General features: G+C 36.7%; 1 long non-coding RNA gene across 1 annotated transcript; it reads right to left on the reverse strand.

Moving 5' to 3' along the window:
• Positions 1-10,389: 10,389 nt before the first annotated feature.
• LOC110339253 lies at positions 10,390-43,449 on the reverse strand. Its single transcript, XR_005879347.1, has 4 exons — positions 43,325-43,449; positions 42,141-42,260; positions 21,954-22,037; positions 10,390-17,892 (listed from the first exon to the last, which is right to left on the reverse strand). It is a non-coding gene; the product is annotated as an uncharacterized LOC110339253 (long non-coding RNA).
• Between the last annotated feature and the right edge of the window lie 28,640 nt (positions 43,450-72,089).

The following is a 72,089-nucleotide window of genomic DNA, read 5'->3' on the forward strand; positions in this document are numbered from 1 at the left end:
TCTAGACCCCGTGAACATGGGTGTCAGTGAGGAGGCCTCGGCATTCTTTGGGGCCCCAGGCAATAGATAAGCAGTTATCCCTGGCATCCAGATGGGCTTTGTAGAGGGATGCTCTGTCAGCCTGGACACATGGGATAGGGCCTAGGCCCTGCCTCGGATGATATGACAGACTTTGGAGATCCTCCATGAAAGGACTCACCCTCTGTGGAGTGGGGATTGGGTGGGGAGTTGGTGGAGGGTTGAAAGAGGTGGGGGAGGAGGGGAGGGAGAGGGAGCTGGGATTCACATGTGAAGCAAGCTTGTTTCTAATTTATATAAAAATAAAAGTTAAAAATATTTTCAAGGAAAAAAATATTTATTTAAACAAAAAGGGCTTGCTAGGATCTCCACCCAGGATAAAGGGTGCTTAACCAGTTGCATATGCATATTACCTATACTTCAAATTTACACATCTTTATCTTTCTATCCATTTGTCTGTCACTTATGTACATGTATTTTATATCTATCATCTATATATCTACATATACATATCACCTACTTTATAAAACAAATTGCCAAAGTGACCTTGCAGTTGTTTTAAGGTCCACCTTCAGACCACAGTGATTTACAGGCATTTCTTGCTATCAAAGAACATGGAACAGGACTTGGGGTCACTCTAATGATCTGAGAGTCACTCCTTCACAGCAGATGCCAGTGCTAATGGAGATTAATGCACATGAAAATAGCAAAGGCATACAAGAGCACACAGTAGGAAATTTATAGTTTCTGCCTCATCCAAGTAATTGTTGTACACTGACTAGTTTTGTGTCAAGTTCATAGAAACTAGAAACTTCAGAGGAGAAGGAAAATTTATGAACTCATACACATACAGTTAAGCCAGTATATTAGCTAAGAATAGCTTTGTCTGGAATAAAGGGAGTAAAGCCCTGGTACTTAACAGTTCCATCTTTATTTCTTTTCTTTCCCAGAGCTACTTCATTCTATAGAATAGATGGCACTGTCTCTCATAACTATTGATGGAGTGTCTCAAAATATGTCTTTCTCATGGATCTAATTTTCAGTTGCAATGAAGAATTACTTTTAATTGATTATGTTTGATGAAAGAATTTTATTCTTCTAAGACTACTGTGGACAAGTGGTAAGGTAACACATAACTACATAACACAAAACCACTCTAGAACAATACCATTGATAGTAAAATGGGGCCAAGTAGGATCATAGTGGCTTTGATTTACACAATAGAGTTAGCAGAATATCTCTAGAAAAAAAATGCCAGGTGTCAGAAGAAATTATGAAAGCAAAGTAAAGGAAATAGTACATCTCATGTTATCTGTGCTTGGGGTTTTAATTATTTAAATAAATTTTAAAACATAACTGTTAACAATTTTTCACAGAACAACTTCAAACACAGACAAAAATTGATAGGTGGAGTAAAAGGTTCTATTCGTAATGATTATGGAGCACTTAGACAGAATACTGAATTGCCACTCACACTTTGACCTCTGAAGTAGGTTTTGATATCACTGGTATAGGATAAGGGGAAAACTAATAATTTGGAAGGACTTTAGAATCTTCTATTTTTTATTTTAGTTAATTAAACACAAATTTAGCCCTACTGATAAATTTGGAGCCATTAGCATTGATAGCTTCCAGCTTTCTTTCAAATACAGGTGATAAAATATTATTTACAGCCTTGCATAATATTTAAAGAGGAAAGATATCCTATCTTCTCACCATTAAGTACAGGATACTGTTAGAAATATGACCTATAAAAAATTCATTAGGAAATAAAAGCACTAGCTATCAGAAGGACTTCCTGGAGATAGATGAACACAAGAAAGTCATGTAACTACCTTTTCCTACTGAAGAAAGAGGAGGAGAAGGGAAAGGTAGAAGGGGATGCAGGAGAAGGAAGGAAATGTGGAAGGGGATAGACAAAGAAAACAAGGAGAGAAAAGATGCTTTAGGATTCGGCTTTCTTTTTTGTTTTTTTTTTCCTTCTAGGCTTTTAATTTAAATTAGAAACAATCTTATTTTACATGTCAATCCCAGTTCCCTCTCCCTCCCATCCTCCCATGCTCCCAACAATCTCCCATCCCATGCCCCTTCTGCTACCCAGAGAGGGTGAGGCAAAGTCCCTCACATCATTTGGGGCAGGGTCTAGGCCCTTCCAGGTGTGTCTAGGCTGAGGGAGTATCCCTCTGTGGGGAATGGGCTCCCAAAGTTCATCCATACACTGTTCCACTACCAGAGATCCCATAGACTGACTAGGCCTCCTAACTCACACCCACATTCAGGGGGTCTGGTTCTGTCCTATGCTGGTTTCCTGGCTGCCAGTCTGGGGACCATGAGCTCCTCCTGCTGTGCCCAAATTTTGAACCCCCCAAATCACCAAGAGGCCCATTCCAATGAAAAACCAAGGAGTCTTTTATTGTATAATGAGCTAACCCCATTAGCTTGGGGACCTTCATCCATTCATCACAGCGGGTGGCTGGAGAAGAACCCGGAGAGGCTGTGAGGCATGGAATATATTGGGTAGACAAAGGAGAGTGTCTAGGGGTATGCAACAGTCTCAAGATTGGTGCACTTCTGGGCTTGGGCAGCCTGTCCAGTGTTGATTGGTCAACTGGTTGTTATGGCCCATAGGCCCTCCCAGAGCTGTTGCTGTGCTCTGCGCATCACTGTTGTGCAGTTGTACCATAAAGCACACTCAGAGCTGTAAAGCACAGCCCCACCAGCTAACTTCTGATTAGTTTCTTGTCATGTGGAGGGTATCTGACCTCTTAGGGCAGGAGGGGCAAGGTCAGACAAGCATATGTTGAGTCTTTTCTGCAGCCCATCATGGCTGTTAAAGAAGTGGGCTGGCTCCTTCATTTCCCCCTTCTAGGGACTGTTAGAGACTCAAAGGGATGGTAACAGGACCTGTGAGACAGATTTTTCTGGGGGAGTGACATTTGCATCTGTTGTCATATTTTCCCCCATGTAAGGGAGTTTTCTTTTGATTTAGCATCACAGCCAGGAAAAGGAATGACTCTTTGCTGTGCTACTTTGGGGCCTCATTAGGGATCCAAGAAGGATGAAATGCCAGTCAAAAGTAAAAAGGGAATCCAGGCAATGGGGTATCTAACAGAGGAAGCTAGTTGTTAGACTCTGCTGAAGAGGCAGGGAGTGTTCACATCAGCTGAACTTGTTCACATCCACAGCAAATCCAGGGTTGCAGTCTTTAGGAGCAGGCTGTGGTCAGCAACTCATGCTCAGATGCATCTGCCAGAAGCAGAAACCTGTTTGAGACATGTTTATACTGGGAACAGAAGTTAAAACTTATGTATTTAATTGAAACTCTTAAGCACCAAGTTTTAGTGATCAGGAAGGGCAGGGGTTCCAAGACCAGGGGAGAAAATCTCATCCTCAGGAACAGACAGGTGAGATAACATAGGCTGTACTTACCTGGAGTCCATTAGATCTGTGAGAAGTGGATCCAAGCTTTATGACTTTTAATCCTCTGAAGCCTATGTGAATTTTATTATACAAAAGGACATAAAAATTATGGACATATTAGTACTGTCAGTCTGTACTGAAATCCACATTGCAGAAAAGGCAGGTATTTGGTTATCATTAAACAGCAAGAAGACTCATACTTTCGAGTCGTAGCAAAAACTATAGATTTGGGTTAGAAGCATGTACATTTTTCTTCTGTCCAGAGAACCAGGTATAGATTGAACAGAGATGCCTTCGGCAGGATGAAAAGTCCTAAGGTTATACTTAGATGACAACTAAAATAAATCCAAAACCTTGAGCTTGTGACAGAACAACAGGTAGTCATTGCTCTATCAACTTATCAGAACTTTATTAAATGCAAAGCTCTGAACTTTTATATGTTTAAAACGTCTATGCTCTTACATCCTCAGGTCCTTATTCAGGAGCCATATTAAGGCTTGATTTTTATATATTAAATGAGCTATCTAGCTGACTGGAGTCTTGTGGATTTGGCTGCCTGATGTTGTCAAACTGACAACCATTAATACTTTCAGAGATCTGAGAAGGATACATTTTATAGTTTCTGAACCTATTAAAAGTGACAGGGACAGATCATATGCACTTAGTCATACCCAAGTGTTTATCAACGTTGGAGGTTGACTAAGGTTTATCCCTGTTATTAACCATTAGTACTCAGTATAACTAAAATTAACGAACTTGTTCATTTATAAGAACCCAAATGCGAGCCGGGCGTAGGTGGCGCACGCCTTTAATCCCAGCACTCGGGAGGCAGAGGCAGGCGGATCTCTGTGAGTTCAAGACCAGCCTGAACTACCAAGTGAGTTCCAGGACAGCCTCCAAAGCCACAGAGAAACCCTGTCTCGAAAAACCAAAAAAAAAGAACCCAAATGCATGTCTGAAGCTCTAAATTCTACCAAATTCACCATGATTTTTCTACAACCTTATGCACATACACACTTAAGATAAATTTAAAATACACTCCAGGTGCAGCAAGGGTACAAGTCAATCACAACAGTAATAATAACAGGACAATGACAACAGTATGTTGTAATAGAAGATAAAATTATGTTCAAATTTTATACATGTAAACTCTGAATGACAGAAATTAAGACAAAAATAAAAAGGCATAGAAAATAAGAGCTTTCTGAAAAGTTAAATTTGATCATCTGTGGGAATAATAAATATTGCTGCCCATTTAAGACAGTGAACATCTGTTAGGATGTGTCTTTCAGTTAGCCCTCCCTCTAAGTACATGTCATTACCTGCGGGTGTGTGCATGTGTAGACTATATCATTACATATTATTTTGTACTTTAGCATCCTCTGAATCCATAAGAAGGCTCTTCTTTCACATGTGTTCTCTTTGAAACCCACAAATTACTACTGGAAGAGTAATAGTATAGTCCCTCTGGAGTTGGGCATTCCCAGAGAGTGCAATGTCTTCATTTGTGCCCTGCACTTTTCTACCACAAAATCAAGGACAAAAATCAGCATATTTGAGCAACTGACATCACAGCATGGATGGTGCACTTTGTTCAATGCTTTAACAAGTAAAACCCAATCTGTTTTTACAGGAAGTTGCTGTTTCTTGTCCTTCCCACAAGCTGATCAATTCTTTCCTTTAACAATTTAGTTTTTAATTAATTCTTTTCTGGATTTGCCTAAGTGAATTCCTGTCTGCAATCAGATATGTATGAAAATGTTATACATGTACATATAATAGATTCAAGAAAAATATGTATAAAGAAAATTTGCTGCTTAAATATGCACTAAAATTTATATATACAGCAGCATCATATATGTGTTGTACATTTCCTACTAAATATGACTCACTTGTTTGTAGAAATGTATTTTGAAGACAAAAGAAACGACAGGAATATAGCTGACTTGTTTCTTAATACAACTGTTTTCCTTTTCTTCTTTTTAATGTAAAGTAATACTTTGGGGAGATAAACATGTGGCAGAAATGAGGGTATGAGTACTTGATAGGGCTCAGGAAGAAGTTCATTATAAATATACCACAAAGCCTCCTCATCAGAAATTCACAATCTAGCAATTACAAGATACATGGACAAGTTTGTCAATAATTTTAGTAGAGAGGGACTGGCCTCCTACTTGGACAAATATGTTGTCTTGAAATAGACAAGATAAATACCAATTACTTTATTTTGAACTATCTTTTTCATATCACAGATTTAACATGTATGAAAACAGAATTTTCTGATTTTCTACTAATGCCCGTCCCCAACAGTATCATCCCCAACAGTATCATCGTTTAGAGCCCCTTTTACCTTCTGACTATTCATCCATCCATTTATTCATAACAAAATTTTCAGTGCCATCTTCACCTCTGTTCTCTTTTCAATACTGATAATATAAAATGAATCCTTGTTATACCCACCTTCAAAAATCTCTATCGTTTTGTTCATCTCTTTATCTAAGTCACCAAGTCTCTCACGTGTGCTGCTGAGTCACCTTGGTCATTAAACTGATCTCCCTTTACATTTCCTCCTTAACTCAGAAGACAAAGGCATTCTTTAAAAATATGTAAAGTGATTATTTCACTTCTCTGCTCAGAGTAACTCGAGTGATTCACTAAGGTCCATGGTATTGCATGGGATCTGTCTTGTTTCTGTAATCTCCTGATCTATACTGACCCCAACATTATCATAGATCTTATATTTGTTTCATTCTTCAATGCTATAAAATTTACCCGACTTGAATAAAGAGACTTTTGAGAAGATTTCTGGAATGGGGATAATACCATCTATCAAACCTTGAACATTAAGAAAATTAAACTTATTTTATATTTTATTTTAAGAAAAGTGTACTACTGGGCAACTTTCTCACATATGGACCACCTAACAAGTTTATTCTTAGCTGATCTTGGTATAGGTATCTGGTTACTTCTTGAGCTGATGGTGGAAGACCTTTACATTTTCCATGTAACACTAGTTTTGCAGGCATGTAAAATGCAGTCTATGGGGTCATGAATGTGTTTTCTCAGACTTCAAAGTAAAGGCTGACAGATGAGGCAATTTGTGTCAAGTTTAGGATTCCTGTAAGTTGCTCTTGAGAGAATGGTGAATGAAACTATGAAAGTAAAATGTTAAGACAATCTAGAGAGACAAGGATGAGCGAGATGGCAAACTGTGAAACATCTGCTGAAGAAAGTCACAGGTAATGAGAAGAGCTAGTTCAAATGGCCATTATTATTATAATTCTCAAGATATAGGGACTGTGGCTCACCCTGTATTATCACATGAATCTACATGATTTAATACTATCTCTACCAGGTTTTGGTTTTGGCATTGATTCAGCCTTTCATTGCTATTTTTCTATTCTTCCATTTTGTAATGAGAATGTTACCCAGGAATATTTCATCTTAAAATTATACAACTTTCTTTTTGCATTTCCAGATGTTCATACCTAATTTTTTCCCTTGAGTCACAAAGAACACCCTGAAGTTGGATCTTTTAGACTCTTCAAAACAGTATTAGAAATTATTCGTCTATAAAGACTTGATTATCAAGTTGATTGAAGTCAAAAGTAATTAGGAAATTACTGTTGTAATTTATGTAATTAGGAAAACACAAATGTGGGTATGTTGGGACACTTCCTGAGAAAGCTAACTAATAAGAGAAGTTGGTCTCAACTTAAACATGGCTGCCATAATCTCAAGAATTGTGACCTTAAACTGAATAAAAACAGAGACAATATAGAAATAGCATGCTAGCTTAGGCATTCTCTCTTGATTGTTGAATACCTGTGAGCCTTTCTGCTCCACCACATTGTTTGAAATGTTTTTTACTTTCATGGCTTTTTTGCTCTTTTGGTTTTTTGACTTTTTGTGGGACCTACCCCCACCTCCCAAATAAAAACACAAACACATGGAGTCTTTTTTTTTTTTTTTTTTTTGGTTTTACGAGACAGGGTTTCTCTGTATTGTTTTGGAGGCTGTCGGTCCAGCCTGACCTCGAACTCACAGAGATCTGCCTACCTCTGCCTCCCGAGTGCTGGGATTAAAGGTGTGCGCCACCACCGCCCGGCATGGAGTCTTATTATTACTTTTACTTATGAATATCTGGCCCTAGCTTGTCTTGTTGCTAGCCAGTTTTTCTTCTCTTAAATTATCCTATCTACCTTTTCCCTCTGGACTTTTATCTTCCTTCTGTGTATTTTACTTTCCTTCTTACTCTGTGGCTAGCTAGATGGCTAGCCCCTGCCTTCTCTCCTCCTTATTCTCTCATTGCACCTGCTAGCTTCCTTGTTGCTTCTTCTATTAATAGTCTCTCTGCCTGCCAGTCCTGCCTATCCTTGATCCTGCCTCACTATTGGCCATTCAGCTCTGCATTAGACCATCAGGTGTTTTAGACAAGCAAAGAACCACAGCTTCACCATGTTAAACAAATACAGAATAAACAGACATCACACACCTTAAAATAATATTCCCCAACACCACCATGCTTTATCATCATACAGGAAGATTTCTGTAAGACTCCTAAAACTGTAAACAAAATTCTTCCCTCATGAAAATAAAACTATTTTAATTTTTCTCTTGTGATGTCCTAATTTGATATGTCATGGAAAAATTCAATATTCATAGGACATAAATCTGCCTTAAAATACATGTAAGTATCATCAGTTCTCAATGTGAAAAGACAGGAAATATGTTCATTTAACACTACCTTAGAACTTATATCTTCATGTTCAAACTAAAGTAGTAACTAATACCAGTGAAAGGTCCTAGCCTGGTTGTGTGGTTCAGTAAAGAAAGCTCTTGCTGCAGGTAGGTGAAATGAAGACCAGAATTCAGATCCCTAGAATCTACTTAAAGCCAGCTGCAGAGGTGATCTCAGTTTACCTATAGTGAGATGCGAGACAAATAAAAGGGAATCTCTGAGAATTTGTAGGCCTCTTGGGAATGCAGTGGTGAATAAGAGAATAAGAGACATGATTATGTGAACATTCTCACATTCACACACACACACACACACACACACACACACATACACACAAATACACACATACATACACACACATACAGAGAGAGACAGAGACAGAGAGAGAGAAAGAGAGAGAGAAAGGGAATTCAAATAATTCAAACAGTCCTTTTTGTCTAAGGTTTTTTTGTTTTATGCTGATTCAGAAAACTCAATTACAAACACTTTGGAGAGCCAGCAACCTCAAGACTGAATTTGACCCTGTAAATTGTTGTCGTTTCTTAACAGGATTTAAATGATAACCAGACAGTTAAAGCTATCCAAGTAATGACTCTATCCCAAGTCTTTTTCTTATATATCAGCTCCTTCCATGCTCTAAACCACTGTCAGATTAGAGGGGGAAAGGGGACACCACTGAGACTAGGGCTCAGCAGAAATGACAAGGAAGAACCATGTCTTAAGTAGACTCCTGAAGGGTCAGAAATTTGGATGAGCAGAGAGGAAAGATGAAAGCCTTCTTAAAGCAGTGTCAGCATGACTCCATGCAGTGAGTACAGGGTGTCAGACACCTACTAAGAACACTTCAAATCTATAAGACAACAAAACACATACACGAAACAAGGCAAATAAAATAAAGTGAGTTTTACAAAATGATTTGAAATAAAGTTTCAGGAAAGACAAAAAAAGATAAATAGTAGAAGTAAGATTTTAATGAGTAGAAAATGTTTGAGGACATTCTAATCATGGAAACTATTTGAATGTAACATCATTCTCTAAAAGGATGCCTGGTTCAAAATCAGAAATAGATGCAGAGTATGGAAGATAAAAGTGAGAGCTGTGTATGAAAATATAACATCTTAATAGCTGAGATCAAGCACCAGTTAATTTACTCTGAAATGGATGAAAAACAAGTATCCTTCTCACATCCATGTCACCAATTCTCCTTTCTAAACACTCTGATCTTTTTATTGCTGTCATTTTAATATTTGTTTTCAATTTTTTTATTTTAAATAGCTTGTTTTACATGTCAATCCCAGTTCCCTCTCCCTCCCCTCCTCCCGCACTCCCCTTTCCCCCCCACCCTCCCACCCTATTGCCAAATCCTTCCACATAGGGGATATCAGAGTCTGTCATTTTACTCTGGGTAGGGTCCAGGCACTCCCCTAAGAGTCCAGGCTGAGAGAGCATCCCTCTTTGTGCTATAGGCACACGAAGACTGTTTGTATATCAGGGATAGACACTGATCCACAGCTCAGGGCCCCATAGGTTGCCCAGGCCTTCTCGCTGACACTCACATTTGGGGGGTCCAGATCAGTCCCATGCTGGCCTCCCCACTGTCAGTCTGGGATCCAAGAGCTCTCCCCTGTTCAGATCAGCTGTCTCTGCTGGTTTTGCCAGCCCATTCTTTGCCATAGTCATTACACACGCAGGGCATCTCGGAGGGAACCCAAGAGCTTACTGATGCTAGTTGATATTTCTTTTTCTCTCTCTACATTGATCCCAGAGTAAGACAAGCATATTCTTAAATGTCTAAAGTAAGCATTGCACTTTTAATAAGTTCTAGGTAAATTTATTCAGCTTAATTCCCTACTGACTCCTGACCAACTGAATCTGAGGCAATGCAAGTTCTAAGTCTAACAAGAGGGATTTCTGTGCAAGTAATTACAAGTTGCAACACAATTTCCTTAAAACTACACACATGCTGTGCAGATACTTATTTGTGGTTATAGGATGGGCAAAGTTGCTAAAAAAAATAGTGCACCTTATAAATAGTGTCATATACCATAATTTACCTTTGCTATATCTGAAGTGTCATGTCATGTTCCAGACTTAATATTTAGTAACTAACAATTTGATGTGCAAATACACAACCTGAGCAACAGAATAATTTTAACAGACAAACCACTATTTTTTAAATTAAAAAAATATAATGAACCATGCAAAACACCAAAGGTATAATAGACTTATATTCTTGAAAAATACACAGAAAATTTCAAGTACCTTACAAACCAAGGAGTTAAACTCAGAAGAGAAATAATGATTGATAAATGATAACAGATTGTTCTCACACCCGTGAATGCAGGCAATGTGTGATCAGACTGCATTATATACACATGTGATTTACCAAAGAACATATTTTATAAAATAACATAAGCATACTCCAAATTAATGTAAACATATTCTCAAAAAATAATCAAAATCAGCTAATAAAAATGCAGTAAAAACCCATCCTACACGCATCCTACATATTTCTTTAGCTATATGTTCTATTGTTCTGTTTCTCCTTCCTCAAGAGATTCTTCCCTAACCCATAGTCACTCTATACCTAACCACCTTGTGGTTTACAGATTTTAGTCTGCTTTACACATAACCTGCTCATTCTATTTAATGTTACTTGTATATATGTTTTGAAGACTGATTATTTTGTATTGTATAACTTTTTTGGTGTGTTCTTCCCTGGGGAATACTAGGAGATTTTTTCCATTTTCAGTATTCCTCAGTTGCCTGTCATTCTTCATGTTGGGTTGAGGCCTCATGGGCTTTCTTATATCCACTTTGGCATGCCTATTGTTGTTGGCTTTGTTCAGGTCATGTTTAAGAAGTCATGTTGGTGAGACTTTATAGGGGTAGCTTCTGGTTTACTAGCAGATGTAATCTCACAACAAGCTTCCTGATTCTCCGTTCTTACAATTTGTCTGCCCTGCTTCTGCAATGTTCCCTGAACCTTAGGTATGGGAGGTTTTTTTTGTAAATGTATCTTTGGTATTGGGCTCCACTACTCTGGATTTTGATTAGCTCTGATCTGCAGTGTTTCCATCAGTAGCAAACAGAATTTTCCTCGATGAGGGTTGAAGACTATAATTACCTGTGGGTATAAGAACAAATACTTAGAATTAGTTAATGATTGTTGTTCAACAAACTGTCAAACATTACAGCATGTTACTACTGCCCTTAGTTGGTCGTCAGAGGTACAAGGCAAGTTCCTACTACTGAAGATATCATGTAACTTAGATGCAGGACGCAGAGGCTCCTGAGCAGGAATTTACCTAAATGCCTCCTCTCTGAAAACTGGCTTTAAGGCACCTGAAGGTACAAGGCAAGCTTACTAAGAAAGGAAGCAATCAGCAGTACCACCCATCTAATGAACCCCTAAATTGCCTAGCATGGAATAATAATTCTACAAATGCAGTAGTGGTACACAGACCTTGATAATAACTAACAGCTCCCTGATTGAACTTAAAATTCATTCAACAAGAGGAAAACTATTCCTGTTACAGGAAACCTAGTCAGCTTCCCAGGGCTAGGTAAGTCATGGATCTTGAAGGAGAACCTAAAATAGTCATTTTATAGTCTTTTATAGTTGAGAAGCTAAGAAGGAAAAAACTGTGTGGGGAGATTACTGAAAATATTTTACAGTAAAAGGAGTCCTGATATGTTTCCAACTATATCCTCCTAATATTCACACACAGGGCAATTGTTATACCCAAAACTGTTCTTGCTCACTGGCATAGCATCATTCATTCTCCATCCCCATCCTGGCAATCCCTCAAGTGGTACCTCAATGGTGCTTTATTCTTCCCCCTCATCTTCAAACATATGGAGTCTCCTCTTGTAATCTCATTGGGCTTTCTTCCATCATTCCTGTGCTTGCTTTACATAATTTTGTATTCTTTTGTGTATTTGTCCCATTCAAAATACTTAAATCTTGAACTTACATTTAGCACTATTTTTATTCCTGGAACTAAGTATTTGGATAAACATTAGTCAAATACAGATGCATGAATTTAAATAAAAATTTGGCAAGCAGTTCTCATTATTATAAAAAATATCAACATATTTCCCTTGTTTAGGGAGAGGAATATGAAAACATGAACCTACAGTCTGGCACATGCTAAGCATACATTCCACTATGGAACTAGACACTTAGTCCCTGTTCTCAATTTTATTTAAAAGTGGTTTAAATTATCTATCAGTGCTCTAATAATGGCACAAATTAAACTAATTATAGCACAAATTAGGCTAATATGACTAAGAAAGCTATAATAAAATTAAGGATCTTATTAGTTTTGCTTGAATACTTTATCATAATTTTTCACCACATCTATGAAGAAAAGTTCTTTTAAATTTTATTTTTAAACTATATTCACAAGCATATAATAGTCATTGAGATGACATAATAGCCATAAACTTGATCACATATCATTAATTATAGGTTCCTTTTTGGTTAGCAACTCTTTAGAAAAGCAAAAAATAGCAGACTTTAGTCATATAATTGAAGAATATTATCCATGTTAAGAAAATTTATTTAATGACAAACCATTTTTTCTTTAACTATTTGATACATGTTTATTCTAAAAAGAGACAGGGTATTACAAGTATTATTCATGAAATTAACATTAATTTATTTAAAAAGCTCACAAAAATGTATAGCAACAGACCAAAAAAAGCACACAAATAGCACTGACTGCATATAAAATACTCATCTAAGATACGTTTTACACATGCTAGCACATTAGACTTCTCTGAGACTGAAGCAGCTACTGTTGTTAATATTTTCCTTTGTAGTTGAGAAAGCTGGAGCTCGCCCAGGCTGTCTTTCCTCATGCTGGGGTTTAACACTAAACCTAGAATCAAGCAATCAGAATCCATGCCATATGGAAGAGATGTTGTCCTCTTCACTCTTAATTTGATCAAACTAAGGCTTGGCAGGCAGAAACAGAATTGGGAGTCATCTGTTCTATTTAATAAAGCTTGCTTTGTATGGGCATAGTTTTGTTCTAGTGGTCTTTTCCTTGTAGATCATCGTTTACAATATGTGTTTTGTTGCAATGTGTTTGTTTGTGGCCATGTGTGTGCAAGATGTTGTGCTTCTTGCTCTTGTTCTTTCTCTTTCCTTTGATTTTCTTTTATTCTTGTTTGTTTTCTACAGCAAGAGATAGTAACAGCATAGAGTGGGTAGGTAGGCGGGGTCTTAAAATTGGGGGAGGAGAAAAATATGCATCTATATATTTTTCAATATTTCTGTATATTTATGTACATCAAAAATGAAATAAAAGACCTATAATTCAAAGAAAAAATAAGTAAATAAGCATTGTACCACAGACTGAACTCTGAATGTAAAACAAACTAGTGGATCAAACTCTCCACACTATTTTAAAAAGTACTACATTAAGATAGGGAGGGGTTTAACAGATGGTTCAGTGATTAAGAGCACCGGCTGCTCTTCCTTATGACCCAGGTTCAATTAAGAGCATCCAAATAGCAGTCTACAACTTTTTGTAACTCCAGCTCCAAGGGTTCTGACACCTTTATAAAGACATATATGCAGACAAAACACCAATGCATGTAAAATAAAAATAAATAAACTATTTTTTAAATGTGAAGGGATAAACATGTAACTGCAACCCTAAGAGCTTACCTAGCACACAAAGTCCTGAGTTCAAATCCCCAGCAGAGTATATACTGGTGGGTGTGGAGATGCATGCCTACAATTCAAGAATTCACTGGGAAGTCAAAGCAAAGGGGTTAGAAGTTTAAGGTTTTTCTGGAATGCATATAAAGTATGAAGCCAGGTTGGGTTATATGCAATCCTGTTTCAAAACATAAAATTAAGGGAGAAAAGGAGGGAGAGAAGTCAACAAATCCATACAGTAGTTCATAATTCTGCTTATATTTTGTATATTCTGCAGGTCCATCTCATAGTCATACAAACTTCTGTATTTGTCATTAGAAGCCTTAAGGAATTAAAATTAATTACTACTTTTAAAAATGATTGTCATATAAATTAATGAGAAACATTTTCAAACATGTTTTTGTACTTGATTATTCTTTAGGTAGCATTCTTGCATTTGGATATACTCTGTGAATATAAATATGTTCACGAGTTACTTCAAGTTCTTTATGTCTTTTTTCAAATGGAATATTATTCACTACTCTGCTTGGTGTTAGATGTTTTTCTGTGCAAATGGGCAATTTCCATGTTCAACTTCAATGGATTCCTTCTGATGCCTCAAAATAAATCAAATTATACAGCAAGCAGGGATATCACTAAGGCTTATGTAAATAAAAATATAAAAAATTAAATATAACCTGTCATTTGCCTTGTGACTATTCAGAGTAAAACCATTCATGTTGTTCCAAATAAAATGCTTGAGGATCAGAACTCTTTACTGAGCAGTGGGTAACTGAGAAAGAACATTTTAACAGGGGGAGAAAAGGCCCTTTGAAGACCTGTTCAGTCCCATTTCCCAGGATTCCTCTTTGCTTTCCCATGTCCCAGACCCACTAAGAATGACTACAGGACTTTCTTTCATCAGTTGGTGAGCCACTGAGAGTGACTTCAAAGTGGATTGTTACAACAGCGCTCAGTAGTCTGCAAATATATACAGAATAATATGGAAGCTGCTCGGTGTGGGGTTCAAAGAAGCTTTCAAGCAGGGAAGGTCAAACGCAGAACAGCTCAAAGCAGTTTTGTTCTGTGTTTTTCCCCAAGCACCATGATTTATCAAGGAGCTGTTTTTGAAAATTTTGTACCCTTCCTTCTGTAATTTTATCCTCATCTCCTCTCAACTCCGAACTGGCCAATACAGAATCTTGAAATCCCCTTTTCGTCTTCCTCAGGAGGCTTGCAATAATACAAGAGACTGCAGGAAACACTGAGCCATTAAGAGCATTTGTTGCCCTTCCAGAGGCCCTATGTTTGATTCCCAGCATTCACATTCCCGCCATCATAACTTCAGTTCCAGGGGATCTTACACCCTCTTTTGACTTACATGGTCACCAGGCATGCATGTAGTGCATATATAAACATGTAGGCAACATATTCACACACATAAAATAAAGAATTCTAATTATGTGATCATGGTGACATATAGCAATGGATTTTCCAGCTTCCAGGGTTCCTCCATACGTTTTTAAAGAACAGAAACCAACAATCAAAAACAAAGGAAGCATATTTGTGTAAACAGTTAAATTCATTGCACAAAGGAAATAGTAAATAAATGTTTTAAGTGATATAAAAGAGAAGTAAGAGAAGAAAAAACAAGGAAGGCAAAGAGGAAAAAACAAAGGGGGGAAATGCCCACTGAGATTAATATGACTGATAAAATATGTATTTCTTATTAGATTTGATACAATATGTTTATCTGGCTTCATTTTTTCACTCTCTATCTTTATGCTCATTTCTGTTCTCATTTATTGTTATCAAACAATAGTCTTTTCTTCTACCTTGCTATCACCAAAATTATTGCATGGACCACATGAACTTACAAGCTGTAAGCTAGCATCCTGCAGCTAGTCATTTCAAATCAGTCTGACTCCAAACCATAAAAAGACATAAAAACAGAAATAGGAAAACAATTTAAAGTCAATTTGGAAAAAAAAAACTTGATCATAGCCATAACTGAAAGTGACATAATATCCCCCTAACTCTCTTCTCCTGTACTCCACCTCTTCCCTTCCCACCCCAAACCACTCTTCCAAACCAGGTCCTTTGAATGTGAGTGACACTCATGTGACTTGATCTGTTGTGAGGGGGTTCGAGGCTAGCAGTGGGACCAGGTCTTGTTCCAGATTGGTAAATTTTTAAACGTGCTAACAAGGCCATTTTTTCAACGTTTTTTGAGACTTCAGTCCTAGCCGTAATATTTTAAGATAGCAGTTATTTTCTTGAAATGTATAATCAGCTTGTTGAAACTGCAGGTAAATATGTGACCTAGGCTGTCTCGTGATAAAGCATGTCATGTATAAGCAATTATCCCTTGCCTTTGGAGTGTCTGGCATAGCAGTCTAGCAGTGGAGACAGACAACAAGCAGATAGACACATAGACATATGGAAGGAAATTGAGATAAATAGAGGCAAGAGAAAGAGGAAGACTTTGCAGAGATGAGAAGAAAGGATAAAACACATAAAGACAAAATACAGTTTTAAAGTGATCAATCAAAAACGTATAGTTTGTGTTCCTCATTAATATTAAAAATGCAGAGGGTTTTACACAAAAATAAGAATATTACCATGGCAACAGTAAAACTGCAAGCAACGTTTAAGGCTTTTTGAGCACAGGCCATCATCCATAGTCAGAACTGATTGTTGAACAGACATTTCTTCACAATTCCATATGTATTCACAAGTTACACTGCAGAAAGTGTCCTTGCATTTTCATTCTCTTTCTTGGTCTCCAGGGAGAAAGCAAGCAATAATTCTAGTGGATAACTCTCTGGGTGTTTATGGCCACCACTTAGAAGAGCCAGAGAAAAATGCCGACAAATCACCATGAATGGAATCTTCAATGAAACTGCTAATATGCATTATGTACATTTTGTGTGTCAGTATAGCATAATAAATTCTTTCTAGAAAATTGTCAGAAATTTTTACTGCAAAATAATATAAAAACATAAGTGCACATCTAAAATAGTATTTTTTATTTTTGATCTCTACCTTCCCATAGTATATGTTATTTTTTAAAAGAAATAAAAGTATTGAGAGCGTGCTTTTCCCACATTTTTTAGGAGGATGACCCTCATAGATGGCGTCATTGGTGATATTCAGTGTCTCTGAACTTCAAAATCATTTGCCATCTGTAGCACAAAGCGTGTTCTACTTCCTGGCATATTTATGTTTGCAGATGAAAACCCTGGATTCTGCAAAACTTGTCTTAAACATCCTCACAATATTCACACACTGTCTAAAAAGTTGCTTTACACATGCTAATATTTTAATTAGGATCCTTCAATAAGCAAACCAGTGTGACCTTGGTTTTGAATATGCTTTCTTGTAAGCGTGATCAAGGATAGTAAATGTAGTTCTCGGTGTATAGATAGACTGTCGGTGATACTATTGTGGTTGGGATGTAGTAAAGAATGGTCACTGAGAACATTCATTCCAATCTCTTGCCTTTCCTTTTTAATTATTTCTGCAGTAAGAGAAAGCACAGCATATGTTCTACAATTACAGTCACATATGAAGAGAATTTTGTGAAGCAAAAAGGCCTTAATATCAAACATTATTAGTGTTAACTTGTGTTTTACACATGTGTCCCATGAGTAATTGTTTTAATATTTTATTTTAAATTATTTTACATGTCTGAAATATAAGTGATTGATGATAAATTTAAAAGCAATCATAATAAAGAAAATTTGGATGCTTAAAAACCTTTGTGTTTACATTAATGTATATATTCAGAGATACATAAATGTAAATTCATATTTTCATGATTCTCTTGGTAGATTTAGATTTATTTTAACTTTTGTACTGTGTGTTTGCCTGGATGTATGTACAGGCACCAAGTATGAACCTGGTGCCCATGACAGCCAGAAGAGGGTGTTGGATCCAGAAAAACTGGAGATATGTGTACTTATAAACCACCATACGAGTGCTGAGAATCAGCTTGTGTCCACTGGAAAAAATGGCCAGGGCTTCTTACCTCTGAGTCATCACTCTGTCCTTATATAAACTAAAAAGAAAGAAAAGAAAGAAACCATAATTGAGATATTCATCTCATCATACACTACATTTGAATGTAAGCTGTATGTATATGGCCCTGTGTGTGTGTGTGTGTGTTCATTTCACTTTATCTGTGAAACCATACTCTAATTCTTCAGTTACATTTTCCATTCCATTTCCACTAATCATATTATGTACATATTTAGTGTGACATTGAAGTCTTATATGAATTGACAAAATAAATTCTGTCTATTGAATGTATTTACTGGGAAGTTCCCTAAAATCAGTTTAATTACTATAAACATATTCTAGGTAGAGCCATATTTCAGAAGAGTAATTTCATGGTTTTCATTGGCAGGAGGAAACAGTGCTTTATAATGAAAATAAGTAGGTTAATAACAAAAGTGATAGCTCAATGTTGTATGTAGTAGAAGAAAATCATCCTGTATTATCATAAAAATCAGATTAAGCATCATGTTCTTTATGTACAAATAATTATATAGTAAGAGAGTATATATTATATATAAATATATCAGTATATATGTATACATAAATATAATAAATATGTAATATATAAATAATATATGAATATATTTATAGTTTAATGTAATACAACCAATGCATATATACACTTAATTATGCAATGTATACTGACATATATGAATGTATAAATAATATGTAAATGACTTATGCAATACAAATTATTATGAAAGCAGTCAAGGTTTTTATAGTTTTCATTTGATAACTTTTCTGCAAAAAAGTTATACCTATAATTTCATACCCTTTTTCTTGAACTCTAACCATCACCCTCCCCATCCACAGTGAATCTTCTAATATTCCTGTTACAGATAAGGAAGCGAGGCTATTGTGTTTGTTCAATGCATTTCACTGTATCGCTTTACTCTCCCAAACAAAACTGTACCATTGGGTCCATCAGTGAATTGAATTGCTTTACTCTATATTTTTTCAATTGTGAAAAATTACTTGTATTCAGAGTCCTCATTTTGTTAGCCTAATTTGTATTGGTGTTGGAGGGAAATATTATAAGATCCAAGAAGCAAAATTGCATTTGAGTAACCATCTAATATATTACAAATATTATATTCATATGAGCAATATGGAACTGCTCTCAGGATTTACTTCACTATTAATTAAAAATAAAGGGCAATGAGTACCCAGATGGGTTTCATAAGTACTGTGTTATATTTTTCCTTTTTTGTTGAACTATAAAATCACAAGCCACTAAATATAATAATGATAATTGATCTATTAATTTTAATGTTCTAAGAAAAGTATACTTTCAAGATTATCCAAATAAAGACTGCATTATATTGCCTTTTAAAGTACTGTGGTTCAACATATCAATAGGAATAAAGCAAGGCTCTGTACAAGTTACATCACCAAATCCCATCTGTCTTTTATTGTTACACATTTTACACTGTTAGTTGTACCATATGCCAAAATGCTAGAGAATGTATTGGACTCTGTAACATACTTTTCCCAATTTAGGTCAGCTATCCCATAAGATAAGAATTAATTAAGACACACACACACATTCTAACAAACAATACAATTCTAATTTTGATTAGGCAATATTTAACATTAGCCTCCTTTCCCTTTCTGATAGGTATGGCTGAGTTAAAATGAAATACCAACTGAAGAAACCTTTTCCTTCACTCTGAGTGTTTGCAAGACTAAGATCTTTAAGGAAAACTTTGCTGTTCTCTTAGCAGATGGTTCCACAAGAGAGGTAGTGAACTGATGAAAAAAGATTAGAGAAAACTGCTGTATGTTCTTATTGTGTTTAATGTATTTTATAGGGTCAAGTACTTTAAACCTTCTGCAAACAGTTTCATGAAACAAAACATTAACTTCCTAGCTGGGTCTGGTGCATAAGCCTATTACCTCCACTATTAGGCCGCTAGTACAAAGCAGTACAGGTCGAGGCCTGAGGCCTGCCTGTAGGTTCCATTCACTTCACTATGATTTTAATTATAATAGCTAACTCATCGTTAAGAAACTATTTTGTTGACTTAGCAATTTCATATGTGCTAATATTATGGATATTTTTTATTATTTTATATTTTTTGAAATCTCACTGTTACTTATGCAAACTAATTTTCAGGCAGTAACTTAAGTCTCCTATTATATCCAATCAATGATTATTTAAGTAAAGTTCATCATCTGTAGTACATGCTAGAACAATTTAATCAAAATAGTTAATCTCTATGTTCCTCGTTTTTCCATAAGTCATTATATAACTGGAATGGATTATTGTCTTCTTTTCTGTGCTATCACTGTGATGAAATGCCATGTCTAAGGCAACTTACAAAATAAAGCATTGAATCTGAGCCTTTCTTGCAGTTTCAGAGGGTTAGTACAATTCCATTATGGTGGGGAGCACTGTGGCAAGCAGACAGACATGGTGCTGGGGCAGTATATGAGAGCTCACATCCAATCTGCAAGTTACATTTTGTTGAATTATTGTCCAACAGGGTCCTATAGACTTCCCCAGACATCATGGTTATTGTCAAGGCTATTGGTTGCTCTCCACAACCTGGTGTTAAGACCCTGTTGATAAAGACAACGCTACTTTTGTCATTGAACACAGAGAAGTTGAGCTGGCAACCAATTAGAAGATTTAATTTGGCTAACATTCATGGTATTGGAAGGTACTCTGCATGCTCCCAGTGGCAAAATGTAATCGTAAATATTCCCCAGTTACAAATTTACAAACTACAAAAGCAACCTGCCTGCAGGATACACTGGTGTGATAGTAACACAAATGTTATGGGAATATCCAACCACTTTCTGGTTGAATTTAAGGCCTGCTCCATGAGATTAAACCCATGGCTGACACTGCTAAGGTGGTCCAGTACTTAAGATGAGATAGACCATAAATCTAGGGGATGACCTACTACTATTATTTACTAATGGAAAATAGCAACAAAATGACTCCTCAGGACATAGGGTTAGACCCATAAATGAACGCCTCACTCAACCCTCAACAGAGAAGCTTCTTCTTGCAGTAGATAGAAATTAACACAGATCCACAACTGGACAATGTGCAAAGAGTTAGAGACTTGGGAGCACTCAGCTCCAAAATGGATATATTCATCAAATCCCCTTTTCTGAGGGCTCAAAATCAATCTAGAGGAGGATGAAAATGATTGCAAAAGCTAGAGATCATGGATGACTCCAAGGAATCAGTATCTTCCAGAAACAACAGGAATGATAAGCATATAAACTCAAAGTGACAGTTGCAATGCATACAAGACTTGATCAGGTTCAAAGCATGCAGGGTCCAAGAACTAAAGAGAGAAGTGGACGGGGTCCCATACCTAATGTGCTATTTGCAGTTGATACCATCAGGCAAATAGTGAACTATTTCTCTACAAAGAAAGTATCAGTGGGCATATCAAGCACATTCCAGGACAGACCTATGCCCTGAATGTCCAGGACAGGATGAACTGCATGTCTTTAGGGACCATTTTGTTTCATGTGGGGAGACAATTTTTTCTTTTGATTTTTCTTTTGTTTTGTTCTATTTTGATTTTTCAGAGAAAGAGCAAAGGATAACAAAAATTTTGCTATATGGTGGTATGGGGAGGAATTGGAAGAGGAGAAAGAATGTGATCAAAATATGTTATATAAGCTTTCTGAATTATAAAAAATGAGAAAAAAGAAGGTGGAAATTGTAAAAAGAAGCCTTTTTCTTTGAGAGGATCCTTCCCGCCATCCTGGTTCTAGAGCTGCATCAGTCCCAAATAAACACACAGGAGGCTATATTAATTATGAAGCTGTTGGCCTTGCTTGTTTCTTCCTGGCTAGCTCTGACTTAAGTAATTACCCCATAATTGTTAATCTATGTATTTCTCTTACCGGAGATGTTTCCGGGCTACCTACCTCATGGCGTTACTTCTCGACTCTCCTGTGTTTCTCCTTCCCAGAATCCTCCTGGACTCCTAGTCCCACCTATCTAGATTCCTATTGGCTCAACAGTGCTTTATTGACAAAGGACTTCCCCAACAGGAAAGAGGTAGAAGATATGGTGTATAACATGTCAAGTACCTTCCCATAGATAAAAAGTTCTTTCAACATTGGCAGCCATGCTTTTCACCTTTCCTGTAGAGTTCTTCATACACCACAAATGACCTGTAAAAAAATATATAAAAATCTGTCTTTTGTTTTTTAAGTCTGTTAGACTACTAAAGTTCATCTTTTCTTTATCATGTGAAATGATCTCTTGTACAGCAAAACAATAAAACAAAATGTTTTCCTTAAGGAAGAAATATTCAAAGAATCTGCCAAGAAAATGAAAGATTTCAAAATTTATGGAAGTATGCATTACATACACAAATAAACCTAGAACATATTGACATTTTGCTCAAATGTTGTCATCTCATTTAATTTCTTATGTATTATTTGACTCATTTCTATAATAAAAGAAAGATAGCAATATCACTGCAATAGTAGAGAGAGGCGAAAAGTTTTGAGTTTCAATTGAAAAACTCTGTTCTTTTTTATTATTTTTAAATTAAAAACAATGTTATTTTACATACCAATAGCAGTTCCTTCTCCCTCCCATCCTTCCTCTTCCCCCTCCATCTCCCCATCCCACCCTCGGAGAGTGTGAAGACTCCGACAGGGATCATCAAAGTCTGTCACATCATTTGGGTCAGTACTAAGGCCCTCCCCCTGTATCTAGACTGAGAGAGTATCCCTTCCACAGGGAGTGGGCTCCAAAAAGCCAGTTCATGCACTAGGAATTCAGTTGTAGAGATGGAGGAGTGATGAGCAAAGGGGTGAAAACCATGCTGAGGAAACCCAAAAGAACAGCTGACCTGAGAAAGTGGGAGCTCATGGACCCCAGAAAGACAGATGGGGAACATGCATAGGACCAAACTATGCCCTCTGAATATGGGTGTCAGTTGGGGGCCTTGGGTTGCTGTCAGTGGAACCAGTATCAATGGAAAAATTTTAAGGAAATGCTAATTAGAATTTTATATTATAACAAAAGTTATCCCATCAACTAATACAAAACATTACCATAAAATAAAAAAATGTGGCAAAAAATACTAAATCAGCACATTTAACCTTCATGTACAGCAATTATCATAGCACAAACTGGAAAATGTTCAACAAATGTAAAGTTTGAACTTTTCATGGAAATACACGTGAACTTTGCAAAGAGTGGTGAATATTGTGTGCTGTTGTACATCTTGTGTTGCATGCATTCTAATTGGAATTAGCAATAAAAACTCAGAGACAGATATTGGAGTTAAAGCTTAGTGTCCAGCCACCAGAGAGTTCTTAAACCAAAGGGGCAATCCTGTCCTCAAATTGCATCTCCGGACTGGATCTGTCCCCAACAAACCTCAGAAGCACTGAGCTCCTCCCACCTTATATTCCTCTCTATTGCTGGGATTAAAGTAGTAGGATTTCAGTACTGAGATCACCTTTGTACAAGCTGTTTATTTTAGACAGAATCATTTTCATATATGTCAGGGTGGCCTTGAATTAACAGAAATCTGTCTGCCTCTGTCTCCCGAGGGGTGGGATTAAAGGTGGGTACTACCACTGCCTGACTAGCTTTGCACTCTGATCTTCAGGCAAGCTTTATTTGCTAAATCATTAACAAAATATGGTCATAATCTTGTACTATTTTGGTGCTTTCAAAATAATTGTATATATTCATGATTACAACAAACTGAAAAAATAGCAGAGTTCTCTTAAGCCTTTTACTTAACTATAATTGTTTACTGAAAAAAATTTCTTGCCATTAACTAAACATCAATATAAACAGACTACAGTAACAACAAAACCATGCACTCAGTTGTACATATTTAAATGACTGTTTCTGTAAAGCAAAATTGTATTCTTACCCTCTAAAACTGTGCTTGAGCTCTCAGAGAGTAGGTCCCTATACATCACCTAATTTCTGTATAGTAAGTGTCTCATTTGAACTAGAAACATGCCAGTGTGTGCTCATAGAAGGAAATACTGGCTTTGAGGTACTAAATCTGATATTTCTTTTTTATATTTTCTTCTCTACAATTAATCTTCTATTATTTTTATCTTGGGAAAAGATCAAAGACAGAGCCTCTGAATATTATGATGTAAACATCATAGTCAAGAGAATCTAAAAATATGGCATACGCATGTAGTTTAAATGTTGTCACCATGAAAATGTGTGAATTATTGAGGTAATGAAAAAATATGTCACTTGTTTTGTCTGACTCTCTTTTGAATGTATACATAGAACAAGACATCACATTGTATCTTATAAATTTCAACTACCATTTTATAACTAAAATAATACACAAGCCCAATTAAACAAAAAAACAAGTACTACTGATTTAATATTGTGCATTATAATTAAAATAGCATATAAAATGTCATCACTATAACATGAGATTTTATTTATAAACTGATGAGATGTTTTCTATTTCTGAATATGAATATTGGTACTTTGAACCCTAAATATATTTTATGATTGCAGTGCCTTTTAGCTTGTATTAGCCACATTTCAAGGAATGTAATAGACATTAGTGATGAACAGACATTGCATGTATTTAGCCTTACAGGATACAAATTTGAGAAGGCTGAATTTCCTCCCAGAATAATCAGGGAAAGCAGAAGACAAAGTGGTAATAGACTGACAGCAGTTCTAAAAATCACTTTTCCAGGGATAGAGGAAACAAACAAGTATAGAGGAAATTACAATACATGTGTTTATAGATGGGAATATATAGGAGAATGTAGAGTGGTCTGCACACTTCCATACCAATATTTAGGCAGAGGCAGGAAGATTTTTATGAATTTGAGACCAGTCAGGTTGACATAGTGATGCATAGGCATGCTCAAGTTACATAGTTAGACTCCTCAAAATCTCAAAAGAAAAAAAAAAGGAGAATGTAGAAGTCAATAAAAGAACCGAAGCTCTGTAAACATAACTTCAGAAAACCAGAGACAGTGTCTAAAACTGGTTTGAAAGGGAAGACAAAGGAATGTCTTTGAGATTCTTTTCCCCAGTCAAGGACCAGCTAAGTCCAGTATTGCAGCCTTCAACACAAAAACAAAGTAGTGTGCCCTCTCTCTCTCTCTCTCTCTCTCTCTCTCTCTCTCTGTCTCTCTCTCTGTCTCTCTCTCTGTCTCTCTCTGTCTGTCTCTCTCTCATTCTCTCTCACACACACATACACACTCTCCCTCCCTCTCTCTTCCTCTCCCTACCCCTCTGTGTTTCTGTATGTGTGTGTTTGTGTGTGTGTGTGTGTGTGTGTGCTTGTTTGTGTGTGTGTGGTGTGCTCAAGCTTGTCTGTTTGAATGTTGGTTGATGAGCTTCAATAACTCTAGCTTGCTGCACAAATATTTGAGCACTCTTTCATTTGCTTCCAGGCCTAATTTCTCAACTCTGTTCAAATTTTAGCACTACCATATGTAAAGTTTTAAGCTTCCTTTTCATATATTTTAATATTATTGTTACATAAGTAGAGTAAACAAACAAGATTTAAATAGCTAAATTATGGTTTGTATAAAATTATAATGGTCAATACTTGTTGGGTCTAAAAAGGTCAGGACACAAGGCCTAGTGGAATTTCTTGAGCCTGGCTAGAGTTTACATACCTGTCTCTGAGCTATCACTTCCACATAGGAGTGACTCAGCAAAACTGCCTCTGCCCAGCTACTGCTAATGTGGTAGAATACTATTAGCCCTTATACCTCACACCACCCTGAGGTCCCCACTCACTTTCCCAACTCTATATAAGCACAGGCCTATTACAATAAAGTGAGACTATGCTGCAACAGGTTTCTAAGATCCAGTGTGGTTCTCTCTAGTGACTAGGAGGGGGGATCTGGGTCATCGACAAGCCCCAGGAAGTGATCAACCTTTCCCATAGCCCTGACTGCCAGAGGACCTGGCAAATACTGATTTACAGAGATGTCTTGATAGAGGAAGCCAGTATAGGTTTGGAGAAAGTTCTGGCAATGGAGAAATGTTCAGGGATGACCCCAACTAAGAACTTAGGCAGTGGTGGAGAGGCAGCCTTTGATGCCCTTCTGCTATAATGAGCCATACTCCTGGAATCCAGTTGTGGAGAGGGAGGAGGGATGAACAAAGGAGCCAAGATGATGCTGGAGGAACACACAGAAACAGTTGACCTGAGCATGGAGACCCTAGTCGTAAAGCTGGGGAACCAGCATTGGACTGAAAGAAGCCCTCTGAATGTGGGTACCAGCTGGGAGGCCTGGGCAGTCTATGGGACCTCTAACAGTAGGGCCAGTGTTTGTCCTTAGTCCACAAATGGATTTTGGGAGCCCATTCCCTATGGAGGGATACTATTGCAGCCCAGATACATGAAAGAGGGTCTAGGCTCTTCCCAAATTATGTGATGGACTTTGATGTGGGGGAGTGGGCTGCGGGGGTCAGTGGAAAGCATGGGAGGATGGGAAGGCGAGAGAATGGGAGGATTGATAAGTAAAATAAGATTGTTTCAATTTTTTAATTTAAATACTGATTTTCAAGTTTGAAAGAATCTAGAATCATTAAAGATACAAGCATCTTGAGATGTTTGTGAAGGATATTTTTATATCAGTTTAATTGTAGTGAGAAGATCCACCCCAATTATGGGAACACGATGGTCTGGACAGGTATATTAGAAGGAGAAAACAGGCTGAGCACCAACATCAATCAGTGTTTTCTGGATGTAGAGGTGGTGTGATCACAACCTTCTGCTTCTGTAGCCACACCTTCCCTTCCTTGATGGACTTTATTCCCAGAAGCTGTGGCACACCAGTATTTTGTCACACTAGTGATAAAAACATAAGTACTAAGTTTTTCAGGGCAATTTTGTTCTGATGTTCATTATACAATTCTTTATAATATCACGAAACCAAAATAAAATTTCATGCCTAATGTTGATGGCTCAAGCACCATATAATAAAAAGAAACAAATGAGGTTGTTTGCCATGAACTTAAATTTCATGATAATCATAATCTGGGATGGACATGGTTTATCTGCTCCTTTCTCCATTACATAAACTTGTAAAGTGTAAAATTTTGAATTTTATATTTATTCGCTAAAAGAAAACTAAACTGCTAGTCAGTCTTAGTGACTCTTCCTTGCTATTTTACATTTTACCTTGACTAAGTCTTCTATAATGATTTATTTATTAGTTTTATTCACTTGATTCCTGTTTTCACACATTGCACTGAATTATTTCATTTTGAAGTCCTGAAAGGAATCATACAAATTTAGCTGTCCCCAAACATTTGCTGCATGCAGCTGGCCTCAGGTGACACAGACTAGCTTCCCAGAACCACCCCACACACGCACACATATTCGTGGGTCAGACTTAAATGAATGGAGCTTTTCAGGGCAGTTTAGAAGGACCTGTGCTAACTCTGAAAGGACTCTTGTACCATGTATATATACATATTCTGCCACATTTACCATCTTTATTTGTCTAGCACAAATCTTTCTGTCCAAAGCTATGCTGCATTTAGACTCTTATTCATTATTCACTATTTAATATTCATTTTTTCTGGGAAATGATAGGAGTTTGAATATTTAACTTGCCCTCATATAAAAATAAACAGCATGGTTAGCACCATCCAAGACAAGCTAAAAGCAGCGATTCAAGTAGTTGAATCTTTGAATTCATAATTCATTTATTTGAATATATGGTTTTGAGATTCTTGAAGCTGAGTCATGTTTTTCTTATAGAATTCTTTATTGGCAATAATTTTACAATGTGAAGAAAGTTGCCAAATACTTAACATAATTAGGCATAATTTTTCTGAAAAGATACGTACATTTAGATATGTGGATCCCAGATGATTCGATATGTGAAGCAACCTTTTATGTTTTTATACAATTTGATTTTTATTTCATCACATACATACATGTTTATTTCTTTTTTATATATTTATTATTTAAAATATTTTTATATTTAAATATATTTTATCATACTCTTACCCTCTCCCAAGTCCTTCCAGATCCTTTCTCTCCACATTCCTATACAACTTCAAGTACTTTCTCCAAAAAGTAAAGTAAAATCCCAACACCACAACAAAACCTCCCAAAACCAGTAAAATAAAATAATTCAACACCCCAAAACAAAACAAGACATCAAACTGTAATCAAATAAAGCACAAAACAATAAACTGTAGAGTCCATTTTGTGTTGGTCAACTTCTGAACATAAGGCCTATCACAGAAGTTATAAATGACAGATAAAGTGTTAACCTTTACCCTAGTGGACATTCATTCATTCCTTCATTCATTTCTTTAAATCAAACAAAATAATATAAAATAAGATAAATTAAAAAACTATTTAGACAGGACAAACCAACAGAAGGAAAAGAGTCCAGAAGAATCAGAGATCCTCTCATTCACATACTTAAGAATCCCACAAAAGCCACTAAACTTGAAGCCATGACATATATGCAGAGGACCTGATGCAAACCCATGCTTCAGTTTCTGTGAATTCATATGAGTTTTGCTCATGTTCATTTGGAGGGCCTTATTTTCTTGGAGTCCTCCAACTTCTCTGGTTCTTACACTATTTCTGCCTCCTCTTACACAGGGCTCTGTGAGGAATGATTTGATGGAGACACCCATTTATGGCTGAGTGTTCCAAGGTCTCTCACTCTCTATATAATGTTTGATTTGGGATCTCTGCATCTGTTCCTGTCTGTTGCAGGAGGAAGCTTCTCTGATGATGACTGAATAAGGCACTGACCAAGAATATAGCAGAATGTCAGTAGGAGTCATTGTCTCACAACTTTTTTTTAAGACCAGCAGTATTTTGTTTTACCATAGTTCTCTGGGCTGTCTACCCTCGGGTTCTTGATCACTCAAGCGATTTCAGGTATGGGTTCTAGGTCATGAAGTGTGCCTTATGTCAAATTGGTTATTGGTTGGTTACTTCTACGAGCTTTGTGCCACCGTTGCTCTAGTATGTCTTGGAAGAGCACTCCATTGCAGACCAAAGGTTTTGGGACTGGCTTGCTGTTTACTTTTCTTGTTTCATAAAACACAAAGTACCTTCCTGTACCAAAGACACTAGATGGTAGGAGTGAAGCCTCTATGTAGGCACAGGCTAGACAACTTCATCTTCGGAGAATTGTTTAGGTGTTATCATTAGCACTGAGGCCTTGCTGTCAGTTTGTGAAGAGCAGCCTTTAGTCTAGGCAACAACCCAGATATAAGAAGAATCCCAAGTGGATCCTTTGGTCAACATCTCAATTAGATGTAGCCCTATCCCAGTGGAAGCTTCATTTGGTGATGAGATAGCAAGTTGGGATTTTGTCTCCCCATTATTTGGCTATTTATTTTAAATTGTTTTCATATATGTGTATATTTCAAGAAGTTTCAATTGCATTAGATTTTTATAATACCCCTAAAATGCCCCTTAATTTTGTCTGCCTCTCCATGAAGTTTCTCCCACAAGCCATCTTCCTTCCTCCTCCTCACTTGATCCTCCCCTTCCAGCATCCCCGTCTGTCCATAGTTATATACTGAGTTTCCCTTTCCTAATGAGATCTATCTGCTCCCTCTAGTCTCTTACTCTATATCTACCCTCTGTGATTCTAAGGATTGTAACTTGGTTATCATTGACTTTACAGCTCATATCCACATATAAACAAATATATACTATGTTTTGCATCTTTTGACTTAGGAAGGGCCACTTCAGTAGTTTTAAATTATTTCCAAGGAAATGTAGAAGGAGACTTTAGGTCTTTTCCATAACTATATCTTAGCAATATTTTTTTTCATTTCAACCCAGTAAAGAAGTAACCTTCAATAAAGCAAGGGCTCACCCAGGGATGTTAAGCATTAAAAATTTAGAAGTTAATTTACCTTCAATAGTGTATTATTTATTTACCCAATTTTTATACATTTTCAAAGATTTTATGTTAATGGCATTTATAGTTTTTCATAGATTAAAATGTCAGTTATCAAAACTTTTGAGACATTATCTCACTATACAGCCCAAGCTAGTCTTGAACTCAGTATGTAGCTCAAGTCTTCAAATTCACATTGGCATACAGGCTGGCATCAAATTGCCTATGAAGCTTAAGCATTTACTTAGAACTCAAGACTTTCCAGTCTTCATCTCTGGATTGCAAGGCTAATAGGCCTGTACTGTTTCACCTTATTCCAATAGATAATCTTTATGGATAGTTATGGTTATACTTTAACAAACTTTCTCTTAATAACAAAGCAGTGGAAATATAGTTAATTGTCAAATGTTCTACTACCTTGGAACCTGTTTCTCAAAGCAACAAGGAGAAATGATATAAAAATGGGCAAAGTGTTAGAAAACTACTGATATTTTTATGATTTTTGAGTTTAGAATGCATGTGATATTTGGATACAGTTTCATAGATAATCATGAGATACTGCACTCTTTACTTTTTCCTCTCAGATTCAAATGCAGCAAAATCAATGTTTTCCTGAGGTTTTTTGTTGATAATTAACTACTTTTCTTGATTTTGACTATACATAAATCTTAAACTACCTGACAGGGTTCTGGGCAATAGAGGCACTCCTTAAGTCTGGTTTTTAATTCACTTTGAGATTTCTATTGCATTATTTCTGAGCTAAGACTTTTTCTCCAATATAATACTTTTATTGATTATTCAGAATTTCCCACAAAGAATCATGATCACACTCATTTCCCATTCTTTCCAGGTTCACCCTCCCACCATTGCTCCCACCAAGAATAATTTGTATTGTCTATATACTCATTTGATCATGGTCAACACCCAGTGGCCAGCCCCTTAAAGATAATTGAGTCCTTTCCTATCCCCCTACAAGAAGCCATCAACCATGAAGAGCTCAGTAAGTTTTTTTATTATTTTTTATCATTTTTTATTTTAATTTTAAATAGCTTGTTTTACATGTCAATCCCAGTTCCCTCTCCCTCCCCTCCTCCCGCACTCCCCTTCCCCCCCACCCTCCCACCCTATTGCCAAATCCTTCCACATAGGGGATATCTAGAGTCTGTCATTTTACTCTGGGTAGGGTCCAGGCACTCCCCTAAGAGTCCAGGCTGAGAGAGCATCCCTCTTTGTGCTATAGGCATACGAAGACTGTTTGTATACCAGGGATAGACACTGATCCACAGCTCAGGGCCCCATAGGTTGCCCAGGCCTTCTCACTGACACTCACATTTGGGGGGTCCAGATCAGTCCCATGCTGGCCTCCCCACTGTCAGTCTGGGGTCCAAGAGCTCTCCCCTGTTCAGATAAGCTGTCTCTGCTGGTTTTGCCAGCCCATTCTTTGCCAATTTGCTCATCACTCCTCTCTCTCTGTCACTGGGTTCCTTGGGTTCAGTTCAGTGATTAATTGTGTGTTTGCCTCTGCTTCCATCAGTCACAGGATGAAGGCTCCCGGATGGTTATAGACATCAAGTTCATTATCAGGAATGGGCATTCGAGGTGGTCTCTCCACTATTGCTTAGCTTGCCAATTGGTGTTATCCCTTTAGATCACTCGAGGTCGCTCTGGTGCCTGATCTGTATTCGATCCTATGATTCCCTCTTCCCCCTATTCTACCCCCACCCCCTCAACTTCCTGTTCCCCCATGACCAACTCTCTTCCTCTTCACCCCCTCTCTTCTTCCCAGGTCCCACTCCCCCCACCCCTTGCCGTGTTCCCCATCCATTCAGGGGATCTTGTCTCCATCCTCTTCTCTTGGGTACTATGCATATATGCATATCTTTTAGGTTCTTTCCTGTTTCCCAGACTCTCTATCAGTGGAAGTGCAGACTGGCACTATCCTGATCCATGTCTAAAATGCATATATGAGTGAGTACATACCATGTTTGTCTTTTTGCGACTGGGTTACCTCACTCAGGATGGTTTCTTCCAGTGCTATCCATTTCCCTGCGAATTTCAAGATTCCATTGTTTTTTTCTGCTGAGTAATACTCCATTGTAAGTTTTAATTTTATTTTGTTTTGCAGTGGCAACTTTCTTTTTAGCACCCTTTGTTGTTCTTCCATTTCTATTGTTATTCCATTCTTCCAGTTTCAGAATTTCCTTTTGTAAATTATTTATTGTCTTCCTAGACATTTTTTTTCATTCCGTGCAACCAATTTTACTTGTAGTCCTTACTTGTATCTTGGGGCAGGCTTAGCATTCTTGTCAATTAATTCTAACTTCTCTGCTAGTACTGTGACTGTCTCAATATTACCCAGTCACCCAAGAGCCATATTAGAAAATTCTTCCCCATGTAGATCCTCAATTTCCAGCTGCTTAGAAACTCTCAAACCTCTGCTCAGTGAGACCTCTGTGCTCTACTATAGCTCAACTTGCATATGTTGGGATTTATAAACCATCTTCCACACAGGTGGACAAAGCTCAGTTCTTTCCTCCTCTCAGAATGCAATCTACCACACTATCTCCTTTTCAGTGTCTATATGTAGTTGTTTAATATACAATGTCTACAGGTAAAGACAGAAGACCAGAACTAGGGTAATACCTAGGGAACAGAACTCAACTGTTAATACATACTGTCATTCCTTTCCTAAAGAATAAGACAATTCACACTCCCATGAACTAAGTGGGAAAATGGCTATTTTAAAATACATATATTTATATTGATTTTTTTTACTTTGTATTTAAAACTAAACATATCCCTACCTATTGAAGCAATTTTCAGCTTGTTATCCCTTTACTTCATATTATCTGTTTCAGTAGTTTGTTTTTTCATTATAATTAACTTTACTTTCTTATCCATTCCTAAGGTCCCTACTGCACTTCAACAATTCATCTGATCCTTTCCAAAAATTGCATTATTTTGAAATTATATATTTGGAAAAAAAGAGATTTAGTTTGTAATAAATATAATTTTGCTTAATTTTATCCATGTGTATTCGTTAACCTAGTTATGAATAAACAAAGACATATATTAGATTTAATAAAAAATGTGAGCTGTGGAACACCTTCTTACAAGTAATGGTATTATATACTTCTGAGATTATTTTTGCAGAGTATACCATTTAATGCAGAGGAAATTGTAGCTTCCAAAAGAATTACTTACAGGGAAAACTGATTACTCTATTTAAATAAGTGTACTTACAGTAGGTAGTTGTAGTGGCTTCTGGCCTATTTTAAGAGGCATTTTGATTAAAGAAGATTGTAACAACAGAGACAAATTAAGTCAAAAGTTGTCCTAATTTTTAAGAGCACTAGTTTCTTTTCCAGAGAACTTGAGTTCAATACCCAGGACCCACATAGTAGCTCATAACCATTTGCAATGTGAGTCCCAGGGAATCTGAAGCCTTCATCTAGATTCTTCAGACATCATGAACACATGTAGTTCCATAGACATATATGCAGAAAAAACACATATATACATCAAACAAATAAACAAATAAAAAATTGTATTCAGATATGTTAGTGTAGAGCTTTGATTCTAACACAAGGAACAGGCAGAAGCAAGTGGATTGCTAAATCCAAGGTAAGGCTGGCCTACAGAACAAATCTCTGGACAGCCAAGACTACACTGAGAAACCCTGTCTAAGAAAAAAAAATGTTCCAGTTTTTCTTTATGGCATACATGAGATAAATTATTATGCTATATTTCCATATTTAGTTGAAAACAGTTTTCTAGTATTTCATGGAATTTCAGAATTATATCCAAAGGCATTTGTTCCTAAATGCTACCTGCCAAGTAGTAATGCTTTTATGACACATATTTCTGGCCAGTTTCTAATAATAATAATAATAATGCAATAATGCTTCAAAAGCATGAATCTTCTGTGTCAGATAGGCCACGCAGTTATATTAATTCAGTGGCCAGTGAATTACTACACAACATTATACCAGGAGCCAATAAGCAAATGAACCCATAAAATTATATAAGTACCATTGGATGAATGGGTCTATTATACAGCTAATATTGAGTATAAAGATCAAGATATAGAAGCTTGGGTAAGAGAGGCAATTTATAAGGTTGGAAGAGGCACCAAGATGCCAAATGCCTTAACCATGAAGAGATAGAAACTTGGATGGAAGAGGCAATCTCCAGAAGTTTAAAAAGATATCAAAGTACCAGATGTTTTAACTGTGGTAGAATAGGATATCTGAGTAGGAACTGTAGGCAAAGCATTCCTAGATATGATTCTCCTCCTAGGAATGATTCAAACAGAAGTTCTCAGCCTTCTGGATTATTAACAAGATGTGGCTATATCTGACACTGGACCAATGAATATAGAGGTTAGTCACAGGCAAACGAGGTAACCTTTTACAATCTGGAAACTCCTAGAGGGACCTCTCAAAGGCCCCCATGTCAAAAGTGGTCTGGTCATTCCTAGTCACTTTGGAGGACAATCTCTCCCAGGACAATTAGAAGATCCACTGCCTATTGTAAAGAATAATGATGCTCTGGATGATAGATTAACTACTGAGAATAAACCAATCAGACCTGGAGGAAACAAAAAAACACATATTTTGACAGACTTCTATAAATGATAAAAGACCAAAATTAAGAGTGCAGATAAATAACATTATATTGATAGGCTTGGTGGTCATCGAAATGAATGTTACTATTATAACTCAAGAATGTTGGCCTGCAAGTTGGCCCCTACAAGAAGTAAATGTTCAGTTCTTAGGGATTGGAACCCTATCTCAAGTAAAACAAAGAACAAGATAGGTTGACAGCATAGGGCCAGAAGGACAAAGAGGAAAACTGAGGCCATATGTTGCAGATATTGCTATTAATCTCTGGGGTCTTCATCTATTGCAACAATGGAATACCCAGATTAACATTCCTCCTGTCAGAAATGAATCAGAAACAAGCTCCTAGTGGTACAAAAATGCTGTAAGGCACTACAGAAAACAGATGCCAAATATACAGGCTATACAGAAACAGCATGCTAGTGCCAAACCTACAGAAGAACCAAAATCACTACCCTTAAAATGGCTAACAGATGAATCTGTCTGGGTAGGGCAATGGGCTATGATCTCTGAGAAGCTAGAGGCTTTAGAAAACCTGGTTTAGGAACAACCTAATCCTGGACATATTGAAGAATCTATAAGTATTGGAATTCTCCTGTATTTGTTATCAAAAGCAAGTCCGATAAATGGAGGATGCTTACTGATCTGAGAGCCATCAATAAAGTAATTCAACCTATGGGCTCTCTACAGCCTGGGATGCCATTACCTTCTCTGATACCTAAAGAATGGCCAATCATAACAATTTATCTAAAAGATTACTCCTTCGCTATACCTTTACAAGAAAAAGATAGGGAAGAATTTGACTTCACAGTGCCTACCTATAACAATTCTCAATCAGTTAGGAGAATTCAGTGGAAGGTTTTGACACAGGAAATGTTAAATAGCCCTACTTTATGCCAGTATTTAGGCAAAAAAAAAACCTTTGGAAATATTTCACAAACAATTTCCATAATCCATAATTTACCATTATATGGATGACATACTGCTGGCTGATTCAAAAGAAGGAATGTTGGCAAAGATGTTTAGGGCAGTAAATGAAATTTTACCTCACTAGGGATTACAGATTGTCCCTGAAAAACTATAAAGAGGAGATTCTATTAATTAATTGTGTTATAAAATAGATCTACAGATAATTAGACCACAAAAGTTCAAATCAGGAGAGGTCGTTACCAGACTCTTAATGATCTTCAATAACTACTAGGAGAAATTTTTCAACTACAGACTATTATTGGAGTAGAAGAGCATGATTTAAAACACCTAAAATTGACCCTTAAAGGAGACAAGGACTTAAATAGTCCACAAGTATTATCAGCTGAGGCAGAAAAAGAATTAGAATGGTTGGAAAAGAGAATACTAGGAGCACATGTGGACCATATGGATGCAAAACTAGACTGCATTCTGGTTATTTTCAGATCCCTGATTTGATTTTAAAAGGTAAATTAAGGCTTCATCCACTATTTGGAAGGGACCCAACAGAAATTAGTATACATTTAACTAATGAAGAAATTTCCTCTTTATGGAAGGATAATGAATATTGGCAAAGAGCTTACAGTAACCTTTTTAATTAATGAAGAAATTTCTTCCTTATGGAAGGATAATGAATATTGGCAAAGAGCTTGCAGTAACTTTTTTGGAATGATTATTACAATTATCCCAAAACAGATAGAATCAAATTCATAAATAAAACAATTTGGATCCCTCCATATGTTGTAAGAAAAGCACTAATTTTTGGAGTTCTTACATTCTACACTCATGCAAACAAGTCAATAAGGCAGGCTATAAATCAGGAAATAAAAGTAAAGTAGTTCAAAGCCCCTTACTACAAAAGGAATAGCTGTACATCATTCTTATGGTACTTATGGATTTTACAGAGCCTCTCAATATAGTTACTAACATTCAATATGCAGAGAGAGTTGTCTTATACCTTGAGCCTGCTGAATTTATTCTGATGATACAGAATTAACTTCCTTGCTTGTACAATTGCAGGAAACTATCAGAAATAGAACACATGTATATATGTTCAGAACCCATATGGGTCTGCCAGGTCCTTTACCACAAGGTAATGATGAGATTGAACATTTATTAATAGGAAATGTGCTAGAATCTTCAGAATTTCATAAAAACACTATGTTAATAGCACAGGCTCAATGAAGGATTTTTCTATTACTTGGCAACAAGCCAAGGAAATAGTAAGAAACTGCTGCACCTGTGCATTGTATAATCAAACTCCATTACCAGCAGGCAGTAATTACAAAGGTATTCGCAGAAATGAAATTTGGCAAATATATATGTTTCACTTTCCAGAATCTGGAAGTTTAAAATATGTGCATCACACATAGACACATTCTCAGGGTTCCAATGGGCTACCACTCTTAACTCTGAAAAGGCTGATTCTGTTATCATACCCCTCTTAGAGGTGATAGCTGTTACAGGTTATAAAAACTGACAATGCTCTAGCATATGTCTCCAGCAAATGAATCAGTTTTTCAAATATTATCACATAAAACACATAACTGGTATACCATACAATCCCACAGGACAAGCAGTGGTTGAGAGATCTAACCGCACTTTAAAAGAAATGCACCATAAACACCCAGGGGTAACAAAGACCCCCAAAAACAGATTGCATAATGCTTTTTTAACATTAAACTTTCTTAATGCTAATGAGGAAGGACAAACATCTGCAGAAAGACACTGGACTATAGGAAAAAATTCTGAACTAAATCACCCAGTATATTTCAAGGATGTTATGACCTGAGTTTGGAAACCAGGACATGTGTTAGGTTGGGGAAGGGGTTTTGCCTTTGTTTCCACAGGAGAAGAAGAGCTTTAGATTCTATCAAAACTGATCAAGATTCAATCCAAATAGGAGTAACGTCGAGAGGAGGGCATATGACAGCTCATCCACAAAGTCATATTCTACAAGGTGTAAGGAGACCACTCAAAAGGAAAGGGAAGTGTTTTGTTTTTGTCTTCACAGGAAAACCCATCTCCAAACAGCGAAGCAATACTGAATGTGTAGATACCTAAAGAAGAGAGGATGGCTACCCAAAGAACCATCAAACAAAGAAGAATCTAATGTTTGGTATCAATGTCTAATTCTCTTTAACTTTGTCCTTATAGTATCTATTTCCTTTTACTTCCTGATACTCTTTTGGTCCCAATTCACTTAAACCAACACTGGCTTTGGAGTTGGATTTGGCTCTCCTCTTCTAAATCCAAGCCTGTTGTTAAAATAAAATTCATAGTTTCTGTATTATATCAAGGAATCAATTAATGTAAGACAGAAGAAAACAAAATCTAGGGACTGTCATCTGTTTATACTCAGTTCTTCTCTGAAAGTCTAATTTCCTTCATATTTACTATCTTCCTTATTGTTGCCTTTCCCAGTATGCATACATGTCACGTCTGCTGCGCAGCCTGTGTCCGAGAACGTGCGGAGGGTGTCGGGGATTGACAACACAGAGACTCGTTCAATGATATAAAGAAAACTTTAAACAGGCTCCAAAAAGGTTCAAGAAAACCTCCTAAGAAAAGCTCCCACCAGAGAAGCTTCTGCTCTCTCCTCTACCCTGGCTGGTTCTGCTCTGACACCAGAGGTGGATGTGTGTGGGTTTTTGAAGGTGCGGTTAGTCTTTGGACAAGGTCGAGGTCAGGGCGGTTTCCGTAGGAAGGCCTTTCCCAGGAACTTATTGTATCGTTTTTAGTAAACATGTTTTTACTAAACATTGTCTTACAGCTGCCTACTCCCAGGCAGAAGGGGAAGTGGGTCTCTGCTCAAGGTCTGGTGTTCCCACACATACATATAAAAGTTGAGATTTCTTTGTTGACATTAATGTTTGAGTTTTCTACAGAGAACAAGAAATTTCCTAACAGCAATCTTCAAACACTTTGGAAAGAAAATACGGTTCTACATCATCGACTCTACCTGATCAAACTTGATGCATCTGAACTGACAAGTACCATCCTGAAACTGGTTTGGGACTACATCACTCTACACAACTCCAAACTAATTAACTGGTAGGGTGCACCTTCTACATTCTGGTCTGGTCAGAGCCTCAGACAAGAGCTTCAATCAAGATTAGAACTTCAGTCAAGAATTTCAATCAAGCATCTCCCACCAAACAGAGACTGGGTACAAATGTTGTAGCCTGTCCACTTGAGACTTTCACTACACTAATCTTCTCTTCCTACAGGATCCCATGAGGTTATCATCATCCCATTTCAGCAGAAAGTAATTCTGAGTATACTATGCACCCTTTCCCTACTGTTGACATTACATCTGTTAGAGTTAGTTTTCAGTTATTTAGGGTTGGGATTGGAAGGAGGTGTTCAGACTTGGGCATCTCTTTCAGATTAAGTTTAGGGTTTAGATAGGATAGATATGCTTAGGATAGGATATAGGTAGATTATAAGTTATCATCTTCTATGTATATATGCTTTATATATGTTTATATTGATAAAATTTAGTTTTTTTAAGTCTAGGTATTTTCTTTAGACTAAAAGGGGAATTGTAGGGAAAGATCTTATGTACCCATAACGTTGACCATGCTCATTTGGGTATGTTCACAGGTATGTAGAACATATGGGGATAAAAAGAGCTATTGGGAGGAGACTCTTTCTCTTTGGATTCTGCCTGGAGAGCAGTGTGTGGACCTTGGTTCTCAGCTTTCTTGGTTTCTCATGTAAGTGATTTCTTCCTCAATAAAATATCATAGGAAATCCCTAGTTTGTGTATCTTAATGTTTCTTCATTATTGTACCACAGTCTCTGGTTAGCATTCTTGGCCATGGTTACTCTATTAATCTACTCACAGTTAATGCTAGGAAGAGCAGCAGGGTAGGTCATCTGAATGGCAATTTTATTCTGCCTTACCATAATTGTGTTAAATAGAATCTACTATGAAGAAATCTGACTTCCCCCAATCATTATCATCCATTGTTCCTTCCAATAATAATTCCTTGTTATTTTACTTGTACCCAAAGTCAACAAGTAGAAGTCATAGTTTTAAATGAAGTGATTGGTGAGTCTCTAAATTCTCCTAATAGAAAGAAACATGAATTTTAAAGAAACTGAATCTAAAAATCATAAGGCACACAGTTACAGGGAAATAACAAAGACTGTAGTAAATGCATGAGGACTCACACACAGGTTCTAACACCACACAGCATACTATCCACAGGTGTCAAGACTGAAGTGTGGAGAAGATGTCAGTCAATATTTACAGCAGACTGAAGGTGGACATGCTGGCTTAGTAAGATGGATATCAGGAACAGAAGTAGTATATTATAGTTTTAATTTTATCATTTTTGATCAAATCATCTCATTTTAAAAATGGGATTAAATTTTATAAAGTTCTTATCATAAACTATTGACTATAGCTAGGCTGATGTGCCTGGTGCCCTAGGTTTAATCCTGAGTACTGCAAAGAAAAGAAGACAACTAAGTTATGTATTGTCTTCACACAGGCAGAAAATTATTTTCAAAAAAGATATTAGAGAGGGCAGATGAGATTTACTAACTCCAATAAATATAATCCTGTTTAGAAAGACATCTGAGTAATAGAACAAGCAACAATCATATATTAAATAGAAAAAATCCTTTCTGAAATATAATTCAAGTCTGTGAATATAAAGACTAACTTCATAAGCCCAGAAAAAAATGAAAGATAGTAAGTGAAATATTAGTACCCAAGTTAGGAGACAAAATGACTTGTGAAAGATCAGAATTTGGGCTGTATCCAGATTTCTCTTTCTGGATAAGTGGGTGCCAGAAGACAGCAAAGAATATCCACACAGTCCTTTACTGGAAAAGTTTGTGACCTGAGAATTCCACATCAACCAATTTACTGTTCCAATATGAAAGCAGCAGAAGACATTCCGAAGTTATAAAGATTTGGAAAATATTGTAGCCAAGCCTTCTTATTGGGAAAGAAATAGTCAGTAGTGTAATTCAAGTGATAAATGCATAAAGCAAAATAAAAGTACTAGTGATGGTCACTGAGATTAAAGATGAGAGATTAATACAGTTTAAAATAAATTCAAATAGCCTTCAACAAATTTGCCGAGGGCCTACCAGGTGCAGAATCAACAATCCTGGTCTAAGGAAGTGCCCTGGTTTCTGCTTCAGTGACAAAGGCAAGTTGAGAAGGAAAGGGTTTATTGGGCTTACAAGTTACATTCATCACTGAGGGATGCCAGAGCAGGAATTCAATGCAGGAAACTGGAAACAGAAACTGAAGCAAAGACCGTGGAGGATTGATGCTTATTGGATGCTTTCCATTGATTGCTCAGTCTGATCTCCCTATGCAACCGAGGACCACTTGTTCAGGTGCAGCATTGCCCAAAGTGGGCTGGGGGCCCTAACATCAGTCATTAATCAAGAAATGCCCCCATTTACTTGTCCACTGGCCAATTTGATAGAAGAAAATCATGGATTGTGGCTCCCTCTTCCAAAGAAGCTCTAGTTTTTGCTAAGTTCATAAAAACTTTCACAGGCACCAAAAAATCCTACTGTCACCAGCCCAGATGGGGACTCATAAGATGAGACAGGTGTTAGCCACTCAGAATATCACATAGCTATGAATAGTCTGGAAAACACACACACACACACACACACACACACACACACAAACACACATCACAGACATAAAAGAGCTGGGGATCAGAGACCTGGCTGAAATAAAAAATTAGTCTTTTAAATGTCTCAGAAAAGGGATTCTGGGAAATTCCAAGTTCTCAACATGACAAAATATTTGCATGCTCCATGAAGAATAGGAAGACAACTGTGAGAACAATGACATGACAAGAAGGGTGACATGCTTGCAGAAATGAATGATCAGGATTCCCAGAGTTGTGAACAGTACTTGTGTAACAACATGGGGTTTTGTGCTGTAACAGTTGGAGAACCAATAGAGGGTTTTCGGAAAGGGGAGATCTAACACAGCTTTGAAATGTATCATGCTCATTGGTACAGGGAACGAATAAGGTGGCAAAGAGACCAGTTACAATGCTCCATCAGTAACTATCCATGAACTTATATTCATGTAGAAAAGACTGAATAGTTCTAGAAATATAGATCTGGGAATTTTAAATGTACTATATGGCGTACATTTATCGTACTTTGATAGTCAAATGAATGTACTTAATTTTAGATTTAATGAGGTTAAAGATAACTGCTGTAAGAATTTAAAATACGTGGTTTAAATTTCAAGTAACTATTAAAAACAAAATAGACAGCATGGGACTGATCAAGACCCCCTGAATGTGGGTGTCAGTGAGGAGGCCTAGGGAACCTATTGAGCCTTGGGCAGCAGATCAGTACCCATCCCGAGTATACACACGGACTTTGGATTCCCATCCAACAATGTGAGATGCACTCTCACCCTGAACTCTTGGGGACGGGTCTAGGCCCTGCCCTATATGAAATGACAGACTATGGACACCCCCATGGAGGGCCTCACCCTTCCTGGGGAAATGGGGGGATAATGAGGGGGCTTGGGGGAAGGGCATGGGAGGAGGGGAGGGAAAGGGAGAGGGACCTGGAACTGACTTGTGAAGCAACCTTGTTTCTTATCTAAATTTAAACTGAAAAAAAATTTTAAAAAATTTATGTTAAAAAAAAACAAAAGAGAACATAGTCCTACCTTCAAGAGTCCATGGACATTTAAAGGCATAACAACTATTTTTTATTGCATGTTTCTTCCCATCTATACTTTATATCTGTGCTTAAATATCTAATAAAATATTTCCTTAATAAATTCCAAATTAACATCATATTCACTCACCCTGATTCTTTTCTGTGGCACTGAAGACTTGCAAAAACCAAATGATGGGCATGCCAGCATGGATGGAGAAAAGTCTCACTAGGTCCCAGTCCTAGATGAAGAACCACAGGCATTCGGTGGCTGTGGAGAAAGGGAGAACCAATTTATAATTCTTTATTTCAGGATTGAGACCCAAATCCTAAGGGCTCAACTCTAAATGAATACAAATAAGGAAACACTAATTGGACTCAGGTGTTATATGGAGAAAGAAAAAGTCATAAATTCTAGGGGGGGTTAGAGAGGACATGAGAGGACTTGGTAAGCAGGATGGAAAGAATGCAAATACAGTGTATCACATATGAAATTTCCAAAGAAATTCAAGGAAAAACAAATCCCATTTCACCTCATTAGGGACCTTTGAAAAGACTACTCAGACTGCTGGCAGCACTGAGTTGTGTGTTGCAGTGTCCTTGATATCACAGCTGAATTTAAAGAAATGGGTCTGAAAAAATTATTGAAAAGTAGCAACAGCACAGTTAAATTAGTCTAGTCAGCCAAGCCAAAGGCCAGTAGTCTGGTGACCTAAGGGTTGTCTATGCATTTTCCTGGTAGCCTTTGAAATAGGGTTTTTTGGCAAAGAAAATGTGAAAGTTACTAGGTTTGTTAAATTAATTTGGGGTCATTATGGCTATAAATTCTAGATGCTTTTCCTGTTACATGTGGCCTCTCTCTTCCTGAAAATGCCATACCCTAGTCTCCCTTTTATAGATAAATACATAGTATTGCAAACCTAGTTAATGAAAGTCATAGATACAATTAAATCCTAAATACAAAACATTATATTTTAGTGTGTGTGTGTGTGTGTGTGTGTGTGTGTGTGTGTGTGCATGTTCATTCAAGAAGACAATAGCTCCTCGGGACCTGGAGTTACAAACTATTGTGAGTCACATGATGTGAGTACTAAAAATTGAACTTAAAATTTTTCTTGAGCAGCAAGTGCTCTTAACTGCTATATCATTTCTTGAGGCCCCAATACACTGTATTTTTAACTGTTTGATTCAGTAATTAAACAAATTACCTACATTTCACTTATAAATTTCTCACATAATTTTAACCTTGATATCTCTGGTCTTGCTACACAGAAATAATAATTGATGGATCTTACTTTTTATTTCTTGTCTATATCTTTATTTCTTTCCCAGTACCTTAAAATTTTCAGTGTTGTTCAGTTGAACTCAGGTATATTTCCTGTCATTTATGTTAAGGTCTTGCATTGGATACATATCAAATGTATTTCCCATCCCTATGAATTGAAATCACAAAAAATATACATTGCATTTGAACACATTTATGTTGCTATATATGAAAAATCTATGAAAATGCAATACACCAAATACAAAACAATTGCTAAGGATATGATGAGAAGAAAACAACATGAATAACATTTTTAGAAAGTTTCTTTTATTAAAATTACTTTTACATAAAATATGTCATGCTTACCTTTTATAATTTTTGCATAAATGGAATAGTTTATTCTATTGTTTGTGATTAAAACAAACATAATTTCATGTTTAACTAAAAGCTAATAATTCTTATTCAAAGAACTGTTTTTTGTTTTATAGAGAACAAGGAAATAAAATAAAACAATGGTAAATGCACAATATATCCTAAGCCTTTTCCACATTAAGTATATAAAAATCTTTTAACATATGAAATACTCATTTATACTCTTGAAAATAGACTTCTAAGTCCCAGGAAAAATTTTTTTAAATTATCGGACACAACCCAAGTACCAGGCAACACTCCACACGTTGAAGGGCAGACAGCAGTTGGATACTTCCTGATGGAACTTCCATGGCAATGGGAAGAGGTAAATAAACAGAATCGGTACATTAGAAGCCTGACAGAAATGACACTGGCTACAAAGAAAAACTAAGCAGAGTTTCAAGCTAATTTGTAATCTAAATAGGATGCTCAAGACGAAACAGATCATACAAAGACACAGGTATCCCAGCACGTTGTGAAAGTGCTCTCAGAATAAAGATCTGAGACAGTGTGTGAAGAGAGTAAACACGGAGACGCCTCTGTGGAGCCCACTCCTGGTAGAAAGCACAGCACAGGCCTCAAGTGGTGTCAAGAATCTCAGTGGGCTGGAAAGCAGGGCAGGGAGAAAAGAGGAAGGAGATGGACCAGGAACTGTAGGGAGTCAGAGGGTTGAAGGGTCTGCCCATTTTTATGAATTAGATGGAAGCCTTTCTAAGAGTTTTTAGGTCTGATCTGATGTTTGTAAAAGTTATACTCTGGCTTTTGTGAAGTTGCAGTGAAGAAAAAGAAAGGGATGGGGAGATACATTAAAAGCTATTGTAGTAATCTAGTGAGAGATGACCCTGCCTGGAGTGCTGGTAAAGTAGCATTTAAAGTACTTCTGTAAAAGGGTTAACAGTTCTGGGAACTGTGGGATCCCAAAGCTCTCTCTGTATGTGTCTTTTAAACATCATGTGGCACAAGAAGTTAGAGGGCACCTTTACAAGGGCGCGCATGATGCTGGCATGTACAGTTCAGTGTGATAATTATGCTAATGGTTTGGCTAGATAAAGACTAAATGACAAACAAGGATCTATCAGTCCTCTTTCTAGACCCAAATGTTTGTAGAGGTTTGGAAAGTTTTACCCAGTGCCATGAAAAAAGCAAGAATTACAAAATACTGAAATAAATGAGTGTTCTCCTACAATAATTTTCTTCTTTTTATTTGTTCATTTATTTTAATGTACTCTATTGAGCCTGACAATATAACCAGCACTATTTGTGTACTTTTATGAGATGGGTTTTACTACTTGGGAAAAGTTCCAGGGTCTCTATAAAATGGAGAAAACAATCTCTTGTTGGCTAAAAGTGACAGTGGTCTCACAACTCCTGAAAAGGTCTGAGGAAAATGTTGCAAGTGTTTGGGAGTTGCTCCTTTTGAGCCAAAGATCAACTCACTGTTTGCTTCCTTCTAGTTCTCTTTGTTCCCCAATGCAGCAGAAAAGAACAGTAAGTAGTACCTGCATCACAAAGGGGCTCTTATAGTCCCAGAAATGACAGCTTGTGTGAGACCCAAATCAGCTTCTTGCTAGATGGCTTAGATAATGACAGTCATCTTTTAAATTTTTCAATGAATGCACAAAACATATGGTATATAACTCACGGTGAATAATACCATAATCTGTTTTGATTTATGCCACTAACCCCTTAATTACAAAACAACTTCCAAATGAACAATTTATTTAACAATGATTAAGGTTTATTTTTGTAATTTTAGAAGCTTAAAAATGTTGTTCCAATTACTGAAGAACATCTCAGGGTTGACATTTTAAAAGGAATTCAGATGGCCGGGATTTAAAGAAGTGGCTATCATATCCAGATGACGGGCTATTGTTCCTGTCAGAGGCGCTGCTAATTATGATGACTCCCACATAGCGGGCAGGCGGAGTGCTTGTGACTCCAGCCTGCTACCCACATGCTGCCCAAGGCCAACATATGAAATGTCTGTCCTGCATTAGGTTTTCAATTACAGTATTACAAAGCATTACTAGCTAAAAATGCATGTTTGTAAATTCTGCACTGTCTAAACTCATATAAATAACATTCTGCTACTAAAATGAAAATTTACCTGTTCAAGATTGTGAAGTAACCAGTAATTTTAAATACAAATAAACTTTTATGAGACATTCTAGCTCACTAATATAAATCTAAGGAAATATTTTATTCCACTTAAAAGTTTTTCTCATGTTAGTTATTATTTCTTAATAATATTGAAATGAAATAAAACATCAGTTTAAGTCATTCACATTTATATTTTCAACTGATTTAGTAAAGATTAACTTATTTTATTTTACATTATTATTTAAATGATATCTCCTATTTTCCCTTCTCCCTAGAGTACAGATTTGATTAACAAGTTATTTTTTTAATTTTTGGTTGTATTAGCCTGCATTACTAATGCATATTAATGTGTGTGTGGTTCTATAGTACTGTGGGTAAGCTCAGTTCTAACTGAGTAGTAAATATTGACATTTGGAACATATCTTTTGTTGCTTGCATTTAGCAGCACAAACTTGGCAGTTATTTCCCTTGAGGATGCTTGTGTGTCAAGCAACTGAGTGCATACACTATTATCTTAAATTAGGCTGTGGTTTTAACTCCACCAAGAAAAAATAATACCACCACCATGAGTTCTGAGCCAAATTTGCAGCAATGTTTACTAAATGCTAGCCAGGATGATAGACTCTAGCCAAGCCCATACCTGGGATACCAGGGTATGGCACCAAATTATATTAGAAAGATTTATAAAAGAAAACCTGCAAGGCTACTTAATTCTTTCCTTTGCCTAGTCAAGGGCAAGCATACATCCTGATGTACTTCCTGCCTCTATACCTCCCATCTACATGTGATCAAGCACATCCTGTGCAATTGGGGCCGCTAAGTTTGTTTACAGAAGGAAAAACACATAGCTTGTTATTTTACATGAACAGCAGCCTCCAGCATTCCAGGAAGTTATCTCTCCTTAGGCAGTGATCACACAGGAGTGTGAGGCCTCACACTCCTGGAGTAGTGGATGGGGGTGGGGTGGGCGGAAGGTGGAGGGAGTGGGAGGACAGGAGAGGAGAGAACTGGGATTGGTGTGGTATGTAAAATAAGATTGTTTAAAAAATAAAAAAATTACACTGAAGATTTCCTTTTTTTTTAGAACAAGATTTTTTTCAAATTAATTTTAAGTTCAAGTTTAAAACTTATTTTAATGCATATAATTATTAATTTTAGTATTAGGCAATCATTTTTTTAAAAAAGAAAACATTATGGCTCGTTTTATATTACTTGTTCTTCTAAAAGCAAGTCTGACATGATCTTGTCTCCATCCTGAACTCACTTTTTGAAGGTGAGTTTTATTTAATATGACAGATATCCCATTGCAGGAATAACGTGTTACTATAATATCAGGCCTTAAATTTTCCACTAATGTTAAATAATAAATTTTTAATAAAATTGGCTTAGTAAAATTTCTTACTTATTTTTACCTTCTAGAAATCCATTCTTTGATGATGATACTTAACAGGGAAAATTGGCTCTTGTTTAATGTTGATTTTAACACTCAATGATTCAAAACTTGAAAAAATGTTTCCAGTATTCTCTGTTATAGATAAAATTGCTATAAATGGCAGTTGCAAGAAAGGATCTAAGATCACTGGAATATTTTCTGGAAGAACAATTACATTTCTTGAGAGAAGTTTTCTCTTGGATTGAAAGCAGCTTCAGAATATGCAGATACGATACACTGAGAAAAATAAAAAGGGTCTTGGACCAAAGGTTCTCAACCTGTGGGTCTCAGTCCCTTTGGTGTTAAATGACCCTTCCACAAGGGTTGCATATTAGATATCATGCATATTATATATTTACATTACAATTCATAACAGCAGCAAAATTACAGTTAGGAAATAACAAGGAAATAATTTTATGATTGGAGTCACCACAAAAAGAAGAGCTGTATTAAAGGGTCACAGCATTAGGAAGGATGAGAACCATTGGAGGGTATGGCTATATTTTGTATTAATTAGTGCTGGTGATTAGTGGTGATGTGTGAAGTTGAAGATATGTATATACTTCATATAACTTTTATGTTTCTATGGATTGTTGTGATTGCATTTAATGTATGACATATTGACTGCAAGAAACATTATAAAACTTTTTGCTGGAGATACAGATTCTAAATGTGAATGAAAATATAACTCTAGATTTTTCTTTAGATTTTTGCTTTGCTTTGCATCTGGGTTTATTTTTCTTTTCTTTTATTTTTTTCTTGTTTTTTTGAGATAGGGTTTCTCTGTATTGTTTTGGAGGCTATCCTGGAATTCACTCTGTAGACCAGGCTGGCCTCGAACTCACAGAGATCCTCCTGCCTCTGCCTCCAGAGTGCTGGGATTAAAGGCGTGCACCACCAACGCCCAACTTGGGTTTATTTTTTAATGGTGTTGAAGATGGAATGCAGAGCCTCCTGCACTCGACATGTGCTTTAATAAGTGAGGTAGAGCCTTAGCCTTAACCTTTAAAATATTTTTAATGTAAGTTTTTTACAAAAGATGGCATGAGTGTTTGTGTATGTGTGACTTATGAATTAATTATATCAATTATGTTATCTACAGACACTTTAGTTATGTGTCTTAACTATAATCTATAATTTGTGTTATTACACCTAGCGTTGAATGTTCTATTTTGAAAAGCCTTTGGATAGGTTTGGAGAACATTTAGTACTTGTTAACTTATTTCCCACTCTACAGCTAGGACAAACATTCTTTTCCAGCATTTTCTCTCATCATCCATGTGAATTTACAATATTAATTTCCACATTGAAAAATTACTGTTAAACAGAAGAGTCCTTTCATTCTGACTCAAGAACTGCAGGAGCAGCATGGACCATGGGAAATCACTTATAGTTATTTGTAATAGAATCAGTCCTTTCCTTAATTAAAAAGAGGAGTAAGTCACATGGGCCAATGCACCAATGAATAAAATCCATCACTTCCTCTTACAAAAACGACTAATTTGCCAAACTAAATGCACGTATTAAGGTTTATGACATTTCTTTTGTCTACGCTGTTTTTTGAATAGAGACAAATAATGATGATCTTCTCTTTAAATTTTCTTAACTATAATTATCTATAATTATTTTTGAACTGTATGATAATTGCTTGAGAGGTTTTAAATTGAATTAACATGAACACAGAGTAAATTATGCATAAATATCAGTTCTAAAGGAAAGGTCATTGTTTTATTGGAATCAAATATTGCCTGAAGAATGTATGAGCATGATGGGTATAGGTTGGATTACTTATTCAACTCAGAGAACATGAGGTGGAAAGAGATGACAGAGACAAGGAAAGGGAGGAAACTGTTAACAAACATGATCCTTGTTTGTGTATTTAGGTTTGGAAGATGGATTCTTGCCACATACTTACTAACTGAAAGAATAAGTGAATGGATATATATTGCTGTTCCCTAACTGTGTCCACTGCTCATGTGAGGTAGTCTGCTGTTTTCGAGGGATGAAGTAATTGCTTTCTCTCATGATATGGTGGATTATTAGATATAGGAACTTGGTTTTATTTAATAGTAATTACTAAAATTTGAATGACTCCATAGTTCTTTACTATTTACTTATTTCTCCAACATCCCTGAAAATGCTTTGAGACCAACAGCAACAAAAAAAAGTAGTTTCTACATTTTAGGATGCAAATACAGTGAGGCACTGTTGTTATAGTTGAATCCTATTGAAGGAAAAGCTGAAATGGAGAATTTTCTTACTGAACAGATGCTTAGTATTTGAAAATTAGCTCCAGTCTTGGGATGGCCATATCTTTGTGGACCGTTGGACATTTAATTTGGATAATAAAATTTATTTTCTTGTGCTTATTTGTTGTATTTCATAAATTATGACGATATATAAGTGAATTATTAAATATCCCAAGAATACAGAACTCACAGATAATTTCTTTTTTGGGGGGGTTTGAGGCAGGGTTTCTCTGTATTGTTTTGGAGGCTGCTCTGTAGACAAGGCTGGCCTCGAACTCACAGAGATCCGCCTGCCTCTGCCTCCCGAGTGCTGGGATTAAAGGCGTGCACCAACAACACCCGCGACAATTTCTACAGATGATGCATTGGCTCATAGTTAGATTATTCAGATTATTGCATTATGAACTTCAGACTTTTTACTCACACTTGGCTTTGTCTCAAGAAATGAACACAGAAGTGTTAGTCATGTGCTCATCCTCGATACCTTCTTTTTCTCTGACCTTAGAAAAATGATTATTTCAATAATGTCTGATTCCTATGCAAAATACACTTTCATTTATGGAGAATTCCTTCAGTTAACATATTTTGTGTCTCAGGATGTTTTCACTATTAATACTTTCAACAGTCTATTTTTATTTATTTTCAGAAGTGATATAAGGCATTCATAATTGTTTATTCATAGTTGTATTGTACCATATAGTTGTGGGTATTATTTTAGATGCTTATTTTTTTGTTTGAACAGTGTGTTACTTTCCTTAAAATACTTTCTGGTATTATGAATATTTTGTTGTTAAAAATTGAATGGCATGTTTATAAATGGGAATCAAAATCTTTGGAGAAAAGCTGTTGGCAGAGCAATTATTTTACACAAACAAGTGGATCTGTGGGAGGGGACCACACGAAGCTCGCATCCCCTTTTGAACCTTCAGTAACATCCCCCAGGGAAGGTCCATGACTGAAGATTGTTTGAATGGCAGCAGTGGGGTGCACAGTAACCCTGTTCCTCAAAGGAAGCATCACCTCATCTGACCTAGTCTGGGAGGTAATCAGGCGCCTGCTCCAACCAGTTGACAGCAATGTCTCTGACCATTTCCATTTTTTAGCATCCAAGAGCCATTTGAGGACATCTTTTGTTTATTTAGTAGATCTTCACAGGAAACATTCTGTTGAAAACTGAAGTTAAATCTGATCTTGTTTTAGACTTTAGCTGCTGAAACTATGTAACTCTAAGGATTCTTGTGCTCTATGACGTATTAATTCTCGTGGCATATATCAACTATTCTATGATGGTACCTAACAGCAGGCTCTTATCTTCAGAGACACTTGGTGGAGTAAAGGGTATTACTCTTGGTTTTAAAGTGAGTACTTATAAGATTATCTTTTCAATTTACTCATCTGTGGGATGTTAATGTGCATCAAATGATGATTCTGAAAAAGGCATTATATAGCTTGAAGCCTGAGCAGTAATTATTTTGAGAAAATGATTAATACTCTTGGTGAAGTGTTCCAAATGTAAAGAACACTTAGGAACTGTGGGTGGGTCTGGACTGTACAGCGTGTTCAGCCACCCATCACTTCTCCAAAGGTTCAGTGGTTAAGCGTACGCTGGCAGCTGCCAGAGTCAACACTCATATTTTTCTTTCTGTGAGAAGAGCTTCAAGTGTTACTATTCATAGGGGTCTTAACTGCAGCCTGCTGGTCTTGACTAAGAACTCACTTTATTCTGTGTCCTATTCAGAATTCCAGCACAGAAGGCTGGGCTATGAGGTTTATCATGGTGTTTATGGAGGTTCTGCTTATTTACTTAGCATTGCTGGAAAACTAGCATCTTTATCTTAAGGCAGAGTGTGGTTTTATTATAATAATTATCAAGTCAGTATCATTATGACTTAACCATTTGAATATACTACTTTATGCCATTTTATTCATATATGTAAGTTTATCAAGTTTTCACTTCTCAACTTTCCTTTTACTTTTATTCAGAACACTTGTTTGTGTAATATAAAAAGCAACTTTCTAGTTAATAAATAAAATGAAAAGATAAAATGAAAGGCAACTTCCCAAACTGACTTTACATTGGAGTTCCTACAATATCACATTTAGATTTACAGAAAGAAATAATATGGAAGTTGATTAATAATGTAAAGCACAAAAACTAATTAGGACCATCTGCATTTTGTGAGACTTAAACATAGTGGATTTTTTTCTTATTTCAATTTTTGATAATGAGTTTTAAAAGAATAGTGTATACAGGGCAAGTGATACATAGTCATAGAATCCAAACGCAGCCATCTTACAAAGTTTGAGGGATACAAGATAGTCTTCACTTGCGGCAGCAACTTTAAGTTTAAGAATTTTTAAAAATTAAGGAAAATAGTTTCACAATTTTCAGTACAGGGCAAGTTGGTTCCATGTTTCTGTGCTTGTGGTGAAACCAAATGTCATCGTAGAGGGATACGGTGGAAAAGAACCTTTATCCTCATAGCAGTCAAAAAGCAGAATGAGGGCAAGTGAAACAGAGTCAGATATGCTCTTTAGAGGTGAGCCTGCAGTACATATGTACTCCTTCATGGGGAAGATCCCCTCCTTCTACAGTTTCACCATCTTCTAATAGTTCGCTTTAATAGATCAATGAATTAAACCATTCAGTAAGTCAGAGTCCCATGATCTTATCTCTACAATTATATGTCAGAGGTATATTTTATTAATCTAGGGACCTCTGAATACAATCAAAATAGCAATCAGTATTAAGTATTACAATTGCAGCCCTTGTCTATTTTGTACCAAAACACATTTTCTTAAGCCATATTCATCTTCAAATAAAGACAAATACCAAGTCATAGTTTCAATTAAAATTATAAAGCTGTCCTGTGTATAACAAAAAATGCTTGCATTCCTTTAACAATGTCTCTGTAGTTCTAATATCAAAATCCAAGCCTAAAATTTTCTCTAATTATTACTGTTACATACATACATGTGTGTACCAATTTATAAATGTAACCTGTTGAGTCCATTTTGCTCATCTTAGTGTATGTGGTTGCAGGGATGATAACTCTGCACTGAACTAACCAGTGTGTGCATTTTTTCCAAGAATGGTAACACAAAGCTTATTGGAGGTGTTGACTCTCGCAATACATTTTAATCATGTTCTCAAGTCTCTTCAATATTTTTATTAAATGTAATCTGTTATAGATATATTATTATTATTAATTTGGGGGCAACTTTGATAGGATATTGTGCTTAGGTATCTGGTCAAACATCAACCCACATGATTCTCTTGAGCTATTTTTTTAATCTGATAAACATTTAATGCGATAGAATTTTTAAAAAGCAGATTATTATTCATTATGTGGATGGGTTTTAGTCATTATTTCTGAAATTTACCCTATTGATGTTTTCTAAGCTCCTGAAAAACTTTTAATTCCCCTCCCATGAAATTTCACAAGCTCTGTCTTTACTGTCCACATGTATATTGATGTTTGGGTTTTTCAAACGCCCACTAGATTGTTCCAGTAAACTCTGTTTATAACATTCTAAAGATTATCTATCGGGCTACTCTAAAAACACTTCTAAATACATTCCAGATGTATGTGAACCTCTTGGTCAGTTTTGTCTCAGTGATGAGTCACCTTCTCAGTGTCACTGATCTAAACTAACACTTCTCATATTTTCCAAAACCTCACCAAAATAAGATGGATTTATGTGGGCTCACAGTTACAGAGGTTTTCATTCCATTGAGGTGGGCAAGTCTTGGTGGAGCAGTATTGTGGCAGTGGTAGCCTGTGGAAGTGATTCTCTCACTGTAGGGAGATCAGGAAGTAAAGTACTAGAGTGAAGTCAAGGCTTTCAAGTAACTCCATAGTCCACAAAGGTTTTGAGCTTTTAATACCTTTTTTTCAACCTCCAAAACACCTGGGGTGTCAGGCCTGTGATGGTAGGATCTTCTTTCTTTTCTTCCCTCCATTATCTTTCCTTCTCATTCCCACCCTCTTGCTTTTCGTGTATTTACAAAGATTATGTCAGTGTTTGAGGGTGTAGAAAGTGTGCAGAGTTGAACTGGTAATACTACTACTATCTAAATCTAGAAGTTGCTTCCCAGATTTTTCCCCAACTGTACATGTGCATAACTGGTCAAAGATAGCAACATTGCAGGGAAGAAACAAGTGATTGAAACCTCTATTAGAATTCTTTGGTGGTCAGACAGACAAAGGGTCAGCAACATGTGTCCTCTGTCTCTTGTGATGCTATTTTTATAACACCGTCTCAGGACTGACCTCTACCCTTAAAACACTGTTCCTTTAGAAACAACATGATCTGAGAGGAGAAAGTTGCTCCTGATGTTTCCATGAACCCCAGACCATGCGTGCAGACATATGTGCATCACTGATGTTTTTTTATCCTCGGAAGTTCAGGCTTACACACCTATGTCAGTGCCTCAAGAAGTACAAACACCACCAGCTTGTCAGAGCTACAGTTTCCTCTTTCCAGACTTCATCTCCTAGATTTCCTCACTTTTTGTTATTGTTGTTTTACTTGTTTGTTTCTCTTTTTGTTTTCTTTTCGAGACAAGGTCAAGCTGCCCTTGATCTCACTATGTACTATGGGATGCTATGGAGCTTCTGATCCTCCTGCATCCACCTTGCTAGTGCTGGGATTACAGGTGTGCCACCATATCTGGTTTATCTTATGGTGGGGAATGAGCCCACGGTTCTGAGTTTTACACACAATCTAGTACCTGAATTATATCCCTAGTCCACTGGTGTGATTTTTAATCATTAATTAAACTTGTTAGTGCTATAATACACACAGAGGTTCAATTTACAGTTGACATAAAAAGGACTGCTAAGGATGGAAATGTTTTTGTCTAACAAAACAAAACCAGGAAATAAACATTTAGAAGCATAAGTTGGCATACTAATCTAGACATCAAGCAAGACAAGTTCAGACTGCAAAGTGTTAAAATGCATAAGAAAATAAAGGTTTCTGTTTACCTTTGGAATTCACTTATGAATTCATATGCACAAATAAGGTGCAACATTTACTGTAGTAGTACACTGAAACCATGATCTACATTTTTTTACTGGAAGTACTTCCAGTATTTTCCCTTAAAGCACAATGTTAGATTTGAATGACCTTGTGCAGTTTTCATGTTACAGAATATTCCTCTATTATTAATCTTTATATGATTAGTAAAAAACAAGCATTTCTCGGATTCTCTCAAATACCTCATTAATATCTATGAGGCGGCCAACTGACTTTTTTCTCCTTTGAGTTACTACCATGATTATTATTGATCTGTCTGTGTATTCTTGGAATCAAACCCACTGATTCATAATCTTGAAATGTGATCGTTTCAATTTACTATTGAATACTCATCAACATTCATAGATTTACTTGTCTGTGTTGTTCTTGGAACCTCAGTTAAATGTTGAACTCAATTATACATGCCATTCTATGGATGTTTTGGAATTATAGAAGTCTCTTAGAATGAAAATCATTGTAATATGTTAACTTCAGAATTAAATACTGAAATAATTTTTTGATTTTGTAAAGAAAAATTTTCCATTTATGAAAACTGGTCATCTTATATTCTATTTCTACTACAAATGACTTATTTTTTTCATTTTCCAAGAAAATGACCAATTTAATCTATACTTTCAAAGGTATACTGGGACTGTAAAATCAATATTTGAGTGATAAGGTTGACTCATTTGTAGCTCTAATGAATGTCATTGTATATTGAAAAGACACAGATATCCCAGATGTGATTTTTTTCTATAGCAATTTTTATTCGCAGAGGTAGTTTAGAGAGAGTTGATTAACTGATATAAGATTTGGAATTTGTTGTTGTTTTAGTTCTTTTCTTTTTGAGTTTTTAAGATAGAATCTTGGTACTCCTAAACTCGATCTTTTCCTTCCTTCGTCTTCTGATGCTAAGGTAGGTCATGTGACACTGGAAAAGATTCAGAGTTTTTAACAGAGAGTAATGCACATAGAAATTAAGGAGCTAGGTGTGGTGGTACATGTCTTTAATCCCAGTATTTAGGAGGCAGAGGTAGGTGGAACTCTGAGTTCAAGGCCAGCCTGGCCTACAGAGTGAGTTCCAGGACAACCAAAACTAAACAGAGAAACCCTGTCTCAAAAAATGAATAGATAGATAGATAGATAATAGAAATAAAAGGAAATTAAAGCAGATTATATATTTTATTTAATACTTTCTTACCACTTCAAAATACAATAGAAATGACAGAAGACAGATTATGGTCCTAATCTGAAGACATTTTCACCCATGACAAGCTTTTACTAATTAGTATCCTCAAAGGAAGTATTTAACTATTCAAAGCAATTATATCAGCAGTTAAACATTAGCAGGATTAATTCATCCTATAACTTACAAAAAATCTGAGAGACCACAGAGATTACTTGGGACTAGGACATTCAGGCAGCTTAATGGAGAAGACAAACGTTACAAACCCTACATGAAATACAGGATTAAAATATACAACAACCCAGGGTTTAGAGACAAGACACAGCATTACATGTTGAGAGTTAATCAATACAGCACATAGAAATTTCATTACAAATATGTATATACTATGATATTAGGAAGGAAGGAAGGAGGCCAAGGAGAGTATTCTAAGTGTCAAACATCATAAATAGGTCTAGTTAAAAAGGTAGTCAGATACTCCTTGAATACCCCAGATGGACAGTGTCATCTGTGTGGCTAGAAGGAGGTTTTGTTGAGTGTGCTGAGAAAGTATGTGGTAAAAGGAAACAAATAAAAGAAGATGTTCTGCTGTATTTGTCAAGATGGGAGAGAATAAGCAATTTGTACATTGTTTCTTTTTCTGCATTATATGTTTTCACTCTTTTCTCATATATTACATCTTCATCACAGCCTTCCCTCCTTCCTTTTCTCCTAATCCTTACCTCCACCTTCCCTCTCCCCCAGATCCACTCCTTCTCCATTTCCCTTTAGAAAAGGGCAAGCCTTTCAGAGATATCTACCAAATACTGCATATCATGTTGCAATAAGACTAGGTGCTTCCCAACCTAGATGCCCCTCAAATGAAGAGTGGATAGAGAAAATGTGGTACATTTACACAATGGAATACTATTCAGCAGAAAAAACAATGGAATCTTGAAATTTTCAGGCAAATGGATGGCACTAGAGGGAACCATCCTGACTGAGGTAACCCAGTCACAAAAAGACAAACATGGTATGTACTCACTCATATATGAATTTTAGACATGAATCAGGAGAGTGCCAATCTACAATCCCACTGCCAGAGAGGCAGGGAAACAGGAAGGACCCTAAGAGAGATATACATGGTAACCCAGAGAAGGTGAAATGAGCAGATTGGGAGCACAGGGTGGGGGAGGGGAAAGGGAGCCAGGAAAAAGAGAGGGAGAGAAGAGGAAGGGAGAGGAGGACATGGGGGAGCAGGAAAGTTGAGTTGGGGAAGAATAGAGGAGAGCAGGATGAGAGATACTGTAATAGAGGGAGCCATTCTAGGTTTGAGGGCAGATTTAGCACTAGTGAGATCCCCAGAGATCTACAAGGATGACACCAACTGGCAAACTAAGCAGTAGTGGAGAGACTACATTAAATGCCCCTCCATAATAATGATTTTGACGACTGTCTTACATACCATCCTAAAACCTCCATCCAGTGACAGACTGAAGCAGAGGCAGATGCCCACAGCTGAACACTGAACTGAACTCAGTAAGAAATAAAGCAAGCAGCAGTACTTAGTCAAATGGGCAAGATTATAATTTGTGTTTTATGGATGGGAATTTGAAATTCAGAAGCAACTGAGTTGTTCAAGATAGCATAATTAGTAAGTTGAGCCCATAACCTAAATTCTTCATATAACTTAATGTGCAAGAATAAAATCGGAATGAAAACCTCATGCATTAGAAAAACAAACCTGTAAACCGGGCAGTGGTGGTGCATGCCTTTAATCCCAGCACTTGGGAGGCAGAGGCAGGCAGATCTCTGTGGTTCGAGGCCGGGCTGGATCGACAGCCTCCAAAACAATACAGAGAAACCCTGTCTCGTAAACCCAAAAAAAAAAACTTGTATGTTATATGTATTTACATGTACCTATGTGTGTATGTATATGTATGAATGTTTCATAGAACACACACATACAGACACACACAAACTTGCATAATATATTGATGCTTGCTATATTGTAATATGTCTGTTACATATTACCCAATTGTATTCCAAGAAATTTAAGATCATTCACTTTTTGTAGTTTTATGGATCATCATGGATCCCTGGGAGTACACAAAAGCTAAGTTTCTCTTTTCAGAACCAGGGTTGTGACCAGCATAACCACTTAACTGTTGCCATCTCTACTATGGATATTTTGGACATGATGATGCCAATTTAGATTGTGATAAAAATTTTCTATATGGTGAACCCTAAAATTTTATATGGACTCAAAGTTGTCTCTCAAAGGCCTCCTTTTTTTCACAGGTTCACATATGAGAACTTTCATTCCTGTTTGCATGTCTTGAAGAACAGTTTGGATGAAATGCCTACAATCCTACTAGCAAAGTAAAGAAAATACCAGTATGCTTCTTTTAAATCTTGGACCACTGGCACTTAAATGCTCCTTTTGTTTCTGTGGGCGAGCAGTGTCTTCTCTCTTCCCTCGAGATCAGACTCCTCAGAGGAGTCTTCAATTCTATAAGATAGCCAAAGCCACAAGAAATTGCTGAATAAATAGGTTTTCCAGATACTGTGTATTGGATACCAAGGGGCCAATAGAGGGTTGCAAAGCAGCAATCAAGGCTTCAATTTGTAAATTAGGTCTTCCTCTGCTCTAGCTGGCAGAGCATGAAGGTGAGTCTCTTTCATGCTGGGATCCCTCCACCCTGATGTGAATAAGTATTTTCCCCTCATTTGCTTTCCTAATGAGATTTTTGAGTTGAGAACAGTTGTAGGGAGTGGCTCAGTTTCTAACACGGTTAGCTTACAGAGGATAGTTTGCTGCATACAGCTCCTCCCTGTTTCTGTCTATACTGGGCCTGAGCCATGTTCCCTGGGTCTATGGCTCTTCTGGCCAAGGACAAGGACTCAAGTTAAATTTGAAACATTTCAGTTGGGCCTCCTGATGGTATTTTTAAAACTGACCTGAACTGAAGCTTATTCTAAATTATACAGACATTCAGCAACAACAGTGAACAAATTTGAGACTCCAGTATTACACTCAAGACTAATCATTTTCACCAGTGTTAATGTAATGTGACTTCAGATGCCTGCCATTGCATGAGCATTGAATTCTCTCAAAAAGTTTAGCCAATGTAGAATTTTTATCGGCTCCAAAATATTCAGCTTGTGGAACTTTATCATATTCCTTTACAGCAATACCTTCTTCCCTATGCCTTGCCATAAATTTCAGTCTATATCTACTAAATATTATTCAAACTTCCAGAGCTCTGCAAGACTGTATAGTGTAGGTGGAACTCTTAAACTAATATAAACTCAATCTCAGTTAAGAATATAGGTTGCGCCGGGCGATGGTGGCACACGCCTTTAATCCCAGCACTTGGGAGGCAGAGGCAGGCGGATCTCTGTGAGTTCGAGACAAGCCTGGTCTACAAGAGCTAGTTCCAGGACCATCTCCAAAGCCACAGAGAAACCCTGTCTTGAAAAACCAAAAAAAAAATAGGTTGCATTGTTATTGTGTGATATATGTATATTACACAAATTTATATGTGTGTGTAAATAATACATACTATAAAAAGCACTGTAGGTTCTTAGTATATGTGACATAATTCTGTAATTTTACTTTATCCTCTTGCAATTGGTTTCTGTTTTTTAAAGTACTTGTAATTTTCCAGACTGTTATATCATTAACTAACAACGTGCAAAAGACAGGAAACACATGCAACAGAGCAGCTAATGTGTGCTATTCTCTTGGATACAAAAAACTGAATCACTTTTGAAACTCAAAATCTGACACAGGGGCCTTAAATGTCCCTTTCCAGCTTTGTCGTTTTTCGATGATCTTGTAAATAAGAAAGAAATTTAATTGGAAAGTCCAGGATCTCTTTTGACTGAATCACTATGTACTCATTTACAGTTTTTGAAGTACTTTGTGTCTATCATACTAACTTTCATAGCAGTCTATTGTTCTTCCCCAAAGCTACCAAGTTTTATTTTTAAAAAAAAGTTCCATTAATTCTCTATCATGGTAACAGCCATTGTCTCAAAATAGTCATAATTCTAAGTATATCAATCCATCTTTCTTACAAGCATATGTTGCCAGGAATTTTTTAAATGTCTCTAAATTATCCTACATACAACTTGTATTAATCCTATTATAGAATATTCAAGTTTATGAAATTTCATGTTGATCAGTTTTTCTAAATCAATATCCTATAAATTCTACATAGCTTACTGACAGTAAACAAGGGAGAGCCAAATATTAGGAATCTAGCATAAAACATAAAAGAAATCCCTTTTCTTGTGTTAGAAGAAGCATGCATTATTTTTTCCATGTTACCTTTGCTTCTTCAGCATCACTCGGCTTAAGCAGAGCAGCGATGTTCAATTTATCAGGCAGTGGGTCTCGCCACTGACCTCCATCTGACAGTGCAGTACACCTTTGGGATTGGGCTCACATGGCATCTGGATACAGGTCTGAACAGAAAGATGAAGTTGCAAAGTCTTTGTAAACCTCAGAAAGCTTCATCCTCTTTCAGTAGCCACATTTTCTGACCCCAGTGAAAACTCACTTTCATTGCTTACTTCTCTGGAATAATTCAGCTGTTAAAACATGTTCTTTTTCTTCTTGAATGTATGATTTGTTCATGGAAATGTAGACCTCGTAAAACACAGTGAGGAGTTAGGGAATGGAATGAGCATGGAGAGAGGTCTCATATTCTGTTTTCAATGTAAGCAGCAAAGAAAACAGAGACACTACTAGTAGCAGTAACATTAGTAGAGTTGGGAAAGAAAAAGGAAGAAAGTTTGTTACCAAATTCAATATAAGAATTTAACATAACCATATTTGCAATGAACTTTATTGCACATTTTGGTAATCTCAGCCCTTGGAAGCCTGAGGGAGAAGGATCTCCATTTTCAGATTGTGAGGGTGTGAAATTAAGGCAGGCTAGATTGTTATAAATTAATTAATTAATTAATTAATTAATTAAATCCCTCTTTTGAGTAGATGCTTGGTAAGGAAGCATAGAAAATATTGAATACATTCTTTAGAAACCCTTCAGAATATTTTTCTTTGTCTCCTCAAGAAAATATTCATACTCCATTTAATAGATGTAAGTTTGAAATAAGTACAGCAATTTATTTACATTGGGAAAAGAATTACAAAATTTTGCCTTACCACCAAAGGAAAACCTCTTTCCTTTTGGAAGAAGTACAGGCATTTAGAATGTAAAACTACCTTCGCATCCATAAAACTTTTAAAATGGATACTGGCATGATGGCACACTCTTTTATTCTCAGTGTTCAGAAGGCAGAGGCAAATAAATTTCTGTGAGCTTGAAGGCAGCCCAATTTACATAGAGTTTCAGGCCAGCTAGGACCACATGTTGAGAAGCTTTCTAAACAAACAAAAACATTGAGAGTCGGCTTGGTCTGGATTAAGACAACCAAAACAACAGAAAAGGGGTATTGGTTGAGGTTCTCTAGAGGAATAGAAATGATAAAATGAAACCATACATACATACATACATACATACATACATATATACATACATACATATGAATTTAAGCCAGTAGAATGTAAGCCATCAGAGTGGCTTACAGACTCTGGTTCAGCTAGTTCAGCAAGGCTGTCTTCCAATGGGAAGTCTGAAACTCCAGTAACTATTCAGTCCATGAAGTTGCATGTCTAAGCTAATTATCAGTCTGATTTTCTGAATAAGTAGACTCCCATGACACTCAGACAAAAAGAACACAAGCTTTCTTCTTCCATGTCCTTTATATAGGCTGCCACCAGAAGTCAGGGCCCACACTAAAGGTCTATCTTCCCACCTCAAGAGATTCCAATAAAATTGGGGTTTCCCCACTTCAAATGTTTTAATTAATAAACATCCCTCATAGGTGTACCAAGCTACTTGGGTTTTAGTTAATTCTAGATGTAGTCAGGTTAAAAACTGAGAATAGCCATCACCCAATGACTCTTGAGTTCTTGTCATATCAAGCAGAAACATGCATACCAATCCACAGATAGAAGTGGAAATTTGGATAAGCAAATGAGTTCCATCTTTTAAATGACCAGAAATATGATTTGTGGCCTCATGAATAGTAGAGAAAATACTGGAGAATAAGCTTCCAGAAAAATTACTGCTTTACTTCTCATGCATGGCACAGACATGAACTCATGTTCTTTGATTAGAAAAATTAAATACAATTATTTAAATAATTTCTCTTATTTCACTGAATAGGAGAGAGAAATATAACACTGACCACTCAACAAACCAAAGAAATTAAAAGATTTTTGCTTGCCACAGCAATTCCAATGATCTAATTAATTCCATTTACTTTTTTCAGTTGGTTTCTTTCAATTTTGAGGTTAACTTTGCAGTTAGTGTTTTTTTATTTTAATGTTCTGTTTCCACTTAAGTATACTGAGTATTCCTAAATGGTTAATTCTAAAGTTATTAAAAACATATTTGATTTTGCTATGGATGACAAATATTTGTGCATGTATATGTAAATATACATATAACATTAGAAAGAACAAAAGCAAGAAAGAAAAACTGAATGGATAATACTGGAGCTAGCGTTAGAAAGTGTGTCAACTATGCCGATTATTTGTATTACTATCCGTTAAATTTATAATAGTTTTGCTAATAATTTTTTGCAGTTATAATCAAGACTGAAGTCACATTAGGAACATCCACCACAGGGGGATGATTCTGTTCCTACTGTTTTTCCTTCAAAGTATGGCTAGAGCTTTTCTTCAGATTGCCTTGTTATCAGGACCCAACCTGAAATCAATGCCCCAGACACTTTCTCATGACAGAAGAAGAAAGCCATGTCAGAGCCAGGCAGTAGTCATAAGGCCACCAATCAACCATGCTACACATCACTTTTACTCATGTTATGTTGGTTAAAGCTACTCATTCTGGCAGGGGACAGGAACCAGGACTGCAGTTCTGTCTTGGGGAGGTCACTGCACAGCACATGACAGTGGGCAGTAGGGCATTTGAATGGTTTCTTGACTTAGGAGGATTAATTAAGAATAACGATGTTGCTTACTGGAAAACCTTGCCAGTACTTTTTTTTTCTAAGCTCTACATTGTATGCAATACAAGTAACTTAAAAGGAACTCCTGGGAGTTGTAGTTCAAAAAAAAAATAAAAGAAAGAAAGGGAGGGAGGAAGGGAAGATAAATATTTAAAAGTTTTAGTTTGGGAACTTTCATTTATAAGGAAAACATTACTCTCAGTATTTTTCCATTGGAAAAAATCTACATTATATTCATAAGTAAATAACATAGCAGGCGGGGGAATCCTCTTCGTCAAATTGCTTTGCTTTCTCTTCTTATCAGATGTAGTGTGCCTATTGGAAAAACTACAATACAAAGACATTAAGTCAAGTGGGCTCTGAGTGCCACTATTTCCTCTGCTCATCTCATTCAGCATCCTTCAGTAACACCAGGCAGTTCCTTACTAGTGACATTGATGCTGTCACCTGCACTTAGGATCACATGTGCTGTGCCTGCCTTATTATCTCCTTAAAAATTATGTCCTCTTCAGACAGAGACCCCATAGCTACACTGTTAATTCCATTTACCATTGTTGATCACCCACGGCCCCTAGACAGGGAGCCTAGTCCAGAGTGCTAGGTCAATAGTAAAACATAAATGATAGAGCATCACCAGAATCTTAGTACAGCAAACTCAAAGAATAGTGTAAAGTTTGTATGAATATGAAACAAACAAGAGCAACAAAAACTTGTATCACTGCCATACTTGAAACTTCAGAAAGGGTCTTGGAAAAAAAAAGTTTCTTATTTCTAGTCATCAGCAATATTGATCTGAGCAATCCTTTATCAGAGTACATGGAATATATGTCTATGGAAAACATATAATAAAGATACGAAGTAATCAACTATCAGTGAATCTGTACTTAGATCAAGTCTAGATATTGGAAATATCAGAATGGGAATCTTAAATAACTATGCCTAGTCTGATGAAAGGGAAATGAAAAGTTTTCCATAATAAAGGAAAAAGTTTAAAGAGATAAGGACAATAAGGAAGACTCAAATAATAAAGTTTCATGATGGAACATGCACACAATAAGACAGATGGCATGCCTGCATATCTGCAAGTGGACCATGAACATATGTTAAAAATTCAGTAAATTTTAAGATTCCTGAATAAGATTAAACTCAACTAAGACACAAAGATGAAGGGGGTGGGGTATAACAAATAAAAACTATGTAATGAGACAAAAATAAAGCAGATTAGCAATGCAAATTGAGATAATAAAAAGAGAAACAAAGTATCTTTGAAAATGCTTTTCAACAGTTTTAGAAGTGATGGATGAAATTTTTTAATGTAATAAAACAGATCACAGAACCAAGAACTCAGAGAATGATGGTTAAAAGAAAAGATACAAGGTGCTATTGAAAGTCAAAACGTAAATGGAATGGAGCCAGAAGACAAGGACAGCAGGAAGAGGGGAACAGCCTAAGCAAAGAATACTATGTGGCACAAAGTGCACAGTGCAGAATATCTAGATTAGCAAGATTAAGTTGCTGAAAGGAAATAAATTCAAGCCCGGATTTAGTAACCAATGAAATATCATTAAAAACAATGAATATTTTTCTACTAAAATCAAAAAACTATTTTAAAATGCTGAATTCACCCCAGAACTCATCCTTTAACAAGTAGGAAAAGTCAGACCAATCAGAGCATAGATTGAGTAAAAGAGTCAATAGGCCATTACACCCCATATTGTAGAAGGCCATATGCAGTCCATCGCCTTAACCACTCAGCCACCTCGGACTTGATGTCTATAACAATCCTGGAGCCTTCATCCAGTGACTGATGGAAGCAGAGGCAAACACCCACAGTTAAACACTGAACTGAACCCAAGGAACCCAGTGACAGAGAGAGAGGAGCAAAGAGCAAATTGGCAAAGAATGGGCTGGCAAAACCAGCAGAGACAGCTGATCTGAACAGGGGAGAGCTCTTGGACCCCATACTGACAGCTGGGAAGCCAGCATGGGACCGATCCAGACCCCCTGAATGTGAGTGTCAGTGAGGAGGCCTGGGCAACCTATGGAGCCCTGAGCAGTGGAACAGTGTTTATCCCTGACATACAAACAGACATGTGTGTCCATAACACAGAGAGGGATGCTCTCTCAGCCTGAACTCTTAGGTGAGTGCCTGGACCCTACCCTGAGTGAAATGACAGACTCTAGATATCCCCTATGTGGAAGGAGATTGCGATAGGGTGGGAGGCTGGGGGGGGATGGCGGGGGGTGCAGGAGGAGGGGAGGGAGAGGGAACTGGGATTGACATGTAAAACAAGCTATTTAAAATGAAAATTATAATAATAATAAAAAGAAAAAAAAAGAAGGCCATATGCAAAAGTGAACCATTGACAGAGAGTCTAGAGCTTCTCACATTGGTCTGCATATATCAAATAGCAGAGAGGAAAATAAATGCAAATTCCTTAAGGTACTGAAAATACTGTTGAAAGCTACCTGTCACTTCACGTTGTCCTTAAAATCCAGGGGAAAATAATTAATTTAGGATATTATTGCTATCTATAAAAAGATAAAACCTTTGACAAAAGGGGTATAGCTCAGTGGTAGAGCACTTACTTAACATTTGTTCGTTTGTTATTCACAGCATAACGTTCATTGCTTAACCAGATCTGGGGCTGATCCCAGCATGGATAAATAAATAAATAAATAAATAAATAAATAAATAAATAAATAAATAAAATAAGTTCAAATGTTATTCTGCTACTGTACTCATAGATCAATGCCTTATCTAGTCATCATCAGAGAGGCTTCCTCTGGCAGCCATTGGGAAAAGATGCAGAGACCTGCAACCAGACATTAAATGAGAGCTTTAATAAAGTCATAATTAATTTGTCACCACATCTTCCTGTTGGTTTGCCATAAGCAACTTCAATATGAAAGTTTTTGCTTCATCTTATTAAATTTTATTTTGTCATATTTGGTTGTCATCACTAAGAAGTCTGTTCTTTTCTAGTGAGACACAGAATAGATGCAGAAGGGAGGGGAAGTTGAGAAGAACTATGGGGAGTGGACGAAAAGGAAACTATAATCAGGATATATTGTATGAGAAAAGAATATTTTCTACAAAATAAAACCAAACAGTAATAGCTTCACATCATAAATATTGATGTTATATTGTCATTGCATAAAAATATTATGTATTCTCCTTATAGTATTACAGCAAGCCACAAAGTACCTTTCACTAGCACATACATCCCTGTCTCAGAACCATCGCATAGCGAGATGACAGGTGATCTTTTCCAACTTCCTAAACAAGATGGAGATGCATTTTTATCAAGATTGATGACTACCTTGTCATCTTAGAACCTTTATCCAGTAACTAATGGAAGCAGACATGAAGATACACAACTAAACACTCATCTGATCTCCTGAAGTCCAGTCAAAATGAGGGAGGAATGCTAATATGAGCAAAGGGGTCAAGACCATGATGGGGAAACCCACAGAAACAGCTGACCCTAGCTAGTGGGAACTCCCTGACACTGGACTGACAGCTGGGGAACCTGCATAGGACCAAACGAGGCCCTAAAAATGTAGGTAACACTTGTGTGACTTAGGCAGTTTATGGTTCCACTGGCAGTAGCACCAGTGTTTATCCCATAGTACATGAATTGGCTTTTTGGAACCCATTCTCTATGGGTGGGACACTCTGTCAGCCCAGACATGGGGAAGTGCCTTGTCAGACCTCACCATGGTAATATGACATACTTTGTTGACTACCCATGGGAGACCTCACCCTCTCTGGAATGGATGGAGAGTTGAGGGGGACATGAGGGGAGTAAGAGAAGAGAGGAAGCGGTACTGGGATTGGTGTGGAAAATAAAAGAGAGATTGTTTTAAAAAATAGGAAAAACACTTTTAGAAAATGTAAGTGAAGAAAACTCCTTCCAGGGTGTTGGTGGCTCACGCCTTTAATCCCACCACTTAGGAACCAGAGGCAGCCGATCTCTGAGTTCAAGGCCGGCCTGGTCTATAGAGCAAGTTCCAGGACAACCTCCAAAGTAATACACAGAAATCCTGTCTCAAAAAAACAAAAGAGAGAAAGAAAGAAAGAAAGGAAGGAAGGAAGGAAGGAAGGAAGGAAGAAAGAAAGAAAGAAAGAAAGAAAGAAAGAAAGAAAGAAAGAAAGAAAGAAAGAAAGAAAGAAAGAAAGGGAAAAACTCCTTAATCCCTCAGATACTACTTTTTGACAGAACTATCCTACTCAACACTTACATTAACCTTTAATGCTGTGGAAGAGAATGTACACTCCTGTTCATTTAAAAGTAAATGAGGAAGCTGAGACATAGCAAATTTAAATTGAACAGGTCTTTACCATCTGTGCCAAGAAGCCAACATAGTTTCTGCCTGAATCCAGTGCCAAGTCCATGATCCCTAGTCACCCTGAGCAAAAAATAGTATAATGCCAATTTAGTTGGATCACATCCAAGGGAATTTGGTTGTACTCACATTAAAAAGCAAATACATTTACAGGTTTTCTAGCATTCATGCCAAGGATAGTATTATGTAAAATTGCTATTGTTCCTAGCTTTCACATATTGAGTATATAAAATTGTATCTGCCTCTCACTCAGCTGTGTTTTTCTAAATGGTGAAGTATAATCTATGTATTCTTAAATTAATGAAATTTATTTGTCCAAATTTCTTTTGTTTTTTTTTTCTAGAGTGGGAGCAAATGCCTTTAGTCTCTGAGCCATCTAATTCAGCCCTGCACTTTGCTTTCTTTTTTATTTAAAAAAGAATTCAAATCTTCATTTATTTTATATCCCAAATGCAGTTTCTCCTCCCTTCTCTCCTCCTCTTCCTTCCCCCACTTCATCTCTGCCCCTCCCCATTCCCTCCTCCTCTGTTTCTGTTCATAAAGGTGCCAACGAAGCATGGTTTTGTTGTCCAAATTTCTTAAAGAGAAAAAGAAATGAAATGCGACAAAAGAATAAAGAGTTCACTGAAAATGTCAGTCAAAATACTGAATATGCCAGGAAGACTTTTAATGCAAATTAATTGCAGGTTCTTTCTGCAATGGGCTTATTTCGTAAGATGTCAGTGACGAATTTCACTTCTGTGACTAGAATGGAAGACTCAAGTGTATTCTTGTTTTCAAGGTTTACACTCCTGTGTGTTTTGTCAGACACTAAAATGTTGTAGTTTCACCTCAAATATCATCTTCAGTCAGACAAACCGCTGGCTCATGTACTGGGAATGCCAACCCAGAGCTCTTCAGAAGGAGGTATTATATTTTTAGTATTGTTTCTTAAATGCACTTACCTCTTGCCAGAGCTTTGAAGGTAGTCGTCGATAACAAAATAGACCTGATGGGCAAATGAATTCTTGACACATTTTCCAGTTGGACCACCCTAAAAGTATTATCATACTCGTCTTTGTTTCCAATGAAGGGAGACTTTCTACAGCCCTCTGAATGGGCATCTCTTGGCCTACTACTCGGCTTAGAAAATCCTGCCAAGTTAGACCTGGATTGCCAGACTTCTGGTTTATAAGAAAGAGTAGCATATTGGATATCTATGCCCTTCTTTCATGTCCATTGACAGCAAAAGTTGTTTGTTTTTCTCTGATATCATCAGAAAGATCTCTTTGGAAAAAGAAACAGAAAAGAAGAAGAAACATGATAATATGACAACGAGATAAGTAGGCTGACTTTGAAAACAGATCCCAAATGAAGAAATAGGAATTTTGGCTTAGAAATCTTTTTTTAAGAATTGAAGGTTTGCACTGGACTATTCTTTTGGTGTTTCTTAGTAGCCAGGTTGACCAAAAATTAGGAAGATGACATTATAATCTTTATTCTCTGAGAAAAACATAGGCTTGTCCGTATCAACTTATTTCTGCATAATTCTAGCACATGTGATTTTATTTATTAAACAGACACTAGCCATGTTTACCGCTATGTAAGTGTTTATGAATACTTCCCACAGTTTCTTCTAAGTAACACCCATGAGAACATGCCATGATGTGGTAATGGTGTCTTAGAAACATACATGTCAGTGACTGGCAATTGTCAAGTTCAGTCAAAGTTCTAAAGGTTTTGTGGTTTGAAAAGTAATTCTTTTCTAACTAGGATGAAGACACTGAGATCATTAGAGATTTCCAGGTAAGGGTATGGTAAAAATGAAACTATTCAGGACCTGATTTTCTACGTTTTTATTTTATCTAGCTATGTGTCCAGCAAGTCAGTGGCCCTCTACAACTCACCATATTTTCTTACTGTATAAAGAAAATGAATGCTAGATAGTGTGTGGGTCTAACAGTGTAAAGGAAGTCTCTATGTGAATTACTAAGTTCAGAGTGAAGTAACAAGTTAATACCAGACTTTATTTATTTACACATAGGAACATTTGTCTTCAGACACAATAGGGTGTGTTGCTCAAATAGGGTAACATATATGATGTGCTTTAGACACTATTTACATCTATGTGAATATAACACAGTGTCCCTGCTATTTTTTTCAAGACTCACTAGAGAACAATTCAAATACGAAACAAATAATAAGCATATGATAGTAACTGCGGTGTTGTTTTATATTATGTCATGGCCCTGGACTTCACCTTACTTTCCCACAAATTTGTTGTGCTATGATTTAAAGGCAGTGGGTACAATGTCTGACAAACCCTAAGGGAAAAAGTCATCTCAGAAGAAAACTTAAACTTCATTTTTTTTCATTTAACTTTTAACTCCAGTAGGACCTAGGAAAACATCACAGATTCCAGTGGCTTCAAAGACTGGTCATCCAAGCAAGTGGCATGTTCTGAGAAATATGAAGAGGCCCCACCTGAAAAATATATCTTTCCTTAGGGACATTCCTGGAATTCCTATAATTGAGGACAAACAGAAAGCCCTTTGAACGTACACAGAGTTGCTAATATAGCATGTGTCCATGTAACAATTTAGAGAGAAAATGAATAAAAATCATTTGACATCAAGGTGGAAAAAGAAATGTTTACACTTTTTCTTTGCCTTGACAAAATGCTTTTCATTCCAATACCAAATTAGAAATTCTATTTAAATTTGGTCAGTGTCTTAACCTGAAACCATCTAGTACACACATTATCTGCTATTATACCTTTATCATCAGATTTCTCCATAGTGTGTCATATACACCTCCACAATATAACCTTTAATGACATTTAATAATAATCTTTCAGGTTCTTAAAAAACATGAGCTGACTGGGGAGCTCCTTGCCTCTATCAGGCTTAGAGAAAGTACAAAGATAAGACTTTAGCCTAAAAGGAAAACTGTATACAAATGGCAAGAAAAGATCATCAAGCATTACGCATGCAAAATAACTTGGAATTTAAACTCCAAAATGAAGGAGAAACTTAAAAAGAAAACTAATTTGATGTCATGGGAAAATCTTTTAAAATAATTTCCCATTGCTGTGAACAACTTTTTTCTAAGCCTCAGACAACCTTGAGAATCAAAGCTAAGCTTGTACCTATGCATCTTTAGCACCTGACCCTCACCCCCAAAGTAGTTGTCTTTAGCTAAGCTTGTAAGCATGTACCTATAGCACCTGACCCTCATCCCAAAGTACTTGTCTTTAGCTAAGCTTGTAAGCACATGTACCTGTAGCGCCTGACCCTCATCCCAAAGTACTTGTCTTTAGCTAAGCTTGTAAGCACATGTACCTGTAGCGCCTGACCCTCACCCCAAAGTACTTGTCTTTAGCTAAGCTTGTAAGCATGTACCTATAGTGCCTAACCCTCACCCCAAAGTACTTGTCTCTAAAACTCATGCAGAAGAATCACCTTAGTCTGGCTAAAAGGGTGTTCTTCTTTCTGTTGGAATCATGTATCTAGTACTCTAGTCCTGCAGACAGCCTCCTGTGCTCATTTTCCTTTTCTGAAGTCACACTTAATCACCCTTCATTGCTACTTCGACTATACTACAAATTCTTTTTAACCACCCACAGCCTAACACCTCCAAACTCAAGAATCTGACATTCCTCTAAGTGATGGGTTTCTGTACGTAAACAACAGAACATTATAAAAGAAGTGAAACACTTTTTTTCTTTTTTAAATTTGGAAGATTTTATACATTGCATGGAGTAAGCTATTCAAGAGGCAGAGCAAATTGCTCTACCTCCAGATCCTTGCGATGAGATTCTCAGTGGTATTCAAAATGTTTCTGACCAAAGGAGCTTTTATAAATTCACAATAAGAATCAGAGGATGGGGCTGGAGAAATGACTCTGAGACATTTGTTGTTCTTGTAGAATACAGGAGTTCAGCTCTCAGCACCCACATAATGGCTCACAATCATCCAGTTCTACGTGAATTGATGCCTTACTCTGACCTCAGGTACCAGGAAGTCATGTGCTACACAGACATACATATAGGCAAAATAATATATAAGAAAGAAAATCATAAATTAGTTCCGCACGACTACGTGTAGTATCTCCCATTGCTGGGGCATCTGTTGGTTCAGCTGAGCTGAGAGGGGGAGTGTGGATTGAGAAAAGCAATAGGCAAGAGACAAGAGATGGAGTGCGGAGCGCAGCTAGTAAATACCAGGATCTGCCCAAGTTTATTGTTTGAAGTAATTACTCCTCAATACCTGAAACATCAAATAACTATATCCTGAGGTAAGCTGTTGTTTAGGCAGGACATGCAGTAATGACACCTTCAGTCAAACATCCTGTTGCATTCACATCTAAGACCAAACAAACTTGTTGTTTCAACTTGGAAGAGCTAGGGTAGGTTAAAAACTTTTTGACCTTAAGTGGAAAGGAAGCACGGCCATTTTTATGGGCCCCGGCAACAATGCTGTAAGATATAATTTCAGTTTGAGCCCATGACATAGTGGATGGTAGAATATGGAGTAAAATATGATTTGAGTTATATATCAAACACAAGTTGATTTTCTAAGATGAAAAAAAACCTGTACTGGGCATGCCATAATATTTATTTTCAATTTTTATTAGTAGAATATGCAAATTTTCAAAATAATTATGACATTTCCACACCTACCTAACTTTTGTGCTAGTTATTTCCCATTACCCACTGTATTAGCCATTCTTTTCCTCCTGATAATAAAAAATCTTTCTCCTTCTAAGTAGTCTGCTTTTTACTTTCAGATCTTCTGTTATCAAATCTAGATTTCACATCCTGCTCTCCTCTATTCTTACGCTGACTCAACCTTCTTGCTCCCCCATGTCCTCCTCTCCTCTCTTCTTCTCACTCTCTCTTTCTCCAATTTCCTTCTCCTCTCCCCTACCCCCATGCCTTCAATCCCCTCAGAAGACCTTGTCCCATTCCCCTTCTCCAGGTTACCATGCATATCTATCTCTCTTAGGGTCCTCCCTGTTTCCCAGACTCTCTGGTGGTGGTATTGTAGGCTGGAAATCCCCTGCTCCATGTCTAAAATCCA

The sequence above is a fragment of the Mesocricetus auratus genome, unplaced genomic scaffold (assembly GCF_017639785.1).
Source record: "Mesocricetus auratus isolate SY011 unplaced genomic scaffold, BCM_Maur_2.0 Super-Scaffold_100009, whole genome shotgun sequence".
NCBI lineage: Eukaryota > Metazoa > Chordata > Mammalia > Rodentia > Cricetidae > Mesocricetus > Mesocricetus auratus.